The sequence below is a fragment of the Schistocerca piceifrons genome, chromosome 5, assembly GCF_021461385.2.
Source record: "Schistocerca piceifrons isolate TAMUIC-IGC-003096 chromosome 5, iqSchPice1.1, whole genome shotgun sequence".
Lineage (NCBI taxonomy): Eukaryota > Metazoa > Arthropoda > Insecta > Orthoptera > Acrididae > Schistocerca > Schistocerca piceifrons.
Window position 1 is genome coordinate 237,992,998 of NC_060142.1, and position 72,089 is coordinate 238,065,086.

General features: G+C 37.1%; 1 protein-coding gene across 1 annotated transcript; it reads right to left on the reverse strand.

Moving 5' to 3' along the window:
* Window positions 1-17,852: 17,852 nt before the first annotated feature.
* On the reverse strand, window positions 17,853-50,383 carry LOC124798911 (histone H3.v1-like). Its single transcript, XM_047262442.1, has 6 exons — window positions 49,937-50,383; window positions 47,974-48,055; window positions 33,424-33,723; window positions 28,098-28,139; window positions 22,152-22,276; window positions 17,853-17,898 (listed from the first exon to the last, which is right to left on the reverse strand). The coding sequence occupies exons 1-5, from the start codon at window positions 50,381-50,383 to the stop codon at window positions 22,161-22,163; spliced, it is 987 nt and encodes a 328-aa protein (XP_047118398.1). The 3' UTR covers window positions 17,853-17,898; window positions 22,152-22,160.
* Between the last annotated feature and the right edge of the window lie 21,706 nt (window positions 50,384-72,089).

Genomic DNA, 72,089 nt, shown 5'->3' on the forward strand with positions numbered 1-72,089 from the left:
GGTCATCAAGTGTATCATTGTGATGAAACAGCACTTTATTATTGATTGATTTGAAAAATAAAAAAAAACTTTGTTTTTGCCAAAAACATGAAGGCATTAATTCAGCTGCTGGACCAGGGCATCATAAGAGCATTCAAGGTATATAACTACTGTAAACTGCTCACTTCAATAGTAAATTCAGATGAGGAAATGGAAATGTTCTTGAAATCTGTAAGTCCTAAGAGAGTTGTGTATTCATTAGTCTTGTGGCAAAGCATCAGTCCGGCCACTGTTAGAAATAGCTGAAATAAATTTTCCATTGAAGAACATGGAACACATGAATGCTGTAGTGACATAGATTTCAACAGCAGTGACATCCAGTCTGCATACGATGTTCTATAGTGCAATCTTGGTCTTGAAGACTTGAACTGTTGGGTAGTTGTTGACAAAGAAGAATCAATTTTGGAGATCATAAATGACAAAGATATTATTGATTCTGTTCGAAATGAAACTAATGAAGCAGTTGAGGATGAGGATGATGAAGCTGAAGAAGGATGTTTAGATGAAGATCCCAGTACACATGAAACACTGGATAATGTAAATAAAGTCATTATGTGCATCCCAGTAAACATGAAATACTGGATAATGTAAATAAAGTCATTACTTGCATGGAACAACAAAGTGAAAAAAAAAACTGAGTTCTTGCTGCTGATGAACTTAAAACAATATATGCCAAAGAAACTGCACAAAATGATCCACCAAAGAAAGCTGACTGACTTCTCTAAAGCAGTAGAATAATGGTGTACTGTAGCTTGGATGCAGTGTTGTAAATCATTACACTTCATTTGCTATGTACTTTATATACTGTACTGAAACTTGTGTTACTGCTTCATTGACATTTGAGTGAAATTTGTCTAATTGCTGTACCCTATTTGATAAGTTTCTGAAATGTTTTACTTCTGATGTTCTTTAAATTTAAACACAGTGTAGTACAATATATATAATATTGCATTGTGTATTCCTTTTAACTTTCTGTGGGTAATTTATCATTAATGGCTCACTCTTGATATAGGATGGGTACACTATAATGTGGGGATAAAGTGTGTTTCCCAACAACCACGTTATATCAAGCTTCTAGTGTATAGCATCAAAGTTCAGAATCTTGTAGGCATTAAAGCAAAATAAGCAGTTGAAATGATGAGGGTCCGAACTTTTTATGTCAATTATTTTGTAAATTAATTAGTTTTAGATAATTTAAAAAGCATTCTTTGAAAGCTGGAAATGTCTGCTTTCAAATAACTGGTAACAATACCTCCTATTCTGTCTGTTAGCTCAAAAGTGTTTTCTCATTATATGATGTTGTTGTAACTTCTGTTAGCATAATGTGTAAATAACCAGTCCCCTAGTGAAAACAATTGCATCATTCTAATAAGGATGACAATTACAAATAGCTAAACCATAAATTTAAATGAACTTTCACACATATAACAATTCAACATACGCTTGTACATATTGTGTGTGCAGCTGCATTTGAAATAGAATGAAAAAAATTAAAAATTTTAGTTATTCATGGGAGCAGAAAACATGATAGAGGGATTAGTTTCCAACTTGCTGTGTTTCAAGATGAATGGGGAATCATTACAGCAATGATACAGGCCAAAAATGGGGAAATCCACTAAGTTAAGTGACTTTGACGGTGGGCAGATGCTTATGAACTGGCACCTGAAACAAGCATCTTGGAAACAGTCAAGCTGGTTGACTGTCATGAGTATCTGTGGAAACTGGTGAGACTATGAATAGGTGACAAAGTTTTGAGTGTCAACACCTCATCAAAGAACACACAGATCAAAAGCTTGCACAACCTGTAACAGAGGATAGACAGTGCGTGTCACAAGGTCAGAATTGTGTAAAAGTGGTTCGATGCATGTGGTTGTAAACTCAACTTGATCTCTTGGCCATCAGATTTGTATGATGGAACATCTCTGGGACATATCTGGGACACTATTGGGCAGCTGCTTTGCACTCACGTATCAGCAGCCTGTAATTTATGAAAATTATGTTACCTGTGCATAAACATCTGGTGCTACATACCCTCAGAAACCCACTAATGAACCAAGTGAGGTGGCACAGTGGTTAGTTCACTGGACTCACATTCAGGAGAATGATGGTTTCCCGATGGAACTGATGACCTCACTGTGTGGTCCCCTCCCCCAAATCAACAAACCAACATATTAATGACATGCTGAAGCCGCGCCAGGTGGAATTCATGATATGAGTTCCAAAGGTGGACTAACATACTATTAAGCAGTTGGTCATAATGTTTTAGCTCATCAGTATGTGATTCTGTGGTTTCATTGGATAGGTTCTCAGCCATATCATGTAACTAAATCATGTATTCTTGGCATAAATAAGCCTCAACAAACATTAAGTTCTGTATTGTGCACTAAATATTACTATTTCATGTCCATTAGTAAAAATATTGATTCACAATTGAAGCAGACAAGAAGAAAACACTTTTTAGCTTTGTGTAGGTGAAAACATAACAAAACTTTTTTACCTTTCATTTGTCTATTGGTGCACTGACAGAGTAATTATTTTTGCCAATGTTCACAATAATGAGCAAAGAAGTTATTAAGTTATTGGTGTCCCTTTACCCATCTTCTAGTGTATGCTGACTGTTGTTTCTGTATTTCAGGAGGACCAACTCAGCTTGAAATGCAGAATAAGAGGATGGTCTGCCTCTATTCCACCACATCACTTGCACACCTCCTCCCATTTTGATTATAAAAAAGTTTGAATTATTTTAATGTTTATATTCCTAACCAAGCATCTCCTGACTCATGCCCAAGGCAAATATCCACTATTTTTGTCCATTAGTTCCCACTAACATTATAAAATACAGTGACCAGGTTTTTCTGTAATAATATGCAGTTTAAATGAACACTGAATTTGTTGTTCTTTAGGCACAAGCAAAATGTCCCTATGTTAGCTAATCACCATTCACACTATAGTCACAATCATGTGTATTTTAATGCTCCTTCTGAGTTTGCCATTGCTGTTCAGTTCTGTATGGCTACCCTCGATTAAGTAATCTTTCATACATCTGAAAATTAAACACATTTATGTACTTCCATAGGCGATGAAACTTGATTTGAGCTTCCATGACCATTTTGGTGTACTATGTCATGCTGGAATGATTCAGGTTAAATTCAGTGAATGTCGAATGCATTTGAATCTTCTGTATTTGCTTTCCACATGCGATCTTTGTTGAAATTATTTCTGAGAATGATATATAAATGTTATACTTCTTCTTTGTAATTATTTTTTTTTATTGCACATCATTAGATAATGTGTAATGGTGTAATATTTTTCTTGTTCATTTCTGTGGCAACAGCTTGTTGATTGTGATGGCAAGAAAATTCATTTCTATATATTCTTTGTAGATTATAATAAATACTAGAAAATTATTTTCAGCTCAAGTGTACGGTACTTAATACCTTCTTAACCTCACAAATAAACATTTATATCACTTCCAGTTATTGTTAGTTTGTCTATGGTTTAAATATTGTATACACATAAATCACACCACATAATCACAATTTTTCAGTATCCCAATTGACATCTTAAATTACTTCAGATGGAATGTAAAGACCCACAATTTTTTGAACCTTTCTTTTTCAATTATCTCAAAACTTCATTGCCTTTTTTCCACACAGCTGTGTATTCTTGTTCGCTGTACTACAGGGCTTACATATGTAACATATTGTTGTCTGCACACATTGTCTTCCACTCTTAATAAAATAATCTTCAGTCTTGATAAACTAATAATAGGCTCAAAGTCTAGATGCAAAAGCGTAATAAGCTCACAAGTAAATTCTTCATGCAGAATTCACTATTGTTTTATCATCTTCTATTATATCCTTCTACTCAAACCTCTTGTGTTCCAATTTCATATATGTTTCAAAGGCTGCCATGTCAGGGATTCTGCATGGTAGCTTTAAATATGTTGCTTACTGTTATTATATTTCTCTTCCTTGCACTGGAAATAATTGTCCACATGATTAAATAGCAGTGTGCATTTCTACATCTACATCTACATCTACATCTACATTGATACTCCGCAAGCCACCCAACGGTGTGTGGCGGAGGGCACTTTACGTGCCACTGTCATTACCTCCCTTTCCTGTTCCAGTCGCGTATGGTTCGCGGGAAGAACGACTGTCTGAAAGCCTCCGTGCGCGCTCTAATCTCTCTAATTTTACATTCGTGATCTCCTCGGGAAGTATAAGTAGGGGGAAGCAATATATTCGATACCTCATCCAGAAACGCACCCTCTCGAAACCTGGCGAGCAAGCTACACCGCGATGCAGAGCGCCTGTCTTGCAGAGTCTGCCACTTGAGTTTATTAAACATCTCCGTAACGCTATCACGGTTACCAAATAACCCAGTGACGAAACGCGCCGCTCTTCTTTGGATCTTCTCTATCTCCTCCGTCAACCCGACCTGGTACGGATCCCACACTGATGAGCAATACTCAAGTATAGGTCGAACGAGTGTTTTGTAAGCCACCTCCTTTGTTGATGGACTACATTTTCTAAGCACTCTCCCAATGAATCTCAACCTGGTACCCGCCTTACCAACAACTAGTTTTATATGATCATTCCACTTCAAATCGTTCCGTACGCATACTCCCAGATATTTTACAGAAGTAACTGCTACCAGTGTTTGTTCCGCTATCATATAATCATACAATAAAGGATCCTTCTTTCTATGTATTCGCAATACATTACATTTGTCTATGTTAAGGGTCAGTTGCCACTCCCTGCACCAAGTGCCTATCCGCTGCAGATCTTCCTGTATTTCGCTACAATTTTCTAATGCAGCAACTTCTCTGTATACTACAGCATCATCCGCGAAAAGCCGCATGGAACTTCCGACACTATCTACTAAGTCATTTATATATATTGTGAAAAGCAATGGTCCCATAACACTCCCCTGTGGCACGCCAGAGGTTACTTTATTTCATGAATGTATACAACTTGCTTGTAGTTTGCATATCTGAGTTCAACTTATGCAACATGCTGTCTGTGTGGATATTTGAATACAACAAAACAAACTAAAAAAAATTCCAAGCCTTTTTCTTGTCTAATTTTTTCATCTACATTCTTGCATACAGTTTTCATTGATGACCTTTGACATCTCTTATTTTGAGACATTCCCTGTGATATCCATGTGGAGTTATAAGTTCTGTGCAATACTTGTTGTGATGTAAAGGCGTCAGCTGACAAACTTCAAATACCATATGCCACCCAAGAAGTAACTCAAACTGATACCCATACAACACAGACAAATGCATACAATATGTACAGGGTGAGTCACCTAACATTACTGCTGGATATATTTCGTAAACCACATCAAATACTGACGAATCGATTCCACAGACCGAACGTGAGGAGAGGGGCTAGTGTAATTGGTTAATACAAACCATAAAAAAATGCACAGAAGTAAGGTTTTTAACACAAACGTAAGTTTTTTTAAATGAAACCCCGTTAATTTTGTTAGCACATCTGAACATATAAACAAATACGTAATCAGTGCCGTTTGTTGCATTGTAAAATGTTAATTACATCCGGAGATATTGTAATCTAAAGTTGACACTTGAGTACCACTCCTCCGCTGTTCAATCGTGTGTATCGGAGAGCACCGAATTACGTAGGGATCCAACGGGAATAGTGATGGACCTTAGGTACAGAAGAGACTGGAACAGCACATTACATCCACATGCTAACACCTTTTTATTGGTCTTTTTCACTGATGCAGTTGCTAAAGGGTGTGAAAACTGATGAACTATTAGTTTAAAAAACCATGGTTGCAAAATATTAACACAAATTATTTACAGAATAAAACAGGTAGAAACTGATCTCAGGGAAGACCAGTTTGGATTCTGGGGAAATGTAGGTACACACAATGGAATACTGACACTACAACTTCTTTTAAAAGATAGGTTAAGTAAAGGCAAACAATGTTTGTAATATTTGTGGACTTGGAGAAAGCTTTTGACAATGTTGACTGAAATAGTCTCTTTGAAATTCAGAAGGTAGAATGGGTAAAATACAGGAAGCGGGAAGCTCTCTATAACTTGTACAGAAATCAGATTGCAGTTATAAGAGATGAAGGGCCTGAGAAGGAAGCAGTACTTAAGAAGGAAGTGAGACAGATTTCTAGCCTGTCCCCCATGTTATTCAATCTGTTCATTGAGCAAGCAGTAAAGAAAACACATACACAAAAAAATAATGGAGTGGGAACTAAAGTTCATAGAAAAGAAATAAAAACTTTGAGGTTTGCTGATGGTGCTGTAATTCTATCAGAGACAGCAAAAGACTTGGGATAGCAGTTGAAAGGAATGGGCAGCATCTTGAAAGGATGATATAAGATGAATACTACAAAAACAAAACAAGGCTAATGGAATGTAATCGATTTAAATCAGGTTATCCTGAGGGAATTATGTTAGGAAGTGGGACACTTAAAGTAATATAAGAGTATTACTATTTGGGCAGCAAAATAAATGATGATGGATGAAGTAGAATGGATAGAAAATATAGGCTGACAATGGCAAGAAAAGCGTTTCTGAAGAAGAGAAATTTTTTAACATTGAATATAGATTTACTAGTAGCTGTTAAGAAGTGTTTTCTGATGGTATTTGTATGCAGAGTAGCCTACCTATGGGAATGAAACATGAACAATAAACAGTTTAGACAGGGAAAGAATAGAAGCTTTCAAAATGTGCTACTACAGAACAATGCTGAAGATTGGATGGGTAACCATGTAATACTAATGTTTTGTCAGACATGCACTTACTGTGTATTAGTGAACACTGGCTAAAAGAGTCAGAATTACCTTATCAGTATATTCAAAACTTTAGATTAGTCCACCACTATTCTAGGAAAAATTACAAAGGTGGTGGAACTTATATATACATAACAAATAGCATTAGCTGTGAACCTTTCCATCCCTGTGAAGTGTATTCCTTAGACAAAGACATTGAAATAGCTGGGGTAGTACTTGCCGACCTATATATGTATATAATGTGTGTATATAGATCACCTAGTGGTAACTTTTCAGTCTTCCTCAGAAACTTTGCACTATTGCTAGAAAAAGCTTGTCATAACAACTCAAAAAATATAATAATATGTGGTGATCTCAACATTGATTTTCTTGAAAAATCTGCTCGAAAGTCCCAATTAGAAAATTAATGATGTCATTCAACTTAAATATGAAAGTTATATGTCCTACGAGATTAAACAGCTGTCTTGATCAGGTTGCTACTAAAACTGATTGCACTGTAAAAAATTATTGATGTTGGTTTTTCAGATCACAGTGCACTAACAATATATTTTAATCCACCACTCAATGTACTCCCAACAGGAGAAACAGTTATTAAATGTAGAAGTTATAGTGATACCAACATAAACAACTTTGTACTTAGCTTAGAGAAAGAAGACTGGCAAAGTGTATTTACTTCCTCATCAACAAATGAAAAATATGACAATTTTCTGCAGATATTTGAATATTACTTTAATTGCCATTTCCCAGAGAAAACAAAGACTATCACTAACGAAAAACAGAATGCTTGGGTCACAAAAGGTATTAAAACTTCATCAGAAAAGATGAGGCTGCTGCACAGACTTAGCAAACTGGACAGTGGCAAATCCAAAGAGCTCAAGGTATACTATAAAAATTACAAAAACACATTCAGGAGAGTTATCAAATTGGCTAAAAAGCTCATAATGATAAAACAATTAGGTGCTCTTCCAACAAATGTAAGACCATCTGGGATATAGTAAATGACCAGACTGGTAGAAAGTTAAGGATAGAGGATAAAATCACACTAAAGGACAAAAGACTGAAAATGCACATAAAATTGCCAGTAAAGTCAACAGCTATTTTTCAGAAATTTCCACACATCTCCTAACCAACTCTTCAAATACTGTTCATTCTCCTCCCACAAATCTCCTGATCTCGTGACTAACTCTCCAAACACTGCACACTCTTGTCTAAAAAATAATACTCCTCTGAACTCCTTTTTCCTATCTCCTACAACACGGTATGAAATCGAAGATATTATTAAAAAAAGAGTCAAAAAGATTTATTCTGCAGGGCATGATCTGATACCCTGCTTCTTACTTCATAAGTGTTCAAATTACATCAGTGGACCCCTGTCAAATATCATAAATACCTCATTTCTAGAGGGAACATTTCCAAACCAGCTAAAACTTGCTAAAATTATACCTCTCTACAAGAAGGGAGAGAAAACGGACATGATAAACTATAGGCCAATTGCTATACTCTCTGCCTTCTCAAAAATATTTGAATAGAATATGTTAACTAGATTAGAAATATGTTTAAATTCTAACAACATAATCACATCTTCCCAATACGGATTTCGGAAAAATAGGTCCATCACACATGCTCTGTATGCATTTCTAGAAAAGTGCTCAAGTTTTGTTGACCGTAAACAACCTGCTGTCGGTATATTTCTTGATTGGTCCAAGGCCTTTGACATGGTTGACCACAAGCTGCTGCTTATGAAACTCCATAAGTATGAGATTAGAGGTGTGGCCCACAATTGGTTCCATAGCTACCTTAGTCAAAGAAAGCAATATGCAGAAATAAGAAAATCAGAGACATTCAGGCACTGCAGGTCATATATACTACATACAACAAATGGTGTCCCTCAGGTATCTGTCCTTGGCCCTGTTCTTTTCATATTGTTCACAAATGATCTCCCAGAACACATACCAAATTCCAGCTCCTTTCTGTATGCGGATGACACAAGTATCCTGATAACCAGTAGAGGTGACACATTGCAAGATGCAGTTAATGAAACTACTTGTCATTTACAATTGTGGTTTGAAGCAAATAGACTACTCATAAATACTCAAAAAACTGTAAGTATCAACTTCCATACTATACAAAATATAACCCCCTTCAATGCAGTTATAGTTATCGGCAAATATGACATTACGAACAGGCAGGACACCAAATTTCTTGGACTTACCATCAGTAACACACTAAATTGGAAACCACATATTGAGGCATTGTCACAAAAACTTAGTAAAACCTGCTATCTATTACGATCATTAAAAGACACAGGCAGTGTAGATACCTTGAAGCTGGTGTACCATGCCATGTTTGAGTCTGTCTTGAGCTATGGCCTAATCTTCTGGGGAAAGAGCTCTGATTGTCTCACAATTTTCAAGTTACAAAAACAAGTAGTAAGAATAATGAAATGAAAAAAAGAACTGAACACTGTAAACCACTATTTCGACAGCTAAACATCTGGCCACTGCCATGCCTCTATATATTGGAACTAGATTGTTTTACAGTACAGCACGTGGACGCCCTTGGCAGAAATGTAGACTACCACACACATGACACCAGAAACAAATCACAGTTACAAATTATAGCCCACAGCACAAAATTATATGCGAATGGGGTTAGATGTATGGGCATTAAAATATACAAGGAACTCCCAACAGACATAAAAACAAGCAAAAACCCAAAAATAATGAGAATTAAATTAAAGGATTTGCTACTAAATCACTGTTTCTATTCCATGCATGAATTTCTTGAAACAAAATTTTAATTACTTGCAATAAGCTGTTTATTCAGTTGTAGATGTTTCTACTTAGTAAGATAATTTAATTATTGTATCTTATCTATATTCTGTCTGTATCTCATATATGTATTCTGCTATGTGAACTATGTACCACAATATTTTAATTACTTGTAATAAGCTGTATATTCACTTGTAGATATTTCTACTTAGTAAGATAATTTAATTATCGTTTGTTACTCATATTCTGTCTGTATCTCTTATATGTATTCTGCTATGTGCAGTATGCACCATCATCATCTCTCATCACACACCACCTTTTTTATATTTTGTCTATATATCCTGTATGTATTCTGCTATGTGAGTTATGTGCCACTACTGTCATATCTCATCATATACCATCTTAACATAATTTTTCAAATTGACTTGTCCTATATCATGATGTGCTTTGCTGTACAAATTGTATGATCTACAGGACCAATAATAAATCAAATCAAATCAAACTAATGAAGAAGTATGGAATAGATCTGGGGTTTCAAGAAATTTGTGGTAGCGCTTGGCTAAAAGACGGGATCAGTTGGTGTGACAAGTTCTGAGACATGAAGAGATCACCAGTTTAGTATTAGAAGGAAGAGTGTGTGTGTGTGTGGGGGGGGGTTTACAGTTATAGAGAGAGACCAAGAGATAAATGAATACAGTAAGCAATTTTTTTCAACATTTTATCTATTTTTGCTGTGTCCTACTAGTCTATGACTACTTGAAATTTTAAAGTTGTTTACAACTACCACATCCTGTGTTTCTAATTGTTAGGTAGAATATAGTCAGTTCCATATTTCATTCCATTTGGTACTTGCAAAGCCCATTGTCTATTTGTTTTCTTCTGGAAGAAGTTGTTGAGGTCAAGCATATTGGTCTTAGTGATGGAATTTAATCAGTGCATGCAATTTGCATTGACCATACATGCAGGAGTTCATCCCCCACAAATAATCAACAAGTCTTCATTTGTAGAAATGAAACAACAAAAGATAGACACTTCTACAGCTAAATAGTCTGCCTAAATGTCTGACTAATATGTATTGTTGTGATGCTGGAACATACTGTCATGTCTTCATCTTTTACAAATGATTTTAAGCAAGTCTGCAACTTGAGGCTGGCAAAAATAAAGCTGTAATTCATTGCCTTTAATGGTGTTGTTGTTGTTGTTGTGGTCTTCAGTCCGGAGACTGATTTGATGCAGCTCTCCATGCTACCCTATCCTGTGCAAGCTTCTTCATCTCCCAGTACTTACTGCAACCCACATCCTTCTGCATCTGCTTAGTGTATTCATCTCTTGGTCTCCCTCTACGATTTTTACCCTCCTCGCTGGCCTCCAATGCTAAATTTGTGATCCCTTGATGCCTCAGAACATGTCCTACTAACCGGTCCCTTCTTTTTGTCAAGTTGTGCCACATACTCCTCTTCTCCCCAATTCTATTCAATACTTCATCATTAGTTATGTGATCTAACCATCTAATCTTCAGCATTCTTCAGTTGCACCACATTTTGAAAGCTTCTATTCTCTTCTTGTCCAAACTATTTATCGTCCATGTTTCACTTCCATATATGGCTACACTCCATACAAATACTTTCAGAAACAACTTCCTGACACTCAAATCTATTACTGGTACTGTTCACATATCATGCATCAAGACATGTATCATGATTGAATAGACTGAGAATTCCTTTGTACCATTGCAGACTAAATGTCAGTTCTGCTGTCGCTCGGAAAAGCCGTGCGGTCTGCGGCACCTTGTCACGGTCCATGCGGCTTCCCCCGTCAGACGTTCGAGTCTCCCTCAGGCATTGGTGTGTGTGTTGTCCTTAGCATAAGTTAGTTTAAGTTAGATTAAGTAGTGTGTAAGCTTAGGGACCGATGACCTCAGCAGTTTGGTCCCATGAGATCGTACTACAAATTTCCAATTTTCCAGTCCTGCTGTTAAGAAGTATTAACCTGTATATATTGAAGCTTTGTCACTTTAGTGTGGTTTCAGAATTGCCTGAGGTGGAGAGGAGCCTAATGGTTTAACTAATTTATGCACCACGGTGACAACTAAATAGTTGTAAAATTTGCCTGCGGTCCCCTGTTGTGTCCAGAACTTGCATTTTTGTTGTCTTGTTGGCATTTGATGTGGAACTATATCTTTGAAGTCCAGTGATGCACTTTACTCACTGCCCCAACCTTTGTTTTGAGACACTTAGAATGATACAGAAAACCTGAAATGTTGAAAATGCTGCATCAGTAACATCTGATGTTCAAAATGATAGTAATTTACTCCATGCAAAGCTAATTTCTTGGGGATTTGATATTTATAGTGAACAGTAAATGTTTCAATACACTGAGACTGCAGAATTGCATCAGTTTCACAAATGAAATCACCCATTCAAAATTTCATCACATCTTCATTGACTTCCCAGTTGACAGATGCATGTTTGGAATTAATCCTGATTTGTAATGGAAATGGTTGCATAAATTCTATCAATACTTATGGAAAAGAATTTACTTTCCATTTTTGTAACTGAAATTGTGTGCAAGAGATCAATACTATCATGAATAATTGATACGTTGAGAAGGCTACAGTTCATTACAATTGGTGGAAAGTCATCAAGTAAAACAGAAGTGATATGTGGCTTTCCCCAAGGAAGTTTTATAGGTCCTCTGTTGTTCTCAATCTATATAAATGATTCTGGAAACAGTCTGAGCGTCCCTCTTATATTGTTTGCAGTTGATGCTGTCATTTATCATCTAGTAAAGTCACCAGAAGGTCAAAAGCAATTGCAAAATGATTTATACAAGATATCTGTATCGTGCAAAAAGTGGCAATTTCAGTCTAAATAACAAAAAGTTTGAGGTCATCCATGTGAGAACAAAAAGAAATTAATTAAATTTTGGTTACATGATAAAGCACATAAATTTAAAGACAGCCAGTTCAACTAAATACCCAGGGATTACAGTTATGGACAACAAAAATTGGAAAAGTCACATAGATAATGTTATGGGGAAGGTGAACCAAAGTCTGTGTTTTATTGGGTGAATACTTAGATTAGAAGATGCAATCGGTCTATTAAAGAGAGTGCCTTCACTATGCTTGTCTGTTCTCTTCTGGAGTATTACTATGTGGTATGGGATCTGTACCAGATAGGTTTGATAGAGGTCACTGAAAAAATTCAAAGATCAGCAGCTTATTTTGCTTTATCATGAAATAGGAGGGAGCGAGTCGTGAATATGATATGCAAGTTGGGGTGTAAATCATTAAAACAAAAGCGTAGGGGGGGGGGGGGGGGGGGAGGGGGGGGGGGTTGTTGCAGTGAGATCTTTTCATGAAATTTCAGCCATGAACTTTCTCTTCTGAATTCGAAAATATTTTGTTGATGCCAGGCTACATAGGGAGAAATAATCATCTACTTAAAATAAGAGAAATCAGAACTCACACTTTAAGTGTTAGTTTTCCCGTGCACTGTTTAAGAGTATAATGGTAGAGAAATAGTTTCAAGGTGGTTCAATGAACCCTTTGCAGTTATTAAGTGTGAACTGGGGAGTAGTCATGTAAATGTAGATGTAGATACTGTTGCACAGAGAAATGGTTTAATAATTTCTGGGAATTAATTTGGGATAAAAAATTGCAAACTAAAAAGTTAAAGTGTTTTCCCACCTCTCATCATCCCCTCCTCCATCAGGAATATGACACTTATTGTGTTTGTGTGTTGAAAATATGTACGAAGAATCTGTCAGCATACACTGACCACCCCAATGACATTACAACTAATCTGAATGCTCTCATATTCAACAAAAATTGGTTGAACGAAATTGCGTATTTCAACCAAGAACTTCTGAGAAAAACAAATCCTTATGGAATAAAGTGTTGTACCGTTGCATATTTAAGAAAACACTTTATTTCAGTATTTACAAAACTCAATACAGTGTGATGTTTTCCATTAATTGTATGAAGTGCTGAAGATCATACAAGTATCAGATTTGTAAATCCTACATTGGTATATTTGGTATTGACATGTTTTTATTTTGCATTTAAGCTCCGAATTGTTTTATGGACAAAATTAGTATTCATACAACACACTTTTTTGTACAGTTGTGCTTATGATTTCCTTTATACAGGGAATCCATACAGCTACAGAATTGAGAACAATATCTTGACAGAATTACTTTCATATTTGGTGATTTAAACCTCTACTTCCTCTTCCATTGTAATCTATATTTCAAATAGTCTGTTATCATGAGACTGTTTTTACCAAACAAACACCCAGTTTGTATTGGATAAAATCACTTCAAATTTGAGAATTCCAATCTGACTATATTATTTGATACTTTAAAGTTGAATAATTGTATAAAATATAAAGCTAAGAAATATTTGCAAGTTAAATCCTTCCAGTTATACATTTGGAATCATAATCACTTATCAGTGGAAAACGGGAAAGCATGAGAAGCTATGATGCACTCAACTTCCATTATGGGTAATGTTCATGGTGATCAGGTTAAATGATCCTTTCACAAGAATGCCATACTCATGTGTACATGAGAACAGTATAATGGCCATAGGTTTGTGTTTATTTTCATAACCTGCAATCCTATAAATAGTTCTTTGTGTTGACTCTTATATTTCTTTGAAAACAATGACATTTGAAATATGCAGAGTAGGAGGAGATCTAGACATTAACTGTCATGCATGGATTGTGTGATATTTGTTCTTGTAACAAATGAAAGTTTCCAAATAATATTTTTGAATTTCAAATACTATGTTTTGTGTTTAATTATACAAGACCAAACAAGTGGTGACTTTGACATGATCTGAATGAGAAACAAATATTATAAAAGATAAAGCGAACAGTAATATCCTAAACAGTGATACTACAGTAGAAGTGGACAAAGCTAGTATCAAACTTTCTCCAGTCTGAAATGACAAGCCTGATAAATGGTTTTGTCAGGCTGATGCAAAATTAACAATTGTGGAAATGCGGACTGAAGCAACCAAATTCAATTACTTCTTAGCATAGTTAGAGCCCTGATTTGTTGAAAATAGGTGCAATCTTGTAAACAGTGACAAAAGCAACGTATGTTTGTTGGCTAAAAAAAGACTTTAATGACTTTTAAGGAAGGTGAAGAGCATCGAATTAAGAAATTAGTTAGTGAATTATAAATTTGTAATATGATGACCAGTCATTTACTTTGGAAAATGAAAGGTTGTGGAGGAATGGACATTTCAAATAAAATTTTAAAGTCTGTCTGGCTAGACAAACCTCCTGTTAGCATCTGAAATATTTTAATAATTTCTGAAGAAAATTTGGACAAACTAGCACAAGTGACTCACCGGATTCTGAAAATGTGAAGCAATCATGAAGTTCCGTCAGTTTCCTATGGCATGTGAGTCTTTTGTCAGTGAAAGATCTTGTGTTAAGGGTGGAAGAGTTTGAAAATGAAATCAAAAAATCCAGATGTAGGGAGCAACAGTATTGATTGCAATGATGTTCTTGTAGCATAGGCTGCAGCAAGCCAAGATGAAATAGTTCATTTTCATTACAGCTCCAACTGTAGACCTGAGAAATGTGTCCAACCTTGCAAATGGAAAAGTGAGGGAAACACCAATTGGCGGACACAGTAATGGCTGAGTGTTCTGCCACAACAGTTATACCAGATTGCTAATATCAATTGTTTGTTAGAGATAAAACTTCAGGGCTATGTTTTCTGGTCAATTATGGTTCTGATGTTTCAATTAAACCAGTGTGTCGCAAGGATAAGGTTAAATAGATAGGCTACAAACTTTATGCTGCAAATGGATCTGAGATTAAAACTTATGGATCAAAGCTATTGAATCTTGAATTTAAAATGAAGTTTTTAGCGGTCTTTCAGTGTAGTCGACACAACAAAGGCATAATAGGTGCAGGCTTTCTTTGTTGGTTTAGTTTATTAATAGATCTGAAAAGAAAATTATTAGTTGACAGTAACAGATGTGGCTCCACTCCAATGTGCAGTTGATTTGTATGATTCTGTTAGTTCGCTTCATACTAGTTGTAAATATTCTGAACTACTTAAAAAGTTACCTGAACTGACAAAATCCACCCTTATGCCAGGAGAAATAAAATTTTACATCGCAACCTGCAGTGGCCCTCCACTGTACTCAAAACCCCACAGGTTAGATTTACATAAAACTAAACTGGCTAAATAAGGATTTCAGTTTCCAAACAATCCTAATATAATTTGCCACCTCTAAATCCTGGTGGCCTATCCCTCTGCACATGGCAAAAAAGCATGTGTTTGTGGAGGCTACCAACATCTGCTGTCCTGTTCCTCACATAAATTATGCAAATTCCATCCTTGTGGGCAAGAAAATATTCTCTGAATTCAATCTCCCAGTCCCCTCAATGCATATTAACAAATCCCAGCAGCTGAAAATGAAAAGGAATAGAGTGTTGTGATCAAACCATTTGGACTTGATGAATTCAATTTCATGCTGCTTGGCCTCAGGAATGTGCCCAGTACCTTTCAGAGATTTGTTAATGAAGTTCTGAGATATTTAGATTTCTGTTTTGCATATTTAGATGACATACTGATAGCTTCTGGCTCTCAAAAAGAACACGCTAAACATTTAACTATCATGTTTCAGTGACTGAACAAGTTTGGTGTAAGGATTAATGATGGAAAAACTGTTTTTGGTGTTTAAGAAATTATCATTTTAGCTCATGTGATAACTCCAGAAGGTACAAACCAAACCCAAAATGAGTACAAGTGATAATTAATTTAGAACATCCAGGAACTGTATCAGAATTCTGTCATTTCACTGGCATACTGGATTTTTACTGATGGCATTTGGAACATACCACAAAACATCAAGCTTCCTAAGTTATTACATAAAGAATTGCAGGAAAGAAAGCATATACTGGAGAGAAAAAGCAGTAAAGCAGTTTAGGAAGTGCAAAAAGGACATTGCAAACACAGCCCTTTTAACATTCATTAATATAAACAACAGTGTTGCAGCAGAATGGAGAAGGAACATAGAAACCAGTTGGTTTCTTCTCCAAAAATTTCTTGCCATCGTAAAAGAAATGTTCAACATATGATCAGGAACTTCTCAGCAAGTACATGGGAATAAAGTATTCAATATACCTGCTCGAAGGATTAATGATTTGCCAGCTGGCATGAGAGATAACTACTTTCATTCCCACTACTGCAGCTGTGATTTGTCTGTCTGGCCACATAATGTGAAGTAATTGTTGGTAAAAATGGATCTTATGAAGAAAGGAAGTCTTTGTTTTCTCAGTAGATCACTAAAGTGAATAGAGGTGCCCAGTTTTGAGTAGGTCTAGTAAGCTCAGAAATATATGTTTATATGCTTAGACAGATATGACAAGCATTGTAACAAATATAAAATCAGATGCAAGTAGGACAGATGAAAATATGAAGCACTTTTAGTAACTTGTATGAAGATCCACACTGAATTTGATAGTCAAGCCTCCTTTGCGTTTGACTCCTTTACTTACACTCTAATCTTCTGCCAGCCTACATTTTGTTTTTAGTAAAGGAGCTGTCAACTCAAAAACTCAGTGACTCCCTCTCACCTCTCCTCTCCATGCTACGTTCAATTAGTGTCATTTTCATTCCAACAAAACAATGTGACATATGGTTATTCAGCAGAGTATTAGCTCACTCTTTGATTAAAATTAATTTCATCTATTCGCAGACATAAGCAACAGCAGTTTTAATTAAAATTTAGTCACACATACCAGATGTAAACCAATGTGTGTGTGTGTGTGTGTGTGTGTGTGTGTGTGTGTGTGTGTGTACCTAAAATAATGTACTCAACTGAATAAATTTGGTGTTAATATTACTGAATTCCTACATTACAGACTGTTAAAAGAAACTTTAAATTCTATTACTGAAACTAGTATTGCAATATCAAATGAAATTATATAATTAATATTGACACACTTAAAGTATTATCTTCATTAAAACCAATAACATACTAAAATGGAGACAATTAACTTGAATTGAAATGTTCACTCTATTTAGCATACATCACAACGTTATTTGGAATGATTAGACACAAATGCTAGTATTGTCTTTTAAGTGTCCACACTTTTCAGGAAACAGTATTTGAATATGTTGACAGCTTTCACAAAATATATTGATAATGTTCTGTGAGTTAATATTGTGAGAAATGTGTAAAAACACATCAGAATGATGCAAACAGCTAAGCAAAACTTGAGCTTTCAAAATTTCCCACATGATCTTAAATGGAGTATTGTCATCATGGCACCTGTAAACAGAGAAAAAAATCTAAAATTAGAAGTAAATTAATTTGCAAGATATTTGTAACAAATACATAATGCAAAAATGAGTAATAAATATTTTTATTCTCTTAATTTCATTTTAGTTGGAATGCACTTCACCTCTAATTGTCTTGGTGTTGACCAGATGTGGAATTCAAACTGTTTCGAAAATTAATTATATTGCTAACATGTCTGTACTGTGGCTCTTTGCAACATATTTGCAGCCAAGAAACATGGATGTGATTGCATAGATTTTTCAGGCATTTAGCCACATGGAATGGAAGCTCTTCATCAGTTTTTAGATAATTTTACTGCTTTTATCCAAGCATCAAATTTTTGAAGGAAATTGAAAATGATGGCAAATTAACTTTTTCAGGTCTTTTAATACACAAAAAAGAAAACAGGATTTTGAGACACAGTGAATACTGTAAACCAACACATATGGACCGCTACCTCCATGCTACTAGTTATCATCCCCGACATCAATACCCAGGAATTTTATATACAAGTGGTAAGAGAGCCTATGCTATTTTGGATTCTGATAAGTTGATGCAGTAACTGGAATATCTTAAGGTTGTTTTCAGGCAAAATTGATATACTAATCATCAAATGGTTCATGCTTTCCAATTTGGACCACTGTGTGAACCAACAATGGACACTTCTAAAACCTGTGCTGAAAATACACTCACGCATGCAGCATATTGGTTCAGAGCAAATGGTTTCCTGCTAAATGAAAATAAAACTCAGCAGATAATCTTCACCCTAAGAGACAAGCCACTATCTGATGACCCTAGTTCTGTTAAATTCCTGGGAGTTTATTTAGACGAAAAGTTATCCTGGGGCCAACATGTAAACTATATTAGTAGTAAACTATCTAGAGTAATTTATTTATTAAGACAACTCAGAAATTGTGTACCTGAAACATACATCAGATCATCTTATTTTGCATTTTTCCAGAGTATAATATCCTATGACATTATCTTGTGGGGTAACTGTAGTCATATACATGACATCCTATTATTGCAGAAGAAAGCCATTAGGATAATTACAAATTCTTCACATAAGGCTCACTGCAAACCCTTATTTACTAAACAAAAAATTATGACTGTAATAAACCTCTATATATACAATGTCTTAATCTTTACGAAGAAGAACCTACAAGATGTGAAACGTAGAGAAAATGTATATTGTTACAACACAAGAAGCATCAAACACATATACACACCTTACCACAGACTATCAAAATCAATAAATAGCTATGAAGTCACAGGGCACAAGCTATTTAATAAGCTGCCACATGCCATACAGGATCTTCCTGAACATACATTCAAAGAAAGACTGCATGAATGGTTTATTGCCCACCCGTTCTATGATATCAATGAATTCTTCAACTGTAAAATGCAGTAATCCAACAGATGACCCACTGTACATTTATTGTAATATAAGCTAAAATATTTCAGTAGTCAATACCTTATCACACTGTATTATAAATTGTAACTTCATTTGACGTTGTCAATTGCTGTAATGGCCTAAAGACAATAAAATCTTTATTATTATTATTATTATTATTATTATTATTATTATTATTACAACTGCTTTTTTACCCTTTTCAGGGAGTATTTCTTTGAAAATTTAAGTATCCTCAGAAAATATGATAATAAAAGTGTTCTTTTGCCTCTGGCTGAAACTAAAGCCCTTCTGGGATCAGTTAAAGATGATTTGGAATTGAGGAAGCCTGAAGTATATGGAATTCCCTGTCATTGCAGAAAGGCTTATATTGGATAGACACAGTTCATGCCCAATATGTGGAACATCAACATCAATCAGCATCATACATGTCTGCTCTAGTCTGAAAAATCTGCCATTGCTCAACATTGTCTCAATGTAGGGCATAACACATCATTTAAAGAGATGCAAATTATTGATCCAACTTCCCAGTACTGGGATTGTGTACTCGAGGAATCCATTAAAATATGATTATCTGATGACATTACTAACAGAGATAAAGGTTTTAAGCAAGATGTGGAGTCTTATTTTATTGGTTAAAAAAACAACAGTGGTATGGTTTTTAACTGGCTGCATCTTCATTTGTGATTCATCACATTTTTTAGTTTCTACTGCTGAATGCACTGCAATTCTTTGCTTTGCAGAGGGTGTATAGAGGAGCTGCTGTATCTGATGTTACCTCAGTTCTGGCATGCTGTGCATCTACAGTCTCACCTGAAGATGATACCCAGTTGGGCTGTCAAAATATTGTGTCATCAGGATGATGAAATTCGATTGCATACCCATGAAGACCATCAATGAAACATGGATATTTGCATAATGTAATCTAGCTGTTTGTAAATTGCTCATTTAAAAGCAAAGATAATTTGAATATAAACTTTTTCATTATTCACAAGACGTTAGTGAATAAGATAAATTCAGTCTGTGTTTTCTGAAATGCAACTAATTAATTATCCTTGTTAAAGCAATGGGACATTACTTAAAACTCGAACTGAGCTGACTATTGCAAGTTAGGCAACCTATATATATTGTATTTAACATCCATTATAGTAAAATTGAGATAAGTTCAGAATAGTGTGATATTGTTGCTTGCAAAGGTTGGATAAAATTCACAGCAGTAGAGTAAGATTGCAATGTGCGTTGTTGTTTTTGCTGAGGTGTCATGATCAAAATATTGTTCTGTTGGTCAAAGTTGTGCATCATATTAATTCTCATGTCACCAGTCACATCAAGTAGCATGCTGGCCTAGCTCTAGTTTGTGAAAAGATCCATTACACTCATTGACAGCTGAATTTTGTTTCCAAGGATTCTTTTGGCTTCATTTAATGATTGCCTCAAAAATTTTGGCTTTTCCTTAGGATTGGCTGAATGGTGCTGCTGCTTGCAGTATACCGGGTATTTAATTCTGTAACTGCCTAGCATTTGTGAAATTTGAACATATCTGTGATAAAATCTCACAGAGAAAGCTTTTGATGACACAGCTTTAAATTTTGCACTGTCTGCCAAGTGTGTACCGGTGACTGATTTTATTAGTTCTATTGAACAGGCTGTTTTTAAACTACCTCTTGATGTAGCAGAGGAGGCTAGGAGTGAAGCATGTCATGTGTTGAATGGAGCACAACCATCCAAGAGCAATATAACAGTGGCTGAGGGGACTGCTTTATATTAACTTAGAATTGATCCAGATATTGTTATTTTACTTACAGACAAGGGCAATGCCATAGTTGTGTTGGAAAAGCAGGATTATGTTCAAAGACTGCAGTGTTTACTGTCTGATTCAGCATATTGTAGGCTTTGTGGTAACCTCACAAAAAGTGGTGAGAGAAAGACGAACAACCTCCTGAAGAAAAGGTCCTTGTCACAGGCAATTATCAAGAGTCTCAATTCTTATTGTGCTGTTCCCCCTAGCTTATATGGCATCCCTGAGATCAACAACGAAGGGTTCCTCTCCTTCCAGTCATGAGTTACATTGGTGCTCCAACATACTGTGTAGCAAAACAACTTACTACTCTCTTGTGCCTTATAATAGGTCAATGTGAGCAGCACATTAAGAACTCAGTGGATTTCTTACTTTGATTAGAGTGGATGCATTTCAATGACTTTGATATTCGAGTAAGTTTTTATATGGACTTTCTCTTCACTCATGTTACTGTGTCTAGCTCATTACAGTTGATTGAGTAAGGGTTGGTGCTGGATTACGATACCTATTTCGACATGTGTTGACTTCCACTTACTTTTCATTCAATGACCAGAACTATGAGCAGACAGATGGAATTGCAATGGGAAGCCCATTGTCACATATCATTGCCAATTTGTTTAGCTTGCTTTCTGACTGTATTTTTATTGTGCCTATCTGTGACTCAGTTTCTCCACTGTATTATATTTTAACTGATTTGTTAATAAGCAGAGCACTCACTCTTCGTGGGGAAGGAAGTACTGAAAGCAGAATACAAGGGCATACTGAAAGTGGATAATGAAAAGGAGAAATAATATTATTTGATCTCACATTTTAGTATATTTTAGTATAATGACATTTAGTCTGTTGCCTTTATATGGTGATGCTATCCTCATTCAAAACCACTGCTGCTCTTGCTTAGTCATTCAGATTTCATAGCAGCATGTAACATGTTAGAAAAATATTTCTGTATATTTAATTCTTGGAGATAGGCAAATAAATATTTATAAGAGTACTTTATAGTGAATAAAAAAATAGGCTTTGATTTTGGTTTCTCACCTCCTTCACTTACTGCTGAGGTTTGTTGGCAGGTTCAGTAATCATCTGATGAAACAATCCTCTAATTTTTCTTTTTATTTGACCTATTGTTAGCTCTGGCCGCTGGCGACACAGAGCAACAGTCCCTACAGACATATACATTAACATCAAGTTAAAGTGGCAAAATGTAGCTGACTGTTAAACACAAGAAAGTTATCAGATAGATAGATAATTTTATTAGCTCACAGATATAGCTTTTGATGAGTTGGTACATGTAATGTTAACACAACACATGATTATACTACTTGTTTTGCTTTATCACTTTTTTGCTAATTTTACAGTTATCCTAATTTCCATATTCTTGGGTATTTTTCCCACATAAAAGTACAAGAAACTATCCTATATTTTAGAACAATTATTTTCCTTTTCAGAAAGGATAGAGGAGTAAGGTGCGGGAGGTAGAGAGAAAAGACAGGCCACCCAGACCCCAGGTTGACAGGGACCCACTGTGGTGTGAGCAACCTGCACTTCCATTCTATCCTTTCCCAATGTGCCACCCATTCTTCCCTGAGAAAGGAGCTATGGACTGAAAAGTTGCACAGGTCACACCACAACACAAGAAAGAAAACAGAAGTAATCTGCTGTATTACAGTCCCATATCATTAACATTGATTTAGGATTTTGGAGAATATGTGAAGTTCGAACACTACAAGTTACCTTGAAGAAGAGAATAAAGTGATGAATGGTAGTCATGGGGATCTCAAATTGATTCTATATTTATAGATTTACAGGAGGCTTTAGACACTTTTCCTCCCAAGTGACTTCTAATCAAATTGTGTGCTATGGAGTAGTGCCTTAGTTGAGCAATTGGATTTGTAATATTCTGTCAGAAAGGCCACAGTTCATAGTCACAAAGTCACCAAGTAAAATAGAAGTGATATTTGGTGTTCCCCAAGGCAGTTTTATAGGGTCTCTACTGTTCCTTATTTACATAAACAGTTTAGGAGATAATTTGAGCAGCCCCCTTAATTGCAGGTGATCTTGTTGTTTATTATGGTAAAGCTATTAGAATATCAAAGCTAATTGCAAAACGATTTAGGCAAGATATCTGTATGGTGAAAAAGTTGGTGATTGACCCTGAACAATAAAAACTGTGTGGTCCCTACTACTAAAGGCATCCATTAAATTTTAGTTAGAGAATAAATGACGCAAATCTCAAGGCTGTAAATTCAACTAAATACCTAGGTATTACAATAACAAACAGTTTGCATTGGAATGACTACATAGAAAATGTTATGGAGAAGATGAACCAAAGAGTACATTTTATTGTCTGAACATGTAGACGATGTAACAGATCTACTAAAGAGACTGCCTACACTATGTCTGGAGTATGACTGAGCAGTATGGGATTTTTTTTTCCAGCTAGGCTTGATGGAGGTTATCAAAAAAGTTCAAAGCAGGGCAGCCCATTTTGTAATTGCAAAACAGAGGAGAGAGTGTCACGAGTATGGTACATAAGTTGGGGTGGGAATAATTAAAGTAAAGGCATTCTTCACTGTGGCAAGGTCATTTCATGAAATTTCATTCACCAGCTTTCTCCTTGAAATGTGAAAAAATTTTGATGATGCCCATGTTCCTATAGAAAAGTGATCATAGTAATAAAATAAGAGAAATCAGAGCTTGCTCAGAAAAATTTGTGTTCATTTTTATCATGCATTGTTCAAAAGTGGAATGGTAAAGAAGTAGTCTAAAGGTGGCTTGATGAATCCTCTGCCAAGCATTTACGTGTGAATTGCAGAGAAGTCATGCAGACATAAATATACTTGAGAGTTTTTGATCATCTGTTCAGTAATAATACTTAGTTACTCACAGTTTGGATTTCAAAAGAGTTACTCTACTGAGACAGCTATTTATATGTTCGCTGAACACATCATAAAACTTTTAAAAGATAAAATATCACCATTTGGGATCATCTTTGACTTACACAAAGCACTGAATTGTGCCAGTTACACTATTTTATTAGATAAATGAATCATGGGATGAATTACGTGGTTCAGCACATGTCTGGTTTAATTCCTATTGAAGAAGTAGGGTGTTGAAAGTTCAAGTAATATGAATAGGGACACAATATAGTCTGGATGTGGATTAATTTAATGGGCATTCAACAGGATTCAGCCACATTATTTTATTTTAATTATGGGGAAGAATTAGTACCTTTTGCAGATAATATGAGCTTTATTAACAGACTAAGCAAAGAAGCATTAACAGAGAGAAGAGAAAGTGATGTTTCAGTTTTAAGAAGAAGTTAAGCTACATTCTGATGATGGAAGCAGATGGAAACTTCAATGGTGGTTGAACTTGTGCAGGAACATATGTAAGTAACAGTCTGGACTTTAATTTTCACTTAAAGTGGGATTCTTTACATTCCTAGGGTTTACCTTCTCCAGTTTCCTCATGATGTTGGGGTTAGATACTATTGTAGTACTTGGTAAAGGATTGAGGGCTAAACCATAACTCTGGTAATGTCCACTGACTGTATTTTACTGGGGCATAAGGCCCCATGTGTCAAGTCACATGATGTAATTGTTTGGGTATGCCACCTGACTCAGGTAGAGGAAGCCTTGGATACTGCGAAAACTTGATAATTTCTTAAGGATAGTTCAGAATAGCCATAAGGTTTTTATTTTAAATATGAATTGTATTGAGTAAATGTTTTAGGATGAGTAAGGATGATGGGAGTAACATGTATATCAGTAATTAAACATAGTTATCATGTAGAATTAAGGTCATGGTTTCCAAGTGTAAGTCAGGAATATTAGGAGATGTAATATGGAAAGTTTGACACCTAGAGAAAATAGCTCAATAAAATAAGGTTAAGCCATAGTACAGCACTGATGAGTTAGAACAAGAACAAAGAGTCCCAGTGGTATTGGTTGATCAAGTCTTACTGTCTTCATGTCATGTGGCATTGTCTCAAAACAGAAAAATGCATGATGCATCATTGGCTGTGACATTCTCAATTAAACCACTCTATGTCCCTTGAGAAGCAATTTCACGATAGCGGTAGATCCACCAACAATTGCAGCTATGAAAAAGATCTGATATAGCGGAAAAGTCTATCAGATGTTAGGATGATGTATAGAAGTGTCTATAGCTGGGAAAATTATAGGATTATTGTACAGTGCAGATAGAGCTGGTATAGTGCCTACACAATATCTTGAGAACACTGCCAAAGCAAGGTTACCATGGCTCACTTACAGTTGTAAATAATTTTTTTCTGAATTGCTAAGGTGCAAAAATACGGTACAAAATGACAATGTGAAAATCATAAAGTTCATGCAAGTGACTATTGCCAAACAATATGGCAGTGCACATACCATTCAGTTTGTGTAGGTCAGTTTTGCTCCTGACAGATTAAGGAAGTGCTTAGCCCATAGTACATGTATTCTACTTAATAGTTGTTAGCTATAGGTACCAAGTTATGAGTGTATACTTGTAGACGATGATACAATGAGATTTAGATAAGATGCAACCAGTTTGTAGTGCTAGGAATCCATCTTGACACCTATTCCTCTCATGTAGTGGAGCCAGAAACTGCTGTTCAACAAAGAATTTACTGCCCAAGGATGGAGCAAAGCACAAACCAATGCCAGTGTCAATAAAAGAAGTGTAAATAGTGTAAAGAAACAAATGACACTGTGAGTAAAGTAGAAGATAGAAAGTATAATTACTTTTAAATGTATCAGAACTTATGTTGCAGCCAACTTACAAATGGGAATCCAGAGGGCTGAATTTTCTTAGAAGAAGAAAGAGTAACAGCATGAGCCATAAGCCATAGCCAAGTACTGATTCTAGAACACTCACAATTGTGTCCACCAGCTGCAGTCATTGACTTGCTAACACAGCAGGAGTGAGGTGTGTTCTTGATGCCTGACCAGCATGAGTCAATGCCTGGGTCACTGACCACCCTTCAGGAAGTTTTTGCAGTTCAGACCACTATCATGTCATTATATCCACACCCAGAACAGTCACATCTGTTCAAGACATTTCTGCCTGACAAAGAAACACAGCTTCTTCCAGGTGGTCAACACCAGATAGTGGTATTTAAACCCTCATCCCATGAGCAGCCAGTCATCAGTCCAGGTGCTGGGAAATGTTGTGAGGCCCAATTCATGGCAGATGCCATCGAACAAGCCATCAGCATGGCAGGGCCATGCACCTCACATGCAATGTATCGGTTATTGCCATGGGATTTACTGACACAGTCTTGGGGCTTATGCGTGCAGCAACCACTACCACCACCCTATCCATTGCTGAAGTCTACAGCCCAGGGTTCATCTCTGTGGGCGACACTGCCTGCCATGGTGCCAGCAGGACACCACCAGTTGCAATGTAATATGCCTTTCTTGTGTTGTTGATGGCCGCATGCTTCCAGCCAGGATCTATTTCTGCCGCAGATGACTCAGTGCTCTGCATATCAGCAACACCAAGCTCAGCATGACACATGCATGCAGCATGCTGTTTGCTTTGTCTACCTTGCCTGCCACACGAAGAGAAAATATTATGAGCACAACATCAAGCCACATCAGAATCAAGGGCTCACCTGAATGATTGTCCAAGTCTGAGAGAGTAATAAAGGACTTTTATATTCACTGTTTGTTTCTCTGCAGCCTGTGTCAATGCCCTCATGTCTCCCTCACCTGCAGGTCCCAAGTGGGACTTGAGCACCTCCTGATAAACACCCAGACAGCTCCCACAACCCAGCAGCAGTCATTGCACTACCGACTCATTACATAATGTCTCTTCCTGTTCCATTTGCATGTGGAACGCAAGAAGAGTGTCTACTCTAATGTGTCTGCGCATGCTATAAATAGTTTGATGTTATCTTCTTAGTTGTGATGTGGGTGATACATAGGAGGCTGTAGTACATTCATAGATACCTCAGTTTCACTGGTTTTTGGAAATGGGTTTTATGTGATAAATGGCATCAACCATCAGCCCAGTGCAAGCATCTCGCATTTGCTGTGGTTCAAACAAACATGTGACCATTCATGCTGCCCCTCTTTGTATATGTTAAATATTCCCTATTAGTCCTATTTTGTATTGGTCCCACACACTTGAGTAATATTCTAAGATGAGTTGTGTGTGTATTTTGTGAGCAGTCTCCTTTCTAGACTGACTGTATTTTCATAACTGTGCAATTTTTCATCTGCCTGACATTGTACCCTCAGATATTGTGGTTTTGTGAGATGTCCATGTGAGGCATATGAGCTGATAGTCATGCTGATCTCAGGTATTTGCCAACTTTTTTTTTCATTCATTCACACATCATGTTCGATATGTTTATTAATAAACAAGAGCTTTCAGGAATGTGCAATGAGTCATGTTCTGCATGAACTAACAGAAGCAGTCACTGCAGGCTATTTTTGCAAAGTATACTAACAAAAATTTACTACTAATGATGATGTAATTATGGGAATAGCTTCTAGATTATGTTATTATATGTATATGTATATTAGGAGAAATGCGGCTACTGTGAAAGGTGTAAAAAGGCGCTGCTCATCCTCTTGAACTACTAAGGTGCTGTTTTCATCTGATACTTAGCAGAGGCAACATCTGTTCAATGTAAACATTAAAGTTAAGCAAAATTTACGTCCCTGAGTTCACATATACTCATAAATAGTAGAAGAAATGACTAATAAGATTTGAATCAAATTAATCACAGTGCATTCCTCCTGCTAACATGGTTTCCAAAGGTTAATGCAATTGATTATGATAATTGACCATCATTGGTTAAGGTAAATAGCATTTCACAAACATGTTGAACACAGAAGATATTTCAAATTTTGAAAAAAAAAGACAAGTATGTTAGAGAAATGTTTATATGTATAAGAAGCTAAATTTGGAGGGATTGTGCTGAAAATGATGAAAAGATTGAGATACACAGAAAAAGCACCTTATACATACCTGCAATAATTTCCTGGATGATATTCAGTGTCTCATTTAGACCTGCAACACAAATAAATTTTGTTAATTCTATAAATATATGTACCTTTTATTATGCTTCATTAACGTGTTTCTTCTTTTCTTTGTTTTTAATGTTTTCAGAGTTTTTAAAATTATGATAATTTCAAGTTAAAAGAATCAAACAATGGAAAATCCAGGATAGAATGTAACAATACGAGAGAAGGAAAGTTGCTACTCACCATATAGCGGAGATGCTGAGTTGCGATAGGCACAATAAAAAGATTCACGCAATCATAGCTTTTGGCCATTAAGGCCTTTGTCAGCAATAGACTCATATACACAGATGCACACACACACATTCACGCAAGCGCAACTTCCCACTCGTCTGCAGTCTCAGAGAGCTGAAACAACACTGAAAAGAGATAGAGTTAGATGATAGATAGATAGATAGAGGTAGAGAAAGAGAAAGAGAGAGAGAGAGAGAGAGAGAGAGAGAGAGAGAGTGTGTGTGTGTGTGTGTGTGTGTGTGTGTGTGTGTGTGTGTGTGTGTGAGAGAGAGAGAGAGAGAGAGAGAGAGAGAGAAGTTGGAAACTGCATTATTGATGTGAGCAATTGCCCAGATGATTTTGTTAACGTCAAACCTGATGTTAAGTGTGTTACATCACATAGAACACGTAGGAGTCTTAATGCCTTTAGTGGCTACACTACATTTGACACTGACATCAGAACCGTGTAAACAGCCCACGAAGATCAAGTACACTCTGATAACAAAGATGTAAAAATGCAAGATATGACTTGACATCATGCTGTTAAAAGATCGTAAAACTGTTCTCCAGCTGGGTGACAGGTAGTGTCAGAATTTGTACAAAACCGCTTTAATTGTGCAAATGAAATGACCAGGATACTTAAAACTGTGTGGAGCTATGATTTTTTATTTTTTTATTTTTATTATTTTTTTTTAGGTGAGAGTGTTCTATCAAAGAATATTATATTATCATTGCTGTTATTATTTTTATTTTTGTGGTGGCATTGGCAACTTATAATGAACCTTGAATGTGCAGTAAAGCTTGACATAAGGAACATCACTAGGGATTTGCCACATTCAAATATGATGATTATGATGCTTTCAGAGTAATAAACCTACGTGGCTGAAGTGAACTGTTGTTTGTGAAAATGTTGGGAAGACACACAGGAGAACGGGATCCTTGCAGGTGATGTGACTGGCACATCTCCTTTCCCTTTGTTACATCACATTCATCTCATTCTGTACTAAAAACTGCTAGTAAAAGGTTTCTTGTACAGTGGACAAGGTATCTGCATTGGCAGGTTTAGACATAGGTTGAAAATAGATTTTGTACTTGTAGCTAGACAAGAACAGCACCCAGCATTGTAGGCAGTGTGCTGCCTTGCCAGGCAAGGAACCATGAGGATTAAACAAGGAAAGCAAAGGTTTATAGTCAGTAATAAGGTGAAATACGGAGCGATATGAACAACATTACATTTCTGGAGAGTATAGACTATGGCAAGCTCCTCTTTTCCCAACTGAGAGTAATGATGCTGGGCTGGAGTGAGAGATTTAGAGGCAAAAGCTACAGGTTGTTCAGCACCATTGGCATATTAGTGTGCTAGGACCAAGCTGAGGCCATACTGTGCTGCCAACACTATGTGCTGGTCCAGAGAACACTTGGCTAAACAAGGAGCTGAGAGTTGTTTGGATTACAACATTTGAAAAGCACATTCATAATCTAGGCTTCAGCAAAAATGTACATTCTTGCATAACAAGGCATGCAGTGGGTTGGGCAATGTGGCCGACTCTGGCACAAATTTGTGGTAGTAGGCTATCTTCCCTAAGAATGTCTGGAGATCCTTCATGGACGAGGGACGAGGCATAGATGTCACAGCAGAGATGTGGTCTGGCAGAGGGTGAATTCCATCCTGTGGGACCTTGAACCTCAAATAAACAATAGAAGGTGGAAAAAACTGAGATTTTGCAAAGTTACACTTTAAGCCAGCAGACTGTGAGACAGAGAACAAAGTGCACAATTTTTTCAAGTGTTCAGCCAATGTGGACCCTGTGCCAACAATATCATCCTTATAATTAATGCAATTTGGGACAGGCATAGTCAGTTGCTCTGTAAACTGTTGGAAAGTAGCAGGGCCACTAACCACACCAAAAGGAAGGTGCTAATACTGATAGAGACCAAAATAAGTATTCAAAACCAGAACTTGCCTAGACTCTTTGTCCACAGGTACCTGCAGATACGCTTCAGACAAACCAATTTTTGAAAAGTACTAGCCACTCAATATTTTTGCCAACAGTTCCTCCTGGTGTGGGAGAGGATATACATCCATAATCAGTTGCGTGTTGGCAGTAGTACTGAAGTCACCATAAAGGCAAAGTTTCCCCGATGTGCATGATAAAAATGAGGCCGAGCTGTGGATTTCAAAGAAATATGAGCAGAAAAATTTGTAGCACATCCTATGAAAAAAAGTCCAAATACTTCTCACACAGTGTTTCCAATTGAGGATGAAGCACCTGATTGGACACATGGTGAACTGCTCTTGGCAACAAAACACTGGAGAGAGGTTTCTGTTGCTCTCCCTTTAGGTTGAAAATATAAGGGAAAATATAAAGAACTAGGTAGATGTGGGTTAGGTTCAATGGTAAGATCATAGTTCATCCTAGATAAAGGGATGGGACAAACCAAGAGTTTGCACAGACAGGATTACTAAATCTTGGAAACAGTACTACCCTTCACTGGGGTTGTGAATGAGTTCATAACTGGCCATCAAATACAGAGGTACACAAATATTCGACAACTTGCCAGAGCACATTGAGTGCATACTGTGGAATCTTCACAGAAACTCTCAAAATAAGTATTTTAGGTTATTTTATAATTAATATTAACACTATAATAAAACAATTTCTCGAGTTAAATCATTTAGTTGTATTATACTTAAGAAAAATATGCTTCTTTGACTTTTATCCACATTTTGGAGACAATGGCATGTACAGAATATAATTAATGTAATGTAATATACTGGAGCACAAGATCCCACTCAATTCTATTGAATTCAAGGAAATTGAAGCAGGGTAGGCGGGTTGGGGGGGGGGGGGGGGGAGGAGGTGGTTGCCAGTGGCCCATGTTATATAATAGGTAGTAAAGTCCTTTTGCCTACACTGCAGAGCACACTCAGCAACTGGTTGCTGTTCATCGCCAAGGCAGACCATTCATTGTATCCATTCGTGCATTATACCAGATTGGGGGTTGTATTCCATATATAGAAAGCAATGCAATGAAAACATGTATGCCCATAAATGACATGATTAGTTTGAATTTTGGTCATAGCTTTAATGTTGTGTGTTGTGACAGTTGTTCTTACTGTATGTACAAGTCAGATTTTATGGTACAAATAATTGCAGAAGTGTAGGTGGTCATCGTGGAATGTTCAAAAAGTATGTTGTATAAGTTGATAAGACTAGCGGAAGATGGCAGTGGGTGAAACAGGGAGTACGTGAAGGAGAGAGAATCTTATTTGATGGCTTCACTTGAAAAATTTGTAGCCTTAGTGGAGTAATTACTGAAGCAGTCAAGGCCTGGTGGTACTGGGTAATGACTGGAGTGCTCCTGAGTTTCCTGGGAGTAGAACTATACTGGCAAGAGTGTGAAACAGGGAACTTGTTTTTATGGAAATTTAACAATTATTCTCCAATATTCTATAATAACTAATACTTTATTATAATATATTTTTGTTTATTTATGCATGTATCTAATCACAGTGTAAGATAAATGGTTCTTGTATTATTTAATTATACACTTAATGAAAACTGCTTAAACTCTATTAATGTCACATTTATCGTGTGTCAATATAGGTTTATATTGTCATGGAATGTGCTTTTTAATATTTATTACATGGCTGTTAAAATTGCTATTCCAGCCTCTACATCGTGCTCATTATACACCATTACCTCCAGAATCACCCGAAGCACAAGCACTGTGGTAATCTGAAATAAGGGGCAAATACAGATGAAATGAAGCAGAAGAAGCATAGAGCATCAGATGTTAGTCAGCTCAAATGAGGAACACAAAGAAAGCATCATAGAGACATTACACCAGCATGCAAGCTGCTGATGAAGTTTAAAAGGGGTCACATTGTGCTTGGAGACAGGTAGGGATTTTTCTACCATCTAGTATAGGTCTCATTATCAAAGGAGGATATATAATGAAGAATAAAAGTAAGTAAAAATATGAAGGCAATTTGAGGACAAATTTCAAGCTGTAGTGTCAAAAAACTAGGTTTATTTTAAAAAAGCACAGATCAATAGGATGAAAGACAAAAGATGAAAATAATTAAATGGAGAACAACAAGCAGAAAAGATTGGGTGGATAAGGGAGAAATGGGGAGGGGATATAGTGATTAGTCAGCAAGTAGTTTTATTCTCTGCTTTGTGGATTAGTCTAGAATACATGACACTAACAGCACGAAATTACTAAAATCATCCAGTCTCAAGATTTGGATAAACATTACCATAATATAATTTCTCTCATAGATATTCTGATGATTCGGGAAGTGACTGGGATAATTAAATTTCATTAGTTTAATTTGAACTCTGGATTTGTAAATCTCTAAGATAGCACATGATTGGTAGTTCCTTTTTGGTGGCATTTCCTTTGGGATTTTCCTGTGCTGAATTTGTTCTAAGGAAAAAGTTCATTTTGGCTTATGTTAAGCCATACATCAAGAAACGTTTTTGTCTGTTTTTTTCATACTTTCATGTAGAGTGTATTGTTCATTTTGTTTATTTATTGTTTTTTTCATTCTTTTTACAGAGATAGGGTGCTATTTAGTCTGAGCTTTGCCATATTTTTTACATATTTAGAGGAAAACATATTTATTACCTAGCATGTTTATATGCAGCCCACGCAGATTAAAATGGAACTTCCTAAGTCTCTTTGTTTCAAAATTAAAAGCTTTACACATTTGTTAAAACTGAATTTTCCACAGTGGAGGCAAGCTTGTCATTTGGTAGCATGATGTATAGTGGGAGTAAGAACCATGGCTCACAAAGCACTGTCTTCAAGAAGTCAAACTTGCACACTGTATTGCAAAATGAGGAATTAAGGTGCATGCCAGAGGGTAGAGACAGTAGTTTCATTTATACCACATTTACAAAATAAAATGGAAAGAAATCAGACGTTTTACCTACAATAACCCAGTGTATATGACTTTAAGTGTAAACTGAGTATAACTGCAGAAGAATTCAAATTGTTGCCAATTCATCAGCATTTGGAACAATCATAATTCACAGAACATTGATACTCACTAGACTCTAGTGATGATGGTGTTGGTGGCAGGAAATTAATATTTGGTAGACGTTGTGATCCCTCTGGAGCAGCTGGATTCTGTGCAGGAGCAGATAACCCCAAATGAGAAAACATGTTAGGATCAAAACCCATACTGCGAGCTGCCTGCATTAATGGAAGAAACATTCGTGGATCTGTCATTCCCCCATGAGACGGTCCACTTTGAGAAACATTTCTTGTTCCTGGAACATTATTGCTACATCCTGCTGAGGTACCAGGCCTGTGCTGCATTCCTGTTGGTCTGGCTTCATGAGATGGATCTGCAAATGTTACAAGGAAGTTATGTAACAGAATTATATGCAAAACTGAAAGTGAGCACTGAAAGGAAAAATGCCCAACTGCACATTTAGTGAGAAAGAGTTTGAGGAAGAGGGATTTTCAGAAAATGAACAGAGAACGTGTTTCAGGAAAAAGGATAAGAGAAAGCTAGTGCACTTCACAAAAGAGCACTGCATGATATCTGACAGACAATGTTCATGTGATGCCTGTTAAATACGAATGTTTTTGTACTTTCAACATTGCAGCATAATCAGCAATTGTGATAATCTAATATATAAGGAACTATCAGCCTCGATTGCGGTAATGAAACCAACCTTTACCCAGGTTTCAGCCCAAATAGTTGAGCCTTCTTCAGAAGGTATACCTGAATCTGTAATTTGTCTAAGAGGGCATGGGCTGTCTTAGTTTTATTTCTAGACCATGCCCTCATAGACAGATTATAAATTCAGGTATATCTTCTGAAGAAGGCTCAATTATTTGAGCTGAAACCTAGGTAAAGGTTGGTTTCATTACTGCAATCGAGGCTGATAGTTTCTTATATATTAAATATGAATGTTGACTTCATCTTGTTTCATCTCTTGTATTTATTGATCATTAATCACCACTAACATAAGTGAAACATGATGAACTCACTGATCCCACTTGGATTGCTGACAAGCTGTACGATTTTTCATGACTGGTTTACAAGAAACAAGAACTGACATTTTTATTGTGTTTTAACATATTTAGGATTGTATGTTCTGGAGTTATGTCTGACAACATGTGACACACTTACTGATGTTGATCTTCCTTAGACAATATTACTTTAATAATGTTATGGTATGATCTACATAAACAATTTAGATTGTTTGCAAATGATGCTGTCATTTACTGTCTTATAGAGTCATCAGATGATTAAAACAAACTGCAAAATTATTTAGACAAGGTATCAGTATTGTGTGAAAAGTGGCAGTTGTCTCTAAATAATGAAAACAGGGAGTGACTCAGATGGATATAAAATGAATCCATTAAATTTTGGTTTCATGATAAATCACACAAATCTAAAGGCTGTAAATTCAACTAAATACTCAGGGATTACAATTAAGAATAACTTGAGTTGGAATGATCACACAGATAATATTTTGGGTAAAGATAACCAAAGACTATGATTTATTGGTAGAACACTGAGAAAATGCTACAGATCTATTAAAGAGGCTGCCTACACTATTATTGTATGTCCTCTTCTGGAGTATTGTTGTGCAGTGTAGGCTCCACATCACATAGGATAAATGGAAGACATCAAAAAAGTTCAAAGAAGGGCAGCTCATTTTGTACTATCATGAAATACTGGAGAGAGTGCCACAGCTATGATATTGTAATTGGGATGGCAATCATTTGAATGTCAGCTTGCTTTTTTTGTGGCAATTTCAATCACCACTCACACAGAAAGATTTAAGTGTTAGTTTTTCCCATGCGCTGTTTGAGAGTGGAACGGTAGAGAACTAGCTTGAACGTGGTTCAGTGAACACTCTGCCAGACACTTAATTATGAGTAGTGTGTAGATGTAGATGAAGTATTTAGTCTTTAAAGTGGTTTGATGCAGTTCTCCATTAGTTATTATCTTGTGTTTATCTGTGTATCTCTGTATAACTGTTTCACCTATTTATATGAATGCGTGGCGTCTGTTCTTTCTGCAGAAAGAACAGCCCCCACAAATTCATACCCTTGATTCATCTCAATGGGCTATTAATCCACAACCTTCAGTGTGGACACACATTTGTGTTAGGTCTCTGGCAGAGTCTAAAGTTAGTGAACATGAACATGGAGGATATGGGTGGGGATTATGAAAAGGTGGGAATGTGAGTGGGAATGTGAGTCAGCTGGAGAGGGTGCCAGATAGTCCATGCATTTGCTATAAATACTGTGTCCACATGGTGGAGTGGTTAACGCAACTGCCTAGTAAGCAGGAGATCCTGAGTTCAAGTCTTGGTCCTGCATATGTCTTCACTCTTAAACACTGATCCTGCATGAAGTTCCGACGCTGCTGATATTAATAGTTCCTTCCCTTTCCTTTCCTTTCTCTCCCCCTCCACCTTCATTTTATATAATACTACAACCATGACTGTAGCTAGAACCTTCGTAAAACCTAGGATTCCATATTTGGACTGGTGAGAAGATAGAATTGATGAAAAAATTAAAAGATATGTCTATCAACAGCACTGAACTGTTTTTGATACGGGCAGAGAACAGTTGATGCTTTGCTTACGATATGTACCCATCTTGGGTGGAGCACTACACTTGCTCCAGGACATGAACTATGCTTGGAGCGAGAATGTACCCATCATTGAAGGCAATATGAGAGGGGCTGGGGATGTGTACAGATATAAGCCTCATGCTTGCCCATCACCAAAGTTTTTATCAGTATACTTGATGATGTGGTTTTTTGTTCACATAAATTATTCACCAAGATCCAGCCCTACACCTATGAATTAATTTCTCTTATGAATAATGACTATTCTTTCAAGAACTTGATTCAGAAATCAAATATTGTCTGTATTTTTGACTGTTTAACTCAGTGAGTTTCAGTTCTGTATGTGATCGCTGATTTTGGCAAAGAAACAGTCAGAAAGCTCCCTTAGTTTACATTCAAATAATGTCATATGGAATTCCAGAGGATTTTCAAAAGTAAGTTACACATAATTAAGGCACGTCAAGTAACTTTTATTGAATGCTGCACTACACTTCAGACTGGTATAGATACCGGAAACTATTTTTTGATGTATCCACCAAATCTTTGTAAACGATTGTTGGAACATTCTACCAATTATTCTATTACTCAACAATAGAAATCTTCTCCTTGGTAACAGAGCCACTTGAGAAATTCTGTGTGAACATGCTTATTATTGGAAAGTATATGAGTGCTGTGAATCAGTTGCTTGATTGCCTGAGCATTATTGTCTGTGGTCGATGTTAATTTCCTCCCTTCTCAATCAGCATCACCCATGTCTGTGTGGTCTTTTCAAATTATTGGCACCATTTCAATAGAGCTGAACATGCCATTGCATTTGGTCCATATAGTGCTAAGATTTCACAGTGAGTCTGTGTACAACTTAGATGTTTTGCCAACAAGAATTGTACTGCCCTGCTTATATTTCAGCTTTAATGTATGTACCCAGATGCTTTGCCGTTTTACTCCCACACTTTTATACTATTACCTATTGCAGCAGAATGTTGTCTGTAGGAAACCCAGAACATGTACCATCTTCTGACAATGCACCACTCTTGTTGCACAATAGTCTTAATATGTGACAACATGTGTAACTTACAGACAACCTGTGATTGGCTTTTGCACCAGGCTATAAAACTCTATTCTGAATCCTAGATAGGACTAGCATATATATTGATTTTTTTTTTACTTCTAGTATTGTGGTTGTGAACTTCAGAGTTCAGTCTAAATTCACTCTTGTTATTAATCACAAATAGACCTACCATTAGGCAGTATATGTTTTGGCATTTAACCTCACTAATTACCTAAATTCAAGAACTGAAGATTTATGTTAGCTGCGCAGCTGGCTGCAGTGTTCATTGTAAATGTGCCTCTGTTGTTGTGCTTGTACATAACTGTTTCACTATAACAAATAGACGATAGTTTAGCATAGCCTTCAGCTACGTCATTTGCTACGACCTAGCAAGGCGCCATTATCAGTTGCTATTGATATTGATTCATGTACCGTCAAGACCGACATTCTTCATTAACGGATTAAAGTTAAGTATTCCACCAGCTACGTCCGTTTTTCTAAATTCTAATTTCCTTGTCCTGTTCCAGACCTCACGCCAGCCTGCGTGAGCTAAAACGCGTGCCTTTCGGCCTCCTCTAGTAACCCGGCGTTGGCTCTCCTGCCAACCACAACAGTGCTGACATAAAAATGCAGTAGGAGATAAACAGCACCTATTTAATATAAGCCAGGAAGGCAATTAATTTCCTGCTAACTATATTGTCTTAAGTTTAATACAATAGGTGCTTTTCTTTGTTATATGTAACTTGACTTGTTACACTTGCTTGAAAGTTTGCCTTCTTTGAAACCCAAATGAGCAAATTAAACTTTAGCTGTGAACTCTGCTGCATATCACAGTCCAAACAGTAATTCTGGAAAAATGCAGTGGTTTCGCTTCACAAAAATTGGGATTTTCAGTACGCAAAAGTCACAAGCTTTGTTTACTCATGAATCCATTCTGGTGGTAGTATGCTTCATCTACAAGCCAGATGGAGGCAACTTTGAATCTGTCATTATCTGTCAGCATGAGAATATGATATGCAAAGTCAGCCCTTCATTGTATAAGAGGTATGAGTATGACCTGGTGACTGAATGTTGAATAGAAACATGTGTAGATTGTTTGTCAGTATTGCTCGTGTACTGGAACACTTCAAACTAGTTTCTGCTTTTTAATTCTTTGGATGGATTTCTTAGGATGTTACTCAATAATTCAAAACTCTGGTGACCTTTTTTCAGGAGTAACGACAGTTGACTTGGGACCAATAAATCATCAGCCATGCTGCCTGTCCATTTGAATTTTGTAATGCGTTTGCAAATGGTTTTTGCATTGGGTCATTTTGTACCATTAAATCTTGTTTGAAAAAAGTGTCTTGCTGCCAGAACACTGTATTCTAACATATGATATTGCAGTATGAGAAACACGTGTGGCTTAATCAAATACATGATTTCAGCATCTTATGTCAGTACGATAAACTTCTCTCACATTTCAGTGGTGAAACTGATTATTCTAGGCTTTGGATTACTAGTTATAAGCACTGCATATAGTGATTACTGTGCCATCTGTAAACAGCTTTTGTAACTACTACATCGAAACAGGGAGAGGGGGGATGAATAATGATGATAATAATAATAATAATAATAATAATAATAATAATAATAATAAATGGGGTGCATTAGATGTAAGTGGAGGCCCACCAGAGTGGATTCCATTCATGTAGTATGCTACCAAAATTCTGAATTCCTCTCACAAAGCTGGATTTTCCCTCTGTGCCCCATTGCAGACGGTTAATGAAGGCTTGAGTGCATAGAATAAGTTCACAGATATGTGAGTGGCTTGAAGACTTCTTAAGTAATAGAATCAAGTATGTTGCCATGATGGCGAGTGTTTGTCAGGTACAAGGGTATCATCAGGAGTGCCCCAGGGAAGTGTGATAGGACCATTGTTTTTGTCTATATACATAAATGATTTATATATAAAAACAAAGATGAGGTGACTTACCGAACAAAAGCGCTGGCAGGTTTGTGTGTCTATCGACCTGCCAGCGCTTTTGTTCGGTAAGTCACCTCATCTTTGTTTTTATATATAATTTTTCCCACGTGGAATGTTTCCTTCCATTATATACATAAATGATTTGGCAGACAGGGTGTGCAGCAATCTGCAGTTGTTTGTTGATGATGATGTGGTGTATGGTAAGATGTCAAAGCTGAGTGACTTTAGGAAGATACAAGATGGCATAGAGAAAATTTCTAGCTGGCATTATTAATTATTTTTCTAGCTCTACTCTATAAAGTACTGGCCCTTTCCCTACTCCAACAACTGGAGGAAGTATCTGGTGCTCCTCTGACAGACAAGGAACCACTTTGACACTTACCAGGAGATGTATTAATTTGCAACACAACACTATGTGGCACAACAGTAACTTTGCTTTCGCTACATTCTCAAGGTTCTGTATTACATCACCGAGCTTGATAACAGGTCGATGTCAGCTGACTTCTACAAACTTCGCTGGTCCATAACTAGAAAGCCCTCTTCATCTCTTTGTTAATAGACTGTAGTTAGGTATATTAAAGTTAATCATTGTCATGTGGTTGGGGAGTGCAGAGAAAAGTGAGTAAATTATTTTTTATTGAATTTTGTTTTATGATTTCTTCAGTTGTGTAGTTCATGACTTTAGGTTCAGAGGGTTGGTTTTTATTGCTATGTCCTATTTACTTAAATAGCTTAATTTTTCTCCGTAGATAAATTTCACAAAACATGGCAACAGTACAGTGTCAATTATTTGAAGTTGGGCTTCATTCTACCATTGTTGGACAAATGAACCTATGTGCCTTTTACGCAACAAAGTGTTAATCAATGATGTTATGAAACTACCCAAGCTGGAGAAGGTGTCACACTGACAAAACAGCTCAAGATTTGCAATACTTTCAAATATTTAAAGAAAAGCTTCCAAAGAGACCCACTGTTGATGGTATGTTCATTTCGATGGTTTGCAGGCATCTTACAATATCTCACCATTTATAGAAAAATCTGGAAAACTGCATGCTACTGGGGGCAGTCAATTTTGCTAGCCACTGAAGAGATTTTAAAAACTGTTCTACACAAGCCCACTTTATGAAATTCTCAAAAAAATTCCTTTGAGCAAAAACACAGTTCAAAGATGTATTGATGGAATGAATTATGATACTGAAAGCACCTTGTATAATTAGCTGCAAAAGACCTATTTCTCCATAGAGTTGAATGAGTCAACTTTACCTGGTTATTAACCATTGTTATTGGCATACATTCATTTTGTTATGGACCAGAAATCCATGATGAACTGCTCTTTGCGAGAATTGTGACAACAGACACTCAAGTGGAATCATTATTTAATGTTATGAAAGATTATGTCATGGAAAAAGTGATCCCTCTGTGAAATAGATTAGCAGCAGCAGATGGAGCACCTGCCATGTCTTGACACTATCATTGATTCAGGGCCAATACGAGAATATTTTTCCACACAAGTGACTTATCATTTGGCACCCCCTCTCCCTTCTTATCCCTTGTATGCTTTCACCCATGTCAGTTTTCACTACTAATTGTAAAACTTATTGTGTCCAAATATTGCATTTGCATGCCCGTAGTGTCTGTCTCACCAAGGTGCCCAAAGCAGCCACTACTAACTGTTATGTTTCCCTTATAGAAATCTTACACTTGTTGTGCATCTGGAAACCCTCTCAACTTGGTGCCTGAAGCAGTAGCTTGTGTCACTTGTGCCTTAAATCAGCCCTGCCTGGATTTATAAGCTATTTTAAAATAATGGACCCACATTGCTTGCAGTACACTGAGTCATCCATCAACAACGTACAGTTGCTAACAACCTGAGTGGTTGGTTGCATCCGTCTCTTCAACTTGTCATTAACACAGTACACAAAATTTGAGACAACATTGAATTCTATGTTATTTGCTCAATTACTCAAAGAAAATGAAGAGGACTAACTGATTATTCCTTCACAGTGAATCACAATGGCTGCCAAAAAAAACTTACATTTGACAGACTTATTCTCACTATTGTAGACTGTTTTAGACTTTCTGAATATGAAAGACCCAATTTTAAAAGAAAATTCAATTAAGGGGAAACCAGGTATGGCTCATTTAACAGAACTGTTTACTAGATTTAATGAGGTTAAGTTGTGATTACTTGGTAACTATCTAAATTAGATAAAAACAGAGTCCACCATCTCAGTTTTCCTTGTCATAATTAAACTAATGAAGCAAAACACAGGATGATGTGAATTTTCTCAGTTTTCCAATTTGCCACAGAAAAACTGCTAGGATGATGACATTTCAACCTTTGTTCGACATTTAAATGTCATTCTCACAGACTGTGAAACTAGGTTTGAGGATGGTTTGACTTTGGGAAGACCACAGTGGATTATCAATATGTACATTGATATTGAAGAAATGGATGTAATGTTACAATAAGAACTGACTGGAATAAATACTAATGATGAACTCAAGATGTAGGTTAGAAAGTGATGTCAGCAATTCAGGCTTGAGAGAGGTGAACTTGTTACTTATCCTGTATTATGCATTATTTGATAGCCTTTCCATTTTTGTATCTGATTGGAAGTGGTTTCAGTGTTGTTGCCAATCTTGAAACAGACTGAAAGTCACTGACCAAGGAGATTTAAAATTAAACCTAACCAAACTGAAGCATTTATGTATTAATTTTAGTAGATTTGTGTTTTGTGTCATTTAAATTAAGAAATGAATAAAACTTAACACAATCTAAAATGAATTTTCACTCTGCTGCAAAATATGCACTGATATTAAATTTTCTGGCAGATTAAAATTGTGAGCTGTACTGGGGTCATGTCCCAGTCCAGCACACATTTTTAATCTGCCAGGAAGTTTGAAAACCTATCTTGTTTCTAACTTTTTTTGCTACGCTTATAAAGCTAAACCTATCAAAGTGATTATCATTGTATTAGCTGTCAAAAATATATTTGAAGTTGATGAATTTCTAAAGATTCAATATATGAAAGGCAGGGGTCAATGCAAAGCAGAAAGAATTGGCATGTGGTCTATGAGGAAAAAAAGTCTGGAACCTCTGTTGTAGCCACTGGTCCACAATCTTTCACAAGACCTGATGGTTCCATGTCTTGAGCCATTGCTACTGAGAAAAGATCGCCCCAGGTCTGCAGTTCCTTAAGTCAACACAGCTACTGTACTGGCTGTGGCCTTCCATGAAGATAGCACCACCACCTAGTTCACACATGCACACTGCCATGAGCATGCATGCTGCTGGGTGTTATGCTGAGGTAGTAGCCTGTGCCTGAGTGAATACACACACCATTGAGACACCATTAATAAGGCTGACACCATTTGGTGACTTTTGTGGGCATCCATCAACAGTTTTGGAACCCAACGAGCACAAAGTTTTTTGTAGCCTAAATGTTCAGTAATGATAGAGTGTACAACAGATCTTAAAACTTCCAGAATTTCCATAGACAAAGCAGTTATGGTGAACCTAAAATTTTCTCTAACCATTCTGTCAACTCGTTCAACAATGTCGGCTGTAATGACACAATTGCATCCTTGGTCCCCTTCATCATGCACGTCATTTCGGCCATCTTTAAATTTTCGGCACCATTCACGCACAACACCATCAGTCATGAAGTTATCACCGCACACTCAGTTCATTCTCCAAAGAATTTGTGCTGTACTATTCCCTTCTGCTTGCAGAAGCTGAATTACACTTCGGAATTCACACTTGGCGGGAGCAACAATGGCGGCAGCCATATTTACATGGCTGTAGTGCAACGCAGACTGATACCCTGAGGTTGGCAATGGTGGAGGGTGTAGTGCAAGAGTTACACAGTAGCCTACAGTGCATGTCCACTTTCTGCCACTTGCGTAGCTTCTACACTAAGCGATTGGAGATTGAAAAAAGAAAACGGCCCTTGTAGAATGCAACCCACTGTCCCATACATACCATTCTGCCACAGAAGTGATCATCCTGGCTGATAATGATGCTCACATTGCCAATATCATTAATAATGTTGCACACATTTATCATTACATTTGATGTCAGTAGATAGCCAGTAACAACAAGCAATGTCTAGGGACAGCAATCAGCAGCATCATTTCAATGTGGTCACTTGAAACAGACTATTTTTTACTTTTTTCCATATTATTGCAGTGAAAATGTCTAATCGTATGTATTGCAAGGTTGGATGGAAGGTTCAACTGGTGAAAATGGACTTAGTTGTTCAAATGAGTGACTTTAGGGGGCACACTAAGGAACAGATGGTGGTTTGCACCCAGATAGGTGTGTACAACAATTTGTTTTGAGTATTGTCGACCTGGTTATTACACAATAGAATGTAGAGAGTGCTCATGGTTGATACCGAGATGTGAGGATTACAGGTGTCTGTAGCAAGAAGTATAATGCTAGTATTAATATTAAGTCCTTTTCTATTCTATTTTCCTATTTTTGTGGGCATAGGCTTTGCAATGAGTGTGCCAGGGATAGAGAAGGCTATGATTATGGAGGTGGTTCAGACCTTTCTGAACCAGATGATACAAATGCAGGCAAACATCATGGACTTGCATAAGCAGTTAGATGCAATGAGGGGGACAGATCATCATCCGTTATCTCAATGCTTATCCTAGGTGCTAGTGCCACTAAGCTAGTTTCTCCTTTCGTTGATAAAACAGGGGAGGATCAGTTGGCACTTACAGACTACCTGTTTGTAGCCCCAAAGCTGGGATGTTACCCAAGGAACAGTTGCTGCATATGACCAAGTCAGATTTGGTGGAAGGTGCCAAAATGTACATGATGTATCATGAAGAATTGAGGAATGCTCACACATTTGAAATTCTGATGACAGGCTTATTGCAATGATATAGGAGGAAGAATAGTAATAGATATTACAGGAAAAAAATTGAATTATGTGTCACAAACAAGGAGAGTCAATTGAAAGTTTTGTGGAGAGGATTAGGAAGCTTAAAGTTAATATATGAGCTAATGGAAAGAAATGATACAAATATGTTCCTACTGAAAGAGGAATAACAGAAGCATTAGATGCATTTTGCACTGTTTGCCATTTAATGTACCATAAAAATGGGCAGAGTTTCCTAAAGACCTAGCTGCAGCCATAAGAATGGCAACACCATCGGAAGAAATAGAAACAGTGACTCGAGTCTGTGATAAGGGAATTTTCTTTGTGGAAGACAAATTTTGCCATTGTGGATGACCAAGCCAAGTACAATGAGAGTGCTGTCAACTGCAGTGTAGTAAATGTGGGTCAGTAGGCCATCGAGAACAAAACTGTAGACAGAAGTCTAATAAGGGGCGTGGTAAGGTATCACAGAATGGGAATGGTAACCCACTGTTAAACAACAATGGGGTCCAGTGGCATGCCCACTAAATTTTAACACACCTAAAGTGTGTGCAGAAGTGGAATTTTACTTAATTGGTTTAGTGCGTGGAAGAGAATATAAGTTTTTATTGATGTAGGTGTATGTGGACCTCATGAGAAAAAGGAAGTAGGGTGCACTACATCATAGGTTATGTACGGTGGGTGGTAGAGATGTGCATTAGCTTGGGTGTCTGGATGGAGGCAAAACAATTAAAGGGATGCCTGAAAGTTTTGACTCATAGAGAGGAAGGTTAGTATGCAGTTGTAGGGTTAGATATCTTACATGAGCATCATACTAAAATGGACCTCAGACAGCATGTAGTAGAACTAAATGGGGCATTGTTCTAGCTGGGGAAATCTGCTTTCTGTGCCACACTGCACCAAGTTCATTGCTCATGAAAGAGGAACCAATTAGATTGTATGCATGGCCACTAAGGATTAATTTGCATGATAAAATATTACAAACCACTAAAATAGAATGATGAGTTACCTAAGGCAAGGTGTTTTGTGCACAGAAGTGTGGTATGTGTACAGGAGCTGGCCAGTGAGCAGGTAGTGCCCATCAGAATAGATGACTTTGCAACCAAAGACATGGACTTGTCTGAAGGATTGACAGTTGCCAATTTGGAGATTTTAGAGGAAGATAATATGGATGGGATAAATTTGTACTCTGCACAAAAGGATATAGTTTTTGTTGTGATTACAGATATTTCAATAACTGCACAATTATGGATGCTTATCCATACCAAAAAATAATGGAAACTGTGGATAATTTGAGGCAATGCATTTAATTCTCTACCACAGATATAAGAAGTGGCTATGATAGGTTAGAAGTGGCACTGGAGGACCATCCAGAACCAACAGTTGCAGTTCCTTTGTGAAATTACCAGTCTCAGCAAATGTCATTTGGATTAAAAAATGTGCCAGCCATATCTCAGTGTTTGTTAGATGAAGTTTTGCGAGATTTAAAACCAAGGCAATGTATGATATATTTGGATGATCTACAGTCTTTGCAAAGAATATGGAGGGACATATTCTATGTTTAAGGAAGGCATTTAAGAGGTTACATGCAGTGCATGTGACTCCCAGTCATGAAGGAGTCATGATGGACCTTGAGTAGTAAAAGCAATGCAAGATTTTCCAACACTATGTATGAAAGGGAAGTTACAATCGTTTTTCAGGCTTACTAAATAATTAGAGGAAGTTTGTTCCAAAATTTGCAGAGATAGCATGACCTCTTACTCATCTACTGAAAAAGAAAGTAAAGTTTTGTCAGATCTGAGTATGAAGAGCCAGTAAATTAAAAGAAACATTGATAACCAGTCTGGTGTTAGTTTCTCCAAATTATGAGAAGGCAATCGTATTGTCATCTGACACAAGTAGTCATGCACTTCACTTCACACTGAATCGAGGAGTGAACAGAGCAAAGCATCCAGTTACCTGTGCCTCATACCAGTTGAATAAAGTGGAGAAAAATTGGTCTACAACAATGAAGAAAATACTGAGCCTTATAAATGACATAATGTAATTCCAGTACTATTTGTATGATAAGAAATTTAACAACACATGATAAGTTATTACATTAAAGTGAGTTTGATTTTGAGGTAATCCATCGACCAGGCAGAACACATGAGAATGTGGATGGCCCCAGCTGAAATGTTAAGTGTTACAATGAGTGTGGTACATCACTACAATGTGGCAGAAACAACAAGCTGGTGAAGAAGACTGTAAACTATCTGCAATGCGCCCACAATTAATTGTGCACAACAGACTGGTATGTAAGAAAACAAAACTTGGATCTTGTGTTGTGATTCCAGCTACGCTGCAGGAAGAAGTATTGACATGGCCACACAGTCATATGTTAGTGGACCATAAAACCAGGGAACAGAGAGTAACTGACCAATACTGATGGCAAACACATGAGCTGAATGTAGAGCAGTACGTGAAGAACTATGTAGTGTGTGCGAAGTGGGGTGAATTGAGCCATCAGTGTATTCCACTGCAAAGATTACTGGAGGCTAATCAACCATTTGAAATGACCAGTATAGACATATTATGAATTGCTATGTATTGGTTATAATAGACCATTTTTCATGTTATGTGGGGATGGTGGCTGTCCCAAACCAGTAAGCAACACAGTGGTTCAGTCTGTGGTGACTAATTGGTTGTTGAAGTTTGACATTCAACAGAGACTGATTATGGATCAGGGCACCAATTTCATGTCAGAGTTAATGAAGCAAGGTTATTATTTATTATATATTCATAAATTATGGACAAGCATATTGCACCCACAAGCAAGTGGGAGAACAGAGCCATTTCACTGAACAATAAGAAAGATACTAATCATTATGACAACAGTCAATATAATGGATGGGGCAAACTTGAAGTCTTCCAGCAATTTGAGTATTGTGTCATTCCTGGGTTGTAACCACACCACCATGTTTCGTCATCTGTGATGACCTTGGGAAAAATGTTTAGATCATTTCAGAACTCTTATTTTAGATCGCAGGAAACTTCCACCTGATGTCATATTCATTCAGCAGATTTGTCAGTGAATGAGGTGGCACAGTAGTTAGCACACTGAACTTACATTCGGGAGGACGACACTCCAAACCTGTGTGTGGCCATCCTGATTTAGGTTTTCTGTGATTCTCTAAATCACTTCAGCCAAATGCTGGGATGGTCCCTTTGAAAGAGCTTTGCTGACTTCCTTCCCTGTCCTTTCCAAATCTGATGGGACCGATGACCTCACTGTTGGGTTTGCTCCCCCAAATGGAGGAACCAACCAACCAATTTGACAGTCATTCTTCTCATCACCAAACCTTTCATTAAAATTCGCTGAACTGAACTCCAAGTCACTTGAGACTACCCTGAAACTTCTTTAATGGTCTGTTGTAAATCTTCCAGGATGATTTTTTAACTTTTTCATGATACTGAGTTTGGGAAGGGCGACCAGAGTGAGATTTCCTATTGATTGATATTTCACCACTTCTGAAATGGGAAAATGACATGAACCCTTGAGTCTTATTCATTGTATTATCCTGTGCCAGTTTTTCCAAGCAAGAAACAAAAATATGTGTCTGCGTGCTGTGCATGAGAATCAGCCACTAAAAAATGAAGAGCACACAAAAGAACTGTAACTAGGAAATTTAAAAATATACAAGCCAAACAGGACTTTCCTTAGCAATGATGCTTGAGTTATTGACTCAGGAATGGTTCCTCTCTATTCTTCTAGCAGCAGAATGTGGTACTACAAAACTCCCTGTCCACCACAACATTTGTTTGGTTTTTCTTTTTTTAGTTACTGCCTTACATACAGAAACATGTTTCTTGATTCTTTGTATTTCATGAAAAATGTAACTATTACACACATTGTGAATTACATTCATACAATGGAAAGTGTTTGCAAATGAATAAATGAAATTAAGAAATTTTGGAAGTCACGTCTTTATAGAAGCCCAAAAAAGAAACAGTTAATATTCTTCACATTACTTGAACTTTGGGTGCGAGGCTGAGTTGGAGTGGTTTGGCCATGTGTGCTGTGCTGTGCAGTTTCTGTAGTTTGCTCAATACCTCTGTGTCGGCGTGTAAATTTTGTATACTGAGATCCTGATGTACTGCTGAAAACTGTTTCTAAAATTTCTTGGCCTTTACCCTGCAATGATAAAAGGAAATACATTTTTAGAAAATGCAATTTCTGACAGTACTTTCAATACAGTAAAAAAGATATATAAAGTAAAATTATTCTCTCAGTGTGTGAGCTTAAAAATAAAAATTGCATACATTTGAACATTTTGTACCTGAAATTTTTGATATTTTGAAATATGACAAAATCATATAGAGCTACACAATAACTCTTTCAAACATTGTTTACCATAAATTCCATCACAATCAAGGCTCTTCAGGAATATTGAACAAATCAAGTTATATTAGTTTATTTGGCATATTTTCACATTTTCACACCATATTGTGTTATGAAATTTCCTTCTGGTTTGATGCACCTAAAGTAAATGTTTTTTCAGCAGCAGTTAGCAGTAAGAATATTGTGTAATGCAGATAAAGTAAATCCTGCTGAAGCCTTTTTTTAAGGATCTTGATTTCTTAGGCTCACTTCCTAATACTCCCTACTGGTTTTTCTTGCCAAAATGAAGATCAGTTTCTACTAAACTGTGATATAGACAGTCACTATACAGACACAGAAATGATTTTCTTGTAAACTTTGCCTCCATGACCTGGGTTCAGACTGAAGTTATGTATTTGACAAGCTCCTGTCTAATATAAAGCAAGAAATTCGGAATTCCTACCAGTTCAAAAGAAAATTAAAAACATACCTCATCAGTGACTCCTTCTACAAATTATCTGAGTCTTTAGATTCAGAGATTGAAAATTTATATTAGCTACAAGGCAAGTAGCAATGTTTGTTATGAAGCTGTATGATGAGTAATAATATACAATAAATAGGAGTCAGTATTTATGGATGAGAAAGTATTACTCTTGAAAAATTGTAATCGGGAGACAGTAAGCCACAAAAAGCAGATAAAACAGGAGCTATATATTAAAACTGAGAAGGTAGCACCTTTTTTCAAAGCAGCGGCATTCGTACTAATGTATTCCATTGATTTTAAAGGTCATAAGTGAGAATAGCATTAGGCAGTATAGTGAGAGTTTTATTACTAATACACGATGCAGGTTAAGTTTCTGTGATGGCTTTGTCTCATACTAATTGTATGCCTTCATTCATTCCAAACCCATGATGGTTCTCCTTGATGGGATCTACAGAACAAAATAAATGAATGAATCACTGGATAAGTGACTACATTAACCGGCTGCTTTGCCTTCAAGAGAGAGTTTCTCTTCTACAAATATCATCAGACAGAGGTCACGTAAGAACTACTGGTAACCCGTCTATATCTGACAAAGAAGCCATTCTTGAAGATTTACTGTTAAAACAATAATAAAATGCTATTTGTTCACATTTTAGCCCTTTCAGAGAAAACTGGCGATTAGATGTAATTAATTCAGTGAAGTTTGTGATAGGTTGAAGCTCTGTTAGTCCCTGTGGCATGCTTGAAGAGCACAATTGGTAGTTTTCTTTTTCACTTCAGGTATGTCTTAATTTATAACATATAATTAACATATAAATTCTGGGTAGAGTAAAAGATTTCTACTTATCTGACTTTCCATTTCTTGACATTTCTGTCTAAGTTTATATCTGAGACAGGTACCTAGATCTGATATGAAATGCAGATTTACTTATCACAAATGTTCAAAAGACTGTTTTATGTTAAACTTGGGGTCATGTTCATCAAATTTATTGCACAAGTTTTCACTTTTATAGTGAGACATATTTGAGGGACTATGCTCTGAACTCAATTCAGTTTGTCTGTGACTGCCAAATAGTTGGCGAAGGCTACCTCAAAATATGGTGAGTTTTAAGTATGTTAAATTTTTATTAGCTAGCAAGTGACTAGTACACACTGCCTTTCTTACAATACTGAAGAGTTTCAGCTCTCTAACTACTAACATGGTCTTTTACCTTGACAAGACATTCCCACGGAGAATTGTCAGTGAGGTGAGGGAGCCAGTACCAGAAATTCTGCTCCTTTCTTGTTTGTGTATCTTTTGATTCCTTTTTTGCTGCCTGGGATGGCTCTGTTTTCAGCTGTGGATCTTCAGTTTGCTCTTGCTCCTGATCTTCGTCTGGGTTTAACTTCTGTTCCACGTCTAGATTTTGTTCTTGTTCCTGTTCCATTTTTTTTTGTTCTTGCTTTAGCTCTTTTTCTTCATATCGATCTTTTTGATCGTGTACCTGTTCTTGTGAGAGTTGCTGCTGCTGGTCCTGGTGCTGCTGGTCCTGCTGTTGCTGCAGTTTCTCCTGTTTTAGTTTTTTCTGTTGCTGTTCTGTTGATTTTGGTGATTGCTGTTGATAGACACTGAATCGTCTCTGTGTGCGTTTAGATGTCTTGGTCCTGCTTACATTCATTGTTCCTGCTAGAAAAAACAAACAGTGCAAACTATTTATAGTGAAAATAGTCATTTAAAGTAAACTAAAATAAAACCTGTATGGAAATGAAATAATTTATGCATATAACACACAGCAGGATCTATACATACAGAAAGAAAAAAGTGCTAATTTGTGAACTCAAGTGTTTGTTTTTCTGGAAAAAAAGTAAAGATTAAAAGAACTGAAACTAACCTCAAATCAATTAGAAAAGGCTCAAAGATTCAAGGCCAAGAGAGAGACATCTGAATTAGAGACTAACAAAATCAGCAAAAAAGTATAACTAACAGAAGAGATTTGAAAAACTGAGAAATGACTCCCAGTGCTGTTGACTACTCACAGATAAGAGAGGTAATGTTCAAAAATTGAAGCATTGATCAGACAAAATGGGACAACAATGGAGAATAATGAAAAAAAAAAGCAAATGGTACTAAAAAGACAGAACAGGAGTAAGAACTGATCATTGATAAAAGAGGGTTGAAAGAGGAAAATCAAATATGTGGAAATAATTGTAATGCCAGAAGAAGCAGGTTGTAGAAATGAGGCTTATGGAAAAGAAATAAACAATAACAGGACTAACAGATGGAAGTTTGTGGCAGGTGGGTGATGAACGCCAACCAGAGGGTTGCCACTTATGACTATTTTCCGAAGTACTGGTGCTAGGAATACGAATCATCTACATGGTAATGCATATACAAAGGTCATGCCCATTGTGCTTAACCGTATGATTTTTATTAGAGTGTTTGGTACCTGTACAGGTTCTCTAAGTTCCTTGAGTCTCAGTGATAACTTAGGGGCTGTCATGCTTGCATAAAATGCTGCATGATGATTGTGCCTCAACTGGTACCTCACAGATGATTCTGTCCACAATAAATGAAGCCTTACCAGAGACAGGGCTGGTGTAGCTAACGGTGCAAAGATAAAAAGGACCTATTTTGGAAAAGGGTCCACAATTAATGGTCAAGCAGATTAACACTAAGCATTCTGTGTTGCTGAAATATTTAAGTGTATGTGGTGTTCTTCACTGTCTGTTTCTCTGTAGTTCAGAAAAATGTTGAATCTTGCATGTTATTTTGCAAAATATGAATTTCTTTATAAATAGTCAACAGTGCCATAAAATAAAACAGGATATTTGATTGCAAAGAACTTTCACCACAATGAAAAACAGGAAACGTGTATTCAGCATAAGCTGCACAAAATTATATACATGAACAACAATCTGATGATGAACCAATTGGTCCCAGATTGGTAATAATGCAATTTCTTCTTAATAAAGAACAGCAGATGGTTGCTCTTTTTACTGTTTCATAATATAACCTGTATCCTTACAGAGGTGCAGTCTCACTAGGTCAATTTTCAACAAAATAGCACCGAGCGACAAAGCCAAGAAATGACTGTGTTTAAGAAAAGTTTGGAGATCAAACTGTATAATACCATGTTCCAAAGAAATGCTCATATAAAGAAATGATGGCAGTGACTAAAATAAATAGAGAATTATTTTGATCACATAACAAATAACAGATTTCAGAATAGAATAGAATAGAATAGAATATTTTTATTCGCCTTTCAGTATTTTTCATACAATTGGCTTCATCAAAGTTTACAATGGAGTACAGTTAAGCACAATAAACACTTACATACACAGAATTATTTAGCTTATTTAAGAATTGAAAACATTTCTTTATCACGTATTAAAAACTTGTATTATAGTGAGTATTTCCTAGGAATTCTTCAATTGTATAGAATTCACTGCATTTTAACCAATTTTGCAATACATTCTTGAATTTATTAAATGGGGCTGTATGAGCTGAGTATGGTAACTTATTAAAAAGATTTATACCCAAATGTTTATAGCCTTGAGAAAGGAACATCCAACAAGCGACTATTTCTGGTATTGTGGGTGTGTACATCACATCTCATGCTGAATTTGTCCAGATTTTTTTTAGCATACATTAAACAGTTATATATTTACATGCTAGGTACTGTCATTGCACTGAGATATTTAAAGTGGTTTCTGCAGGAATCTCTGGGTGCTGATCCTAGTATACATCAAGGAGAAGTTGGTAATGATATGGTGTAAAAAAATAAAACCACTCAGAGAAACAATGCATCTGTAAATAAAGTACTCATGAATATCCTAAATTGGTTTAGTTCTAATGGATTTAAAATTCATGTGCCTCACGATGATGAAGTTGATATAATACCAAAAGGTAGTGATAAAGTAGGTTCCTCTAAAAACCTGGGTTCACAATTTGCTAACAAATCGAACTGGTCCTGTCACTCAGTTGATTTGTCTAAAATGCTCATTTTAGCATATTTTTCCTTACCTCTACATGTGTTGATCGGATCTGAAAGGCTTAAGAAGCTACAACCTTAGAGCATTCCTGTTGTATGGCATCATCTTAAAACAAATAGTACCTATGAAGACCACAGTTTCTAAGCATGACCTTTATGTTCATATTAAAAGGGATTCTTATTATTGTGGAGAAAGGTCTTAGTTATTCCATCACAAAAGTATCAACACTCTATCATTATATGTAATTTTTTTTATTTAAGTACCAGTACTTAAGAGCAACTGAATAAAAATTGTTTTACAAGCCACAGTATCATTTGCTGATTTGTTCATCCAAATTTGTGCATGCTACTTATTATGCTAAAGGAATGACAGATTATTGTATCGTGGTTTTTGTTTCATTATAAATTTTGAAGTGATGTAGCAAGACCATTGAAAACAGAGTTGCAACTAATTAATGATAGTTTCAACACATTAATTCCAGTTATTAATACATCATAAAGTTGCAATGCATTCTCATCAAAACAAATTGGTATCAGTATAACAGTGAAAGGAATGAATAATAAATCAACTCACTAACCAAGAAATGTGGTTTGGCATATTTTGAGTTGTGCAGTTGTAGATAATAATGCTAGAATATTTAAAAATAAATGTTTTCACTCGTTTATTTTTTATCAGTTAATTTTGTAATGTAATTCAGAAGTTATACACAAAGTGTCAGTAGGCCAAAATGAACCATAAAAATATTGAAGTATGTAGGTAACCAAATATTTTGTTAAAGCCTCAACATCGACCTTTGATTTCTTATACTCTTAAGTTAGTGAATTTGATATTAAATTGCATGTTTCACTGGCAATAACAATCAGTTTCCAATGAAATGTGATAATCTGCAGTTATTTCCACAAAAATATATTAATCTTTTCCCACATTTTGACCATGTTAAAAATATTTTCTGTCAGTTACCTCTATACTGTTATACTATTGCACATTTAGAGTTTCCAGGATCTGAAAGCCGACTGTGTGTTCCATGGACAGCTGTTACACTTTACATTTTATTAGTTTTGCAACAGTACAACTTTTGCTTATATGTGTCAAGAAGTATTTATTCAGTTTCTGTGATTTTGAATTGATGTTTTCATATGAATAATACATCTGCATGTATTATGCTGAACTTATTTGATTACATATAATGATACCAAAAAATCTTTTTTTAAAGTCCTTTTTATATTCTGAAGGAAGATACTGTAGTGTTTATTTGCACTACGTGATTTTTGATGTTCTACATTTTTTATGTTCTATAGAAGCTTTTTTGTACAATTATCTTGTGATACAATATTTTAAAAGTATTATCTATAAAAATAAAAAAGAGAGAAGTTTAGCAAAATGCAGAAATACACTGACATTGAATGCATAATATTTCATTCACTCTGGATGCTTTACCGGTAATTAATTAGCTGTCAAAGAAACCACTGATCTGATGTCATCAAATGAAAACCATTACATGTACTACACAGTTAATTGACAGAAAATGCAGCAACTGCTCCTTTACGTGAAGATACTCACTTTCATAAGTGAACTCCAATTATATTGTATTCATATAATTGATAGTATGATTCAAGTATGTTTTGATGTATTATTTCAAAAGTGTCGTGATATTCATATAAATGTGAGTTGCATTCACAGGAGTATTCCAGATGTAATTGTTGATTGCATAATTGAGATTGCAGGCTAAGACAATTATCTACATTCCAATAATGCTTAATATTTACTTTTTTACATTGCCATCTGTTCCTGATTGGTCTGTTTTTGGTGCAAGTAAAACTGTGATATTTATTCATAATGCAGTTCTAGTTATGCTGCTGACTTTTGTGTTCTGGTGACACACAGCTCTTTCTGGAGAATGAAATAAAGTGCATATGTAGCATACAATTAGAGTAACTAAATGAATTTGCATCTATTATCTGTTTATACACAATCTACTGAGATATGAGTTGTTTCTGGAACAATGTAAGTGTGGCAGAACAACCTTAAAATGCTGGAACAGGATCTGAAGTGAGTAAGGAGTTTGACAAAGGGGGTCATGCAGGACAATTTTTTAAGATCTTGAATTAGTAACAGCATCAGTGCCTGTGTCTAAGGCATCTGTGTCTTTAAGACACAGGAGCTTCTGTCATCAATGAATGGCTATGTTTATTGTCATGAAACAATGAGAAAGATAATTTTTACAAGGAAATACATAAATAAGCCTTAGATCGAAAAAGTACAATGTATCAGTTGAAACTCATGTCTAGTTCCCCCCTGCCTCTGCCTCTACTCCCTTGTCCCCCCCACACACAACACAGTTGTAGCATAATTGCGTGGAATAAAAAAAAATTAAAGTTCATGCAGATAGCCAGCAGCTTCTAGGCCAAGACTGTACCCAGCAAGGGACAAGGGCAAGCAGGTGACTCAGCCCCTCCCCTAGAATTTTTTTTTTTTTTTTCCATTCACAAATATATGAATTATCTACTGCTGTTAAGATATGTCATCATCCAGAAACAAACATTGAATGAAACTCCATTGCATGCACTAACTTTGAAAAATATTCCATGCTTTAATAAAAGCATAAATTGTACAATGTTATTTTCAAAATTTCTGAATTAGAAATAAAAGTACAGAAAAGGGGATATACTGAGTATTGCTCCATAATGGTTTTTTTTTATACATATTAGAAATATGTTCTTTCCACATTGACAGTACAAATAATAAAAATAAGTGACAAGAACAAACTTTTAAAGGCTACTGTAAAAAGCATTACATGTTCAGAATTTTATCATTGCTGTCATATGAAAATATACCATATGCACAAGCTGTGTCAAAAGGGTTATTTTCAACAACAGAATAGAGTTACCTTTAATTTTATTCTGAAAACAAATGTCAACTCAGTCAACAAATATTTCAGTTTCATCTTTTTAGCATTAATTGCATGATTGTGAAGTTTTTCGTATCTGTTATCCAACTTGTTACGGCAAAGTGCTATGATGTAAACAAAAAGAGAGACAAAAGTTCAAATTAACAAAGCATGTAATAAATACAACTTACAGTTTTCTGTATCTGCTCTAGTCCTCTGTACTCTCCAACTACTAGTTGCAAGGAAAAGCAAATACTGAAGGCTCTTCAAACTGAACCTACCAATTTATCTGTTCCACAGATATTAACACCTCCAGCATTGAGACAATGCCGCTCCTGACCAATGAGATGGGCTTGCTTTGAGAAGGAGCAACCAATCAGATGCAGCTAAGGCAGATGGTGGGGGTAAAGAACCTCTGACGTAGCAATGAGAAAGAAACTGAAATGATGACCTTGGTCAGCACCATTCCAGCCAACACGATCTTTTATGAGCTTTCCTTATTTCCACATTGTGTCATTAAAATACAGCTCATGTTTCATATACTTCTGTGAGCCCTCGTGGCTGAGAAAATGAAAGCCCCAATTTTTTCTTAAGCTTGGAAACTTAAACCATATAACAATGCTTCTGAAACAAAGTGGTGTTGTTTGGTTAGGTCCCTGAGATAAAAAGTATAGAGGGCAATATTTATTTGGAAATAAAATGAAATGTGTGTTTGTGGCCTTTTACAACCTTTACATTGGGGAGGGAGATAACATGCCAAAGGATAGAGACAAATTGTTATTTGAGAAAAGAAAGGTCAGTCCTTCTTCTTAATTTTTTCTCTAATGATTAACTCTGGTAATATATGTGTCTTAATGAAAGAAATATTGTTGAAAAATTTACAGATGTCAGTCACATAATAAATGAATAATTGTGTCACATATCTTTTGATATGGTTTACGAGGAAAGTTACTTATTATGAATCCAGGAAGATTATGGAATTTAATTGTCTCTTGGCTTAAAAGTGATGCTGCTATTTGTGTTTCCTGTTCTAATAGCTGAAATAAGGATCCTCACTAATCACTTTATTAAGTCTAATTTTTTAGCCATATTTTACTTAATCACCATGAGGTTCACAATCTTTTAGAACTACATTAACTCATCATTCTGAAAAAAATCTCTGATACATGAGTGGAATAAATTTGGATTTAATATTGGAGGGGGGGGGGGGGGGGGGGAGATATGGCATCTGAAAGTCATAGGTATTTAAAATCATCCAAGATCTGGGCTAATGTCAAGATAAGAAATCTCAATATTAATTTGACATGTAATGTATTCTCTTCTTTACACGCAAGACACAGACACACAGCATAAATATGAGGAACAAAGCCATGAAAATCAAAATAAAATGTTAATTTATCTGGAGGTGAAGCCCAAGCTCAGATTATACAAGGAGGTTTATGGAAATTACACACAGTCACATTTAAGGAACCATGTCACCATTTTCTTCATGTGATGTAGGCCAGTCACTGGAAACCTAAATGTGGATGGCTGGATGATGAGCTGAATTCCTCTTCTGAATATGAGTCCAATAGCTTAACCATTGCATCACATACTATAGTCACAGGCTATGAATGCTATGAATGATGTGTATACTTTGTTCACATGCAGTTCTCTTTCATAAAAATCACAGCTAGGATGAAAAGAACACACTTGTCCATTATAGTGAATGAAAGGAAAGGTGTGCCTCACAAAAAGCAGAAAACTGGATGAAGAAGTTAATGTACTGGCAGAGCAAATCAGGAGGTGAGTATATTCCTAGGGTATGAGTGGACATGTCTCTTGTTTCCACATGGAGGATGAGCTAGTAACTCATTTTTTAAACAGAAAACTGTTGGATGTTATATTAGAACAAATAAGCCCTTGGTCACAAATATTAAGTCAAAATTGACCAGGTTTCGACGCTACTATGATTGTCGTCTTCAGAATTAGACTAACTGTTCTAAAACATATTAGGTATATAATACATTAATAAAATTAAAGTTTGTACTGACCGGAAAAGATGCAGTACTTACAAGTCACACATTAAAAAAGATCTAAGCCGGAAAGGCGACGTCATGAATAGTTGTGAGATGGCGAGCCGCTAAGGGCTGCTCGTACTGTGAACAAGGGTTGCAACAAGTCTTGGAGCCCTTAGCGGCTCGCCATCTCACAACTATTCATGACGTCGCCTTTCCGGCTTAGATCTTTTTTAATGTGTGACTTGTAAGTACTGCATCTTTTCCGGTCAGTACAAACTTTAATTTTATTAATGTATTATATACCTAATATGTTTTAGAACAGTTAGTCTAATTCTGAAGACGACAATCATAGTAGCGTCGAAACCTGGTCAATTTTGACTTAATATTTGCGACCGAGGGCTTATTTGTTCTAATATAATTCTGACATGGTCACTGAACCTTAGCAGCTATGTTCAAAGTTTTACTGTTGGATGTTTGTTGAACAAACATCTGACAGTGCCTTTTTTTTAAGTATAGCCTTTTTGGGATAAAGTAATGTTTTAAAAGTTTTCTCTTGTGTATTAATGTCAAAAGTGTTCTGTAGCTCTAATAATTATGCATATTATGATGCATAAATATATAAAATAAAAGAGAAAACTTGAGTGTTGGCATAGCTTTAATGAAATATATTAAGACACTTTACCACTGATCACAATAAGAACAACTGAGCAAGACAAACTAGGAGGAAAGGGAAGGTGTTTATTGTTTGTTGTTGATACTGAAACCTATGGAGTAAAGATTAATATAAATGACTTGTCAGTTTTGATGTTAGTGCTGTATAGACCTCCTACAGGAAACATGAATGGATTCCTGAGACAGCTAGATATTCTTTTATCCCACCTGTCTTCAAAGTCCAAGACTTTAATAATGGCAGATGATTTTAATGTGTATTTTCTTAATGAGAGCAGTAGTAAGGAAGATTTAGAACATATAGCTGAGTCTTTTAACCTGCTGACAGTAGCAGATTTTCTAACAAAGGTGACTGATAATGGTTGCAGAATGACTGTTGATCATATAAATTACATAATATCCTCAATAAAAACCAGTTTGGTTTTTGTGCTGGTCTTTCTACTGAACACACAATTTTCTCTTTTACCAATCAAGTTTTGGAAGACATAAACAAAAAAAGTCGCCAGTAGCTATTTTCTTATGATTTCTTGAAAGCCTTCGATCATGTAAATGATCCAATCCTTTTGAAAATGGCAAAGTATTTAGTTTGGAAATTACTGTGTTTGTGGCTTCAGTCATATCTAAAGGATCAAAAGCAGATTCTGATGCTGAAAGGCTTATCTGTGGAACATGCTTTGTCTGAGTGGCCACCGTAAGTTGCAGTGTGCCATGAGACTTTGTTTTAGGTCCACTGCTATTTCTTATTTTCATTAATGACCATCCTCTTTGTTCCAATACAAAGAGTAAATTTACCCTTTTTACAAGTGATACCACAATTCTCATTGATCATTTGTCAGAAAATAGTCTTGAACAAAGTTTTCACTGAAATCTTAAACTTGTTTTTATCAGTTCCATACTCCATAAAGAAACCTCAAAGAAATTGACATAAAGTGTAGAGATCAAATGATACAGAAAGTTGAGGATACAAAATTGCTGGGTGCTTATATATGCAGCAAATGTAATTGGTCAACTCACATTCTTCATCTTTCCAAAAGACTTGGCTCAGCAATATTTGCACTACTGCTTATTGCTTCAGCAGCTGAAACTGACACCATTAAGGCTTCCTGCTTTGGCTACTTTCATTCATTAATTTTGTATGTGATTATGTTCTGGGAGAAACCAACTCTGGGAAGGGGGAAGGGGGGAGCAATTCACTGGGAAAAAAAAGCCACTAGAATAATGAATAATGCATAATGAGTGGTGTCTACCATAAGCATTTGTGCAGGTCCCTGTTTCAAAGTATGTGGATTCTTACCATCACCTCACAGTATATTTTTCCTTGTTGACTTTTGCCTGTAATAACTTTTCTCTGTACAAGGACAACAATAAATATCATGTCTACAACACAAGGACCAAAAACAATCCACACATTGAACTGAAAAATCTTAGTCTGGTTCATAAAGGAATTTATTATACCAGCACTAAGCTGTTTAATACACTCCCATTACATATTAAATGTCTTCATAAACAACTGCACAAATTCAAACAAATTTTCATATAGTACCTAACAGAGAAATCTTTTTATACAGTTGATGAATTTCTGACACAAAATGAATAAGAATGCCAAAATTACAATTATGTTAGAAATAGATTTTATTACTTATATATAATCTATAATTGAAATATATTGTGATCCATTGCTAATCAATCAGTGTAAACTAGTGTTTGTGTCATATTTTTCATCTTCTTATCATTTCTAACCTTACAATTGCTGCGTAACTTGTTTTAATAGATTTTATGTAATAAATTCTTTTTAACATGATTGTCTTGCTCCACTCAAGAACAATGTAATCTACAATGTCTGTGTCTTATTTTTCATCTTTGCAAATATATGTTACGTTCTAACTTTTATCACTCACATATTATTTTGGGCACTGTCATAGGCAAGTGAAAATTTGGTTTTTGTATTCATGTATGTATTTACTTACTGTAATAATTAATATAACTCTGTTTCTGTAAATATTACTTATCTTCCATAGTGAAACAAAATTTTGCATTAATTCAGTATATGTTTTGTAATTGGTATTTTATTTACATTATATCATTATTGCCATGAAAGTCATATTTGAACCCTGTACAGTTTGACACATGGCATATCCTCCAGATTCGCTTGCTACCTTGATCTATGGAACATGAAATAAATAAATAAATAAATAAAAACAAATTATGATTTCAAAGTGGCAGATGAGCAGTGCCATGTTACATCCTTATTTGAATACACTGAACTCTCAACATAGGATTACACTGTATGACCATCACCACTTCCTGATTGCCAGCTGAAATATCATAAATTTTTGTTAACACAAAATAGTCAAAGGACAAAATGCAAAAGAGAAGAAGGGCAAATGTGTAAGATACTTTGACATTTTCATCATTAGACAGGTAGTTTTCTCACTTGAGTTATGATGAAAACTGGCTATTGGCAGTTTGGAGTTACCATTCAGAAACTTACCATAAATAGACAAAGGTACAACTGAGTGGAGTAATCTCATTGTATAGCTATAAATTATTTTAGAAGGCTAAAGGAAATAAATGACATGTTTTGGCTAGATTGGTCCAAGTAGAGAGGAAAGAATCACACAATCAAAACTATAACACCTGAACTTGGGTGTGATTATGTAGCCAACTTCTCCACATACAAGCCCCATCTGCCTTGAATGTATTCACTTCAGTTGCAAGCTCTCTCATGTTCAAACACATACCTGGGAAAAGAATTCAAAACATCTAAAACCTGCACCATGTTCAAAGTGGGACTTAAGGCCCATTGTCTCCAATTCTCAAGGAGTGATGTTATCCAGAGGTGACAAAGACTACAACCTTATTTTACTTCAACTTAAGGAGCAAGGATTTATGGTTGTCATCTCTCACTGTATTATGGTGTCTGACATTGTAACTGCTTTCAAGTGTAACTACTTTTTCAAAACACACAAATGAGATTCAGTGACATGTGTATAGCAGACTTCTCACCAGCATCAGAAGAGAGTATGTCAAAGAGGCAGATGATCAAAGTTGAAAAATATTGGAGTAGTAGCATAATGAAGGAACAACTATTAAGGAGCTAACTTATCAATGAAACTCTTATCGCACTAAATATTCTATGTTAGAGTACATTTATGCATCTTGTACCATGATTAATGTATTCTGTTACAGTCTGTCATGTCCAGTTGTTTGTAAGTGATGTAATAAAGGAAATCAACAAGATTTTCAAGTAGAACAAATTTTTGCTTCATGCTGAGGTGCACATCACTGATGAAGAGGGATTCTTAGTTTGTTCTGTGGGAAGTGAGGGTGTTACCTTAAGAGGCAATATTGATTTTTTGGGGAACATGTTTATTGCATGACCCTTACCGTTCCTCTGCAAAAACAGTAATAACATGATGTGACAACTATTCTTACACACTGCTTTACAGTGTTTTTTTGCAAATGCATATTAGTGCTATTTCTGTGTTTTGCTCGCTGGCTTTACCATAGCTTAATAAATTTTCTCTACCACTCTCTCTTTTTCTTTGTTTTATAAAGAGTTTGTCCCACATTACATACACAACTTCATATTGTGCTACGTTTTATACGAGAAGCGATGGAATTTGAACATGACTGATGTGTTATTTGCTAATGGGTCTTGTGAGGTGAATATTTGTTTTGGATTGTAAAGGAAGCTTTTGGTAGTTTCCTCAATGATTTGATAAGAATGAATAATGCAAGATTGTAGTTTTGGTGAAAAATTGATTTATTTCATGAACTGTTGCTTAATTTGTAAGGTCAGATGCCGTGAATGTTTGATCACTTTCAGCACTGTTTTACTGATTTTGGACTGTAGTCAGCCAACATTGACTGTAACTGAATACTGTGTAGTTCAGGGCACCACTGTTAAAATTATAATTGTGGTATCAGTTGCGAAGTCACTAGTGTCTCACCCATAGCCTTGAAAACCCTGCTTCACATGAGGAATGAATGACTGAGCTATAGCACAGACCACATGAGGGTGGAATATCATTTGTGGAAACTGGTCAGAGCTGTAGTCATGTAGACATTTCTAAAACTCTATGCATTATTCACCAGTTTGGTACCAGATTCTATACAGATGTGGTTAATACCACCTGAGGGCCTAATGTAGTGTTTTTGTTTTGGATACATTATGTCTGCTTCAGCCTCCTTAGAGCTGAGACACCTTAACAGTATCTAACAGCTCCTGAAAGTCTCTACTGAAGTGTGCAGGAAACCAGTCTACATCTACATACATACTCTATAAGCCACCATATGGTATATAGTGAGAGTACCTTGTACCACAAGTAGCCATGCCCTTTTCTGATCCACTTGCAGATGGAGGTATGGGAGAAGTTACAGTTATATGACTCCATATAAGCCATAATTTCTCTTACGTTGTCTTCAAATTCATTACATGAAGTGTACTTAAGTGTAAATGGAATCATTCTGCAGTCAGCTGCAAATGGAGATTCTCTAAATTTTCTCAATAGTATTTCACGAAAAGAATGTTATCTTACCTCCAGGGATTCCCATTTGAGTTCATGAAGCATCTCCATAACACTTGTGTTGATGGAATCTACCAGTACAAAAAAAAAAAAAAATAAAAAAAAAAAAAATAAAAAATAAAAAAATAAAAAAATAAAAAAAAGAGCAGCAAGCCTTTGAATTTCTTTGATGTCCTCCTTTAATCTGAAATGGTGGGGGCCTAAAACACTCCAGCAGTATTCAAGAATGTGTCACACTAGTGTTATATATGTGATCTCCTTTATAGATGACTAAAATCCTCCCAGTAACCCAAAGTTGACCATTTGCCTCCTCCCCATTACCATCATTATGTACTCATTCCATTTTGTATTGCTTAGCAACATTCCACTTAGATACTTAATCAACGTGACTGTGTCTAGTAGCACTCCAGTAATACTGTATTTGAACATTAGAGGATTATTTCCAATTTACGTTCATATAGACCTCTGTTTGCACACTCTCAGTAACCTTTGGTTGGCCTGGAGTAGTTATGGAATACATAGACCTAGAGCTATTTGAGACATAGACAATCATTCTCAAGAGTTGAACCACCTACACTGAGTACTAGAAAAATTGCCTACAGAGGTGTCCATTGCATATTGCCAACCCGTATCAGAATGACTCAGGAGGGCTGGCTCGTGTACTCTCAGTCCAGCTATGTGTCGTCGGGCCCCACTCCATGCAGTCTGGCTGGTCAGACTCTGCTCTATTAGGCTAGCTTACCAGCCTGCCTGGTTGTCAGTGTCTCATGTATCACCGTGCAGGCTGCCTGCTGGGCTTTGCTCTACCAGGTTGGCCTACCAGACTGCTAATGGCTCACTTATCATGGCACAGGATGAACTCACTGAGTGACTTGCTAGTGCACAGAGTAATGTCATCTATCATCTCGAGATAAGCTGATTGCTAATGTGTGTACTGCCTTCTAATGTCACTGACTGACAAAATTAAGAAGAAATACAAATTATTGATCGCCAAAAATTGAGTGTTTTCTTTGATTTTCTGAAAGTAAACTATTATCATTCACTTTTCTGCAGTTCCTTATGAGAAAGGAAGGTGTAGCAGTCCAATGAGTATTTTATTCTGTATGTACGTGGCACAGTAGTTCGCACAATGGACTCACATTCAGAAGGAGAATGGTTCAAATACCTCTCTTGCCATCCAGAGTTAGGTTTTCTGTGATTTCCCTAAAACATTTAAGGCAAATGCTGGGATGGTTCCTTTGAAAGGGCACTGCTTGTTTCCTTCCCCATCCTTACCTAATCCAAGTTTCTGCTTCATTTCTAATGATGTCATCATCAACAGGATGTTAAACACTTAACTTTTAAACAATAAACTTCATCTTCCTTCATTTTATTTGTTATCTCTTAGGGAAGCATTTGCACCTTCCACAAGATACAATTGTCAGGTAAACATAATTGTCAATAGTATTCAAATTAAATGTTTAAAAAACAAATTGACAACTGCCGTAAACATGTTTTACATGGTGTGGGAGAGGGTGCGGTTTTGGATGTCAGGAATGACAAGGAGAACATCTTGAACTTGATAGATGGAACTGCTACCTGATCAAGTGTGGTAGCAGAGTCTTCTAATGATCAGCCCAGAAAGTTGGTGGAAATGGTATGCTCTGAGCCACAGAGGAAACAGTATGTCCACAGTTTTAATCTCTGTCAGATGAAGAATCTGGCCAACAAACAAAAGGGCAACTACCATTCCAGCTGTGTATGTAGTATCATTGAACGCAGAGAACAGATGTTCATTGCTTTCTTTTAGTTGGTATTATTTACACTGGCCTGGTGTGAGATGGATGTAATCTGTCAAGAGGTGCAACACCTGATGGTGTGGTAGGCATAATGTATGAATGCTGTAAATGCATTTCTTTCTCAAATAAAATAAACGGGAGTTACTGAGTCTATCTCATGGGGTCAACATGTGAATATTTAGAAAGTGGAAGAGAAAAAGTACATCAAAAGAGTGTGTGTGTGTGTGTGTGTGTCTCCAAGAATGCATTGATCCATTGATTTATCTGCATCTGATGTGTTGGTTTGTGAGTCATTCTCTCTTCTGTGTTATTGAGCTCACACAAAATGGTTCAAATGGCTCTGAGCACTGTGAGACTTAACATCTGAACTTGGAACTACTTAAACCTAACTAACCTAAGGACATCACACACATCCATGCCCGAGGCAGGATTCGAACCTGCGACCGTAGTGGTCACTCGGTTCCAGACTGAAGTGCCTAGAACTGCTCAGCCACACTGGCCGGCAAGCTCACACAGAACAAAACTCCATCCAAATAGGCCTGGAAATGCCCAACAGTACTGACCAATTGCCGTGTCATGCTCATCCGATAGGCATCACTGACTGTGAATTCTGGACTGGCATGTGGTCAGCCCATTGCTCTCCTGGCTATTGTCAGTTTTTTGTGACTGGAGCAGCTACTTCTCAGTATCTCCTCAACTGGCCTCACAAGGGCTGAGTGAACCCCACTTGCCGACAGCACTCGGCAGACACAACTGGTAACCCATCTATATGCCAGCGAAGCCCGACAGTGCTTAACTTCGGTGATCTGACAGGAACTGGTGCTGTTGGCACACTGAACAAAGGAGAACAGTTTGTAATTAAATTAGCTGAGAGTCTCATCCTAACTGTAGAGGTTATCAATTTGTATGTCTCAGCCTTCTTATGTAAGCAACAATAGTGAAACGCAATGCCCCTAGGAGCCCTGTTTGAATCCACAGATACCACGTGCAATTTACCTGGTTTAGGAGTATTGCTATGAAACAGACATTTACAGGTTAATTAATCTTTAACCTCTTCAACGTGATGCTTTATTGATGTTTCACAGGTACATTCTAAATTACATTATTTTAATTGTATTTTTTATTTTCTTCTAAGATTTTTAAGGAACACATATGTGAACCTTCTTCAGATCTTAAGCAGTAGATAATAACATATTTTATAACACATATTAAGAATTTTGTTAATGGAATTTTAAAAAACTGTTGTTATTAAACGCACATGAACATACACACATCAAAACAAGTTTTGCATCACCTCGGTTCTGAGAGTTCCAGAACCTGTACAGAAAACTGAAAAAGAGATCAACATAAAAATCATTTCCACCCTTTTTATTGCTCATGAAAACCACACATTGCATGTTGTACCACCATTCGGTGAGACCTTCAGACGTGGTGGTCCAGATTTCTGTATACACCGATACCTTCAATACCCAGTAGCATGACCTCTTGCATTGATGCATGCCTCTATTCCTTGTGGCATACTATCCACAAGTTTATCAAGGCACTATTGGTCCAGATTGTCCCACTCCTCAATGACAATTTGGCATAAATCCTTCAGAGTCGTTGATGGCTCACTTCGTCCATAAACAGCCATTTTCAATCTATCCCAGGCAGGTTCAATAGGGTTCATGTCTGGAGAATATGCTGGCCACTCTAGTTGAGCGATGTTGTTATCCTGAAGGAAGTAATTCACACGATGTGCGTGATGGGAGCACGAATTGTCACCCATGAAGACGAATGCCTCACCAATATGCTGCCAATAAGGTTGCACTATAGGTTGGAGGATGGCATTCACCTATTGTGCAGCCATTATGGCGCCTTCTATGACTACCAGTGGTGTACGTCAGCCCCACATAACGCCACCCAAAAACAGCAGGGAACCTCCACCTTGCTGCACTTGCTGGACAGTGTGTCTAAGGCGTTCAGCCTGACCGGGTTGCCTCCAAACATGTCTCTGATGATTGTCTGGTTAAAGCCATATGTGACACTCATCGGTGAAGAGAATGTGATGCCAATCCTGAGCAGTCCATTTGGCATGTTGTTGGGCACATCTGTACTGCATTGCATGATGTCATGGTTGCAAAGATGGACCTCACCATGGAGTCGGGAGTGAAGTTGCACATCATGCAGCCTATCGTGCACAGTTTGAGTCGTAACACAACATCTGGTGGCTGCTTGAAAAGCATTATTTAACATGGTGCTGTTGCTGTCAGGACTCCACCAAGCCATAATCCTAGGTAGCAGTCATCCACTGCAGTAGTAGCCCTTGGGCGGCCTGAGCAAGTGATGTCAGCAACAGTTCCTATCTCTCCATATCTCCTCCATGTTCGAACAACATCACTTTGGTTCACTCCGAGACGCGTGGACACTTCTCTTGCTGAGAGCCCTTCCTGGCACAAAGTAAAAATGCAGATGTGATTGAGCCACAGTATTGACTGTCTAGGTATGGTTGAACTTCAGACAACACAAGCCGTGTACGTCCTTCCTGGTGGAATGACTGGAACTGATCGGCTGTCAGACCCCCTCCATCTAATAGGTGCTGCTCATGCATTGTTGTTTACATCTTAGGGCAGGTTTAGTGACATCTCTGAACAGTCAAAGGGACAGTCTGTGATGCAGTATCCACAGTCAATATCTATCTTCAAGAGTTCTGGGAACCGGAGTGATGCAAAACCTTTTTTGATGTGTGTGTAATTATTTCACTTCTTCTATATCGTTCTTGTGCTTGAAGTACACCCTTCATAACTACATTTTGGGGATTATTCTCTATTCAGCTGAGTCATACCTTCAAAAATGTCATAAGTGGCACTGGAAGCAGAGTTGACCAAGTGAGGTGTCACAGTGGTTAGCATATTGGACTCACATCCAGGAGGACAATGGCTGAAATCCAGTTCCAGCCATCCAGATTTAGGTTTTCCATAATTTCCCTAAATCACTCCAGGTAAATGATGGAATGGTTTCTTTGAAACGTTATGGCCGATTTCCTTCATGACCAACCCCTCCCCATTCACCCCATGTGAGATTGTGCTCCATCTCTAATGACCTTGATGTGGATGGGACATTAAACCGAATGTTCCTTCCTTCCAAGCAGAGTTTGGTGCGATTTAACGACAAAATTTGAAACTACGCAACCTACACAGACATGTGATATAGGTCCCGAGTTAGTAAAAAACAATTATTAATTTTATGACATGAATTCTCGAAATTCACATATGTGTAACCATGGACTGAAGTTGTTGTAATTCACACGTTTGCCACAAAAAGGTAATGAAAGTTGTGTTACAAGCTTAACAATCTTGTGACAACAAAGGCTGAAGGAGGAGCTCAGAGCCTTGCTGCAGTCAATGAGCTGCTGACACAGCAACGCAGCTGAAACCAGTCAAAACCATGGCGACCTCCTTCCCTGTTGCAAAACGTGTGGGCACGACACTGACAACCATTTGGGAAACTTCTGTGTGGGGCGTCTTTCTCGTTGTCAGCTTCAGACAGCTGAATTTAAACACCCGGACCCAAATGGGTGGGTTATTGGTACTGCAAGCCTATGTTACATCACCTGCTGTGCATCAGCTGCCACCGCAAGATTGACAACATACTACTGATGCAGTCATAATTGGGACTGCTGTGCTGTAACGCTCAGCCTGTGGCAGTTGTTACCATACTTATTACACAACGCAGGTGCCACCACTGTCACGGAACCTCAAACCGCTGACAGTCACCTGACAACTGGCACCCTTGGCACCCTCCACTCTGCCGCCATCTTGTTGTCTGAAACGTGAACAGAAGACCTCCTGGCTCTGTGACGCTGGAGTCTAAAATCCACCCGCCGCTGCTGTCCAGTCAACGTTCAGAGTTTTACTCTGGGCAAAATATTCCTCTGCTACATCACTGGGACACTGGGCTACAATGTAAGAAGTCTTCACTACCTACTGGTGGTGGCCAGCCACAGAGCTGTGACCATCTCTGTCGACTAAGCAACTGGCATGTCAGCAGTGTCAATAAGCAAGCTGCCATGCAGCTCCATGGGTACACTGCAGAGCTGTCTGCACCACCACTGCCACACCGATGCTGGAGTATTACAGGACAATGCCAGGCAATGCTAGGGATGAAGACTTGCTCCATTAATTGTTGGAGCCTAAGAGAATAATAAAGAATTGTTTGTTCACACTTATGTTGGTCTGCAATCTGTCTCCCTTGCTTTCCTACGACACTTAAGATGGGAGTCACTGTTATCATACAAATCCAGGACGCCGCAGGTAAGAGTCGATCATCTTCTAGCAAACATAAAGACCGCTCCCGCCATCCAGTTGTGGTCATTGCATCCCCGCCCAATACAGTATACTCAGAGTGGCCAGAAGACAGAGGACGCTACTGGATGTGATGTAACTCATCAGATACTGAAGCCTATGCGATGAATTTGTCTCTACACACCTCTGGTAGAAATGGTTTCCTGATACCTCACATATAGATCAGTTGCTATCTGTCACACAGCCCCATATGACTCTGAGAAGGTGACATGACTTCCATTCGTTGAACGCTTGTTGTTGCCGTGCGTGGCGGTTTTCATATGTGAAAACTGTCTCTGTGATGTCGAAGATCTATGTGCAACTCTTTGACTACACATCTGTTCTCTCATATTGTGGCTAAACTCGCGCCATACGCCATGTTTAGCCACAAATCCAGGCGTATATATTGCACATTTTTTAATTGGACATCCCGTCTTGTGACAATCGGCCACTCAGTTGATTATGTACGAGTACATAAGCACATCAGATGAAATATCTGTCAGCCCCAGGAGATGTCAAGCTAACGCTGTTTAACATGGACTTCATTCTTCATAATCACCTCATTTCGACGAGGAACGAAATTCACAAGTCTCTCGTGGTATGACTTGTGCAGATGAAACCACACATTGGTGATTAGATCCTGTAAAGCTGCCAAACTGTGGGAATACTGACTGCTGCATTTCATCTGGTATTCCAGAGAGTTTTGCACATTTTCTATGGGATTAAGACCTGGAAATTTAGATGCCCAATCAAGATGCAACAGGGTGCCTTAGTGTTCATCAAACCAGGAATGTATGCATGCAGCTCAGTGAATATGGCTGGCTGTCGTATTCTTGGGGGAGAAGAATGTCCGTAAAGATCTTGAAAAAGGCCAACACTTGGCCAACGAGTGTAGAAGTAAATGTACTGGTTCATGTTCATAGTAAATTTGATTGGATTCATGGTACGAAAAAAACCTCCAAATATCATAGAACCCTCTTCAGCACACCCTCCTCACTGCGGATTAAGTGCCTCGTTGGGCTGTCGGTGTACTCAACGTCATGAAAAAAGGCAAACTCGCAACTCATCACAACACACATTCCCCCACTCGGGCTCTGTGTTCTTTGGGCCTTTGAAGATGATGTGCTGTTTTATGGGAAGCTGTGAGCAATGGTATTTTTGCGAGGCACCTGATTTCAGATGTTCAAGCATGTAAATGCCTATATACAGAGGGGTCCAAAAAATGTATCCATTGTTTAAAAGTCCATAACTGGCGAACTAATTGATGGAATTGTCTGATCTTTGGTGAAAGTGTAGCTTAAAGTCCAACTTAAAAATATCACTGTAGGTGTTCGAAATGGTCACCATTAACATCCACACACAAACGATGCCACTGAACTGCAGCACGAACTACTGACTGCAACGTGTTCAGTTGGATATTTGCACATGAATGTACAATAGATTCTCGAAGTTCATCCAATGTGCGTGGCTTTTGTCGATAAACGGCGTCCTTTAGTGTTCCCCACAGGTAAAAATCCAGAGGAGTTAGGTCTGGGGAACGTGGTGGATACTCCACAGCACCTCTACGGCCTATCCATCTTCCCATATATATACTGCGGTATTTTTTGGTTCTTTAATTGCAATACCACGACATGTTCAATATTCTTGTAACAGTATTGGATGAATAAAACTGGTGCTCTTAGTACTTTCTACTACTACTGTTCTACTACTACTACTACTAGTAGTAGTTTTCCTTTGCAATGTCTGAAAACTGGCTGAGGTGAACCTGCATTCCCTGCAGCATAAATTCCTGCTCGGTTTGAAATCGATTGTCTTTGACCAGTTAGGATCTTTCTGTGACCACAGTTCTTATCAAATGAAATTATATGGTTCTGGACAACTTTTCAAGTCTCAAAATTTTATGATATTTACATGCAGACTGAAGCAACGAATGAAAATTTCTACTAAGGCCGGGATTCAAACGTTGGTCTCCTGCTCACTAGGCAGATATGTTAACCACTACCCTTCCCTGGCGTAGTGGCACTGCACAACTGCAGACTACCGTCGCACACCTACCTCCTCAGTCTAAATTCCAGTTCACACCTCAGCCCACCTGATATTCCCCCTAAAGTGGAACATCATTGCAGAAGCTGCACAACTGGATTGCAATAGCACCTCAGGCGCATATCTGCTGTGAACAGGAGACCCGGCTTTGCATCCCAGCCCCGGTATAAATTTTCAGTTATTGCTCGAATCTGTATCATCACAGTTCTCATGCCACATTACATGGCAGCGAATGGTACACAATTCCTTGTAGATACATTGGACAATCCGCATTCATACACCAACAGATGGGGTAACTTCATATAAAGCGTGGCCATGGGCATGTCCAAATACGATAGCTCCTGTCTACGATTCTGACACGTGTCTACGTTAAATCATTTTAATGCGCTAATTTCGTGGAACCTACTAGCACTTCGCTGCGATGACTAAACGTCAGCAGTGGAGGATCACGGCAAAATATGTTGTCCGGTGAGCTGCTTTTTGTTGCATTCATTTATAATGCAGTAGATGTTATGTGTTATATCATGAGACGCTGCAGTGCTGAATTATAGTATCGAATGTATCATAGACAGGGTCGTTTGAAGACCCAAATCGTCGCTTGGGACCAACCAAAACTTTTAAAGGTGCTACCGAGACGTCAAGAAAACGTAGTTAATATCTGACGGAAATTGGTGGGGAGGGGGGGGGGGAGGGGCGCCAGGCGAGAAATGTTACGTTGCTTGTGTGGAAAACTGTTCCACGGTGACTCATTTCCTCTACATTTAATACTATACTTGAATGACGTACTACGTTTGTAATAAAACAGAGCTTTTTATATAGAGATAATTGTTTCATAGCTCGCTTACAGGACTTCAAAAAAATTTACGAAGATCATTTAGTCAGAGCGACTTGCAGATTTTGCACCCAATCTCTGAAAAAACTCTGAAGAAGAACGTCGCTGAGGAGCACAGCAAGAATAATTGATTCTGCGCCTCAGTGACGAGGAAGATAATCAGTTTCCGGAAGAGACGCAGTGTTACACGTACAGTTTTCAGGAGAATCTACCACAACAGAGCCGCGAATTCTTTACAGAGGAATGGAAAAACTGGTAGAAGCCGACAGCGGGGAAGATCAGTTTGGATTCCGTAGAGATATTGGTACATGTGAGGCAATACTGACCTTACG

Excerpts from the sequence above, each read along its gene's own strand:
- LOC124798911 (XM_047262442.1), bottom strand. The coding sequence starts at position 50,383 with ATGAATGTAAGCAGGACCAAGACATCTAAACGCACACAGAGACGATTC. Across the intron at positions 33,724-47,973 it reads ATTTACACGCCGACACAGAG|ATCCATCTCATGAAGCCAGA; the intron begins GTATTGAGCAAA and ends TAACATTTGCAG. Across the intron at positions 28,140-33,423 it reads ACCATCATCACTAGAGTCTA|GTCTAAATGAGACACTGAAT; the intron begins GTGAGTATCAAT and ends TTTGTGTTGCAG.